Below are 72,089 nucleotides of genomic sequence, written 5' to 3' on the forward strand. Positions count from 1 at the left end.
ATGTCAAAGCACCGCTGAACAGGGCAAAGACCGCCATGGCAAAGCACCGCTGAACAGGGAAAAGACCGCCATGGCAATGCACCGCTGAACAGGGCAAAGACCGCCATGGCAAAGCACCGCTGAACTGTCCTGAATCGCCATGGCAAAGCACTGCTGAACAGGGCAGAGACCGCCATGTCAAAGCACCGCTGAACAGGGCAAAGACCGCCATGGCAAAGCACCGCTGAACAGTCCTCAACCGCCATGTCAAAGCACCGCTGAACAGGGCAAAGACCGCCATGTCAAAGCACCGCTGAACAGGGCAAAGACCGCCATGTCAAAGCACCGCTGAACAGGGCAAAGACCGCCATGGCAAAGCACTGGTGAACTGCCCTGAACTGCCATGGCAAAGCACCGCTAACAGGGCAGAGACCGCCATGTCAAAGCACTGCTGAACAGGGCAAATACCGCCATGTCAAAGCACCGCTGAACAGGGCAAAGACCGCCATGTCAAAGCACCGCTGAACAGGGCAAAGACCGCCATGGCAAAGAACCGCTGAACAGGGCATGCACCGTGTAGGAATGAATGGACCGCCACATCAGGCATCCTTATCCCATGTGCAGCTGGGACAGTGACAGGACAGGTACTTTCACGTGGAGACTCATCCAGTCTGGGCACCAGTCCCCCTCCAGAACCAGTGGAGACTGTTATCCACTTGAGAGACTGTGGCTTTACACTCCCCAGGATGGTACAGTGGGCAAGCCACCCACTGTATAGACTTGAGAGACTGTGGCTTTGCACTCCCCAGGATGGCACAGTGGGCAAACAACCCAGTGTAGAGACTTGAGAGACTGTGGCTTTGCACTCCCCAGGATGGCACAGTGGGGAAACCACCCACTTGTGAGACTTGAGAGACTGTGGCTTTGCACTCCCCAGGATGGCACAGTGGGCAACCCACCCACTGTAGAGACTTGAGAGACTGTGGCTTTGCACTCCCCAGGATGGCACAGTGGGCAACCCACCCACTGTAGAGACTTGTGAGACTGTGGCTTTGCACTCTCCAGGATACATCAATGGGCATGGAGCCCCGTTGTGGATCTGGCTTCGCATTCATCTGCCTGAGGTGACCCCCCTTCCCTTCCCCCTGAGGTGCCTGTTTTCTTTCTATCTGATGCCCCGGCAGTGTTCTCTCCGATTTTGGTCAGGTATCTATTGTGGGCCTCGCCCATGCATTTATGGACTGTTGGTGCACGGACATTGTTGTGTACATATCTGCACTACTTCTCAGATTGTATGTGTAAATAAGAGTGATTTTGAGATATATATATCTGTATATTTTTGTATGACATGTATATTGGCACATTACGTTTGCCCCAATTTCGCATTGTCTTTTCATTCTTCCGGGGGGATTGTGGGTTGTTACTGTTGTTTTTGTGACTGTATTCGTGTGTATGTTGAGATATGCGAGGATGGGGGTGGGGGTGTTTGGTGGATGTCCCCCTAACTTTTGCCTCCCCGTGTCGTAGGTGCAGTACTCACCGGTATCTTCTGCGCCTACGTAGCTGTTGGTCGTAAAGGAGCAGGAAAACAAGTGCAGGGAGTATTTGGAGTTCGGGCTCCATGGTGTCCTCGTTCCTCGTGGGATGTGTTCAGGTGAGCGTTTTCCCGTAGCAAAAGCTGTTTCCGCCGTGTTTTTATCCGCGGTGAATCCGCCCCGGAAAAGGTGGCGGATTGGCGGGTTGTAATAGTGTGGGCGGTACATTGTCTCCTGCCTGTCTGTTGGCGGTAACCGCCGCGCTGTTTGTCTGTACCGCCGTGGCGGTCGGAGTGTTAAAGTGACTGTCTTTGTTGGCGGTTTCCGCCACGGTCATAATTCCCTTTTTTTTTTCCGCCGGCCTGTTTGCGGTCTTACCGCCGCTTTAACACCATCCGCCAGGGTTGTAATGACCCCCTTTGTCTCCATTGACAATGTCAAGTTACACCATGTAGCTGATCCTACACAGCAGACCTAGAGGACTCCTGGGTAGCTCCCAAATCCTTCTCACTACAGACCAGAAAGTTCCTCTGCAGTTTTGAGCAGGGAATAATGACACTTCCCCGAGCTTGGGGAGGGTGGAAAATTATCTTTTATTAGGACCACTATCTTCATCTGCGACAAGAAATTACTAAAATATTGAGCAATACTACTCAAATGCAACTCAAACTGATGGAATCATTTACTACAAACCACTGAGGGAGACTTCTGCTATTTCTCCACTTCCTCACACGGCTCCAGGTTTTTGCACTGACTCCTTCTGCGACATCATTTTCAAAACCATGCAAGCGGATAAATTGGCTCTTAACTATTTTGTTTGTCCATTGGACTATCTGTGGCTCTTAATAAACATACTTGCCTTCCTTCTTTGGATTGGGTTTGTCATTGTCTTTTTCTTACTGATACATGGTCATTACCTTCCGAAATGCTCTGTAGTCAAACTGGTGTATGAGGTCCTGGAACCACATTTTTCCTCACATAAGGTCAGTGGGGACTTCTCCCTGGTGAACATTACAGATATACCAATTCCTGTTGGGGTTGTTTAGGATAAAGTATCTTTTGATATATTTGATCTGTCAGAGGTTCTTCAAATTCCTTACATTTTCAAACTTTCAATGAATGGTGAGATAATGCCTGTGGTTGTTTCGGATGACTGGGGTGGAGAAACAGTTGATTCTATGCTGTTTGAGCTTGAATATTTTACTGTATTTAAAAGTGAAGATATTTACCAAACAAAAGAGAATTATGGAGATATGTTCTGTTATAATTAGTATGGACATAATTTCATTAATAGATCTAACACCCTAAATACTGTTTATTTACACACAATGGGAACAATGTCCTACCCCACCAGTCGGGAGTTCCAAAACATATGTGGAAAAGTGTACATATTTTTCTGGGTATAATGATAAAAATGCAGAGTCTTATTGTTTTAAATTGCCTCCAAAGGAAATGCACAATATTGTGTTAACAGACACAAAAAGTGATTTATTCTGATTCCTTTGTTTCCCAGTTGGCTATAGAATGCTATGAATATTGGATGAAGTTGATTGACTGAAAGAGTGTTTGGGGAACTAAACATTGGCAAAGACAGGGAAGGGAACATTTATTTAGAGCTTGCCTGATACCTTTACAAATGATATTTTTAAATGACACCGTGCAGCAAATGAGTTGCATAGGCTTGTCAAAAATTAAAGAATTGAATGCGCCCAGTATCCCCACTACCGCAAAATTTTACAAATGGCAAAAATACATTAATGCAACTGAAGAACAGCTCGATGGGTGGGTCCAAAATGGTTCATTTAACACAAAACCTTCGAATCCTGGTGGGTGGTTATTGTGTCCAGTGGACCCAATGAGTGTCATACGCATTTTGTAAACTCCACGGGGGGTTCAGAGCGAACAGACCAGACCCTTGCTCTGTGTCATCAGAACATTTGGGTATTGTGACAACATACAGTGTTGAAAATTATCCCAGCAATGGTTAAAAAATTCTTCACTAGATGCTGTAAAGGAACACCTCAATCTCCTGTCAAATAACACTGACTTACAAGATTTCTTGTGAGGCCCCAGAAGACAACATAAAAGGTACTTCTTATGCCCTATTTACAACAAAATTTGGAAACTTTCACAACAAGAAGCCACAGCTCGGTTACAACAAATAGAGAACTTATAGAAAGCATTAGCCATTGTAGATAATGGGACTAACACCGTGTCTGACCATATATACACTCTTAACAACATAATTTCTTCTGCAATTGATATTATGCAAACTGACATGTCAGGACATTTACAACAGTTTTGGATCCTAAGGCACTCTGAACTCAACCAAAACACCCCTGCTAGGATCAGCCGAACCCCCTTGACTCCTAAACACCTGGACCTCCCACACAAAGTACATCACCTTCTCTATCATGAGCAGCATCCACTCTGGAGCCCCGACCGACCCCAGCCCACACTACGGGGGTCATTCTGACCCCGGCGGTCTTAGACCGCCGGGGCCAGGGTCGGCGGGAGCACCGCCGACAGGCCGGCGGTGCCCCGCAGGGCATTCTGACCGCGGCGGTAAAGCCGCGGTCAGACCGGCAACACTGGCGGTCTCCCGCCAGTGTACCGCCGCCCTTCGGAATCCTCCAAGGCGGCGGAGCTAGCTGCACCGCCGAGGGGATTCCGACCCCCCCTACCGCCATCCAGTTCCCGGCGGTCCGCCCGCCGGGAACCGGATGGCGGTAGGGGGGGTCGCGGGGCCCCTGGGGGCCCCTGCAGTGCCCATGCCACTGGCATGGGCACTGCAGGGGCCCCCGTAAGAGGGCCCCTACAAGTATTTCACTGTCTGCTTGGCAGACAGTGAAATACGCGACGGGTGTAACAGCACCCGTCGCACCTTCCCACTCCGCCGGCTCGATTACGAGCCGGCATCCTCGTGGGAAGGGAGTTTTTCCCTGGGCTGGCGGGCGGTCTTTTGGCGACCGCCCGCCAGCCCGGGGAAAAACTCAGAATACCCTCCGCGGTCTACTGACCGCGGTGCGGTATTTCGGAGGGGGGAACTCTGGCGGGAGGCCTCTGCCGCCCGCCAGAGTTAGAATGACCCCCTACATCTTCAACAAGGCCGGCGCCGAATTCACTCCAGAACTCTGCAAGACCATCAACTGCTCTATTGAAGCAGCAAACTACCCTGAAGCACAGCTGACCCTACTACCTCAAGAACTACTGCCCCATCCCACTGCTACCCTTCCCAGCCAAAGTCGCAGAGAAAGCAATCAACACTCAGCTGTGCCAATACATCGAGGACAGCAACATCCTAGATGTCTCCCAATCAGGTTTCAGAACCAACCACAGTACCAAAACCACCCTACTCACAGCCACAGATGACATACGATCCCTCCTTGACCAAGGACAGACAGCAGCCCTCATCCTCCTCAATCTCTCAGCTGCCTTCGATACAGTATCTCACCGTACACTATGTACCAGACTCTACGCAGCAGGCATACAAGGCATAGCACTACAATGGGTTCACTCCTTCCTGACAGGCAGAACATAGAGAGCCAGTCTCCTACCTCACCGATCAGAACCCACCAACATTAGCTGTGGAGTACCCCAAGGATCATCGCCGAGCCCAACACTGTTATGATCCCTCCTGCCCCTATCGTCAGGAACTACAGGACAAATATTGTCTCCTACGCTGATGACACCCAGCTGATCATCTCCCTGACCAAGAGCCCATCAACAGCCAGGAAGAATTTCAGGGATGGTATGAAGCTGTAGCCCCTTGGATGAGGGAAAGCCGCCGCAAACTGAACGCCAAAAAAAGTGAGATCCTCATCATGGGACCCTCATCATCTGCCTGAGACGACTCCTGGTGGCCCTCTAAACTTTGGCAAACCCTCCTCCCCAACAGACCACATACGCAACCTCAGCGTCATCCTCGACTCAACGCTCGCCATGACCAGGCAGGTCAACTCCATTGCCTCCACCTACTTCCACATCCTCTGACTCCTAGGAAAGATCGTCAGATGGATACCAACCAAAATGTTGGAAAACCCTGACACTGGCCCTTGTCACAAGCAGACAATGCTGGAACGTCCAAGAAGAACCTAAACAAGCTGCAACATATCCAGAACGCCACCGACAGACTCGCCCTAAACATCCCCTGCCGAGAACATATCACAGAACACCTGAGACACCTCCACTGGCTCACCATCGAGAAGAGGATCAACTTCAAACACCTCATACACGCCTACAGAGCCCTCCAAGACAACAAACCCAACTACCTCAATAACCGCATCAACTGGCATGCCCCTTCCAAACCTCTTCACTCATCCCAACAGTAACTCGCCAGCGTACCCCACATAAGGAAGTCCTCAGCGAGTGGAAAATCTTTTTCATACCTGGCAGCAAAAGGATGGAACACCTTACCACCGCACCTCAGACAGTTGCCATAGCTGCCTCAGTTCAAGAAGGACCTCAAGACCTGGCTTTTCAACTGATCTCTGAGTTCACCCCTCAGTGCCTTGAGACCCTATGAGTGAGTAGTTCACTTTATAAGCTTGTGATTGATTGATTTATTTGATTCTGTCTGTTGGGTGGGTGAGTGAGTGTGTTTGTGTGTCTTGGGGCTGGGAGGTAGAGGTGCTGGAGGATGGAGTAGTGGATGTGTGGCTGTTGGGGTGGTGACTGCGGGTATGCTGGATGTGGTGGATGTATGTGTGTCTGTAGTTGTGGTGTCTGTGGGTATGGTGTTTGTGGTGCATGTCTGGGGTCTGATGGTGGTGTTTGCAGGTATGATGGGTATGGTGTTTGTTACTGATGGTGGTGTGGTACCTGTGGGTACACTAGGGGCCTGATTCAGACCTTGGCGGACGGCGGAGGCCGTCCGCCAAGGTCCCCCCGACAAATGACCGCACCGCGGTCAAAAGACCGCGGCGGCCATTCAAACATTTCCGCTGGGCCGGCGGGCGCTCTCCAAAAGAGCGCCCGCCGGCCCAGCGGAAATGCCCCTGCAACGTGGACGCCGGCTCAGAATTGAGCCGGCGTAGTTGCAGGGGTGCGACGGGTGCAGTTGCACCCGTCGCGTATTTCAGTGTCTGCAAAGCAGACACTGAAATACTTTGCGGGGCCCTCTTACGGGGGCCCCTGCAGTGCCCATGCCATTGGCATGGGCACTGCAGGGACCCCCAGGGGCCCGCGGAACCCCCTACCGCCATCCTGTTCATGGCGGGTTTCCCGCCATGAACAGGATGGCGGTAGGGGGTGTCTGAATCCCCATGGCGGCGGAGCGCGCTCCGCCGCCATGGAGGATTCAATCTGGCAGCGGTAAACCGGCGGGAGACCGCCGGTTTACCCTTTCTGACCGCGGCTGAACCGCCGCGGTCAGAATGCCCTTGGGAGCACCGCCAGCCTGTTGGCGGTGCTCCCGTGGTCGGTGACCCTGGCGGTCACCGGCCGCCGGGTCAGAATGACCCCCTAGATGTTGTGTGTGTAATGCTGGGGGTGGTGGGGGTGTCAGGGGAAGTAGTGACTGTTGTGTCTGTGGGTGGCTGTTGTGTGCATGTTGGTGTGTTTTATGGTGCTTGTGTTTGTGTGTGCTCCTCTTGTGTGTGGAGTGGTGACGGAAGGTGTGGGGGTGACTGGCTGCCATCAGTGAGGAGGTCAGAGTTTGAAAAGACCTCTGTAGGCCAGACATTGCACAATGAATGCCTTCCAGGAATGCATTTGTCTGCTAGAGTTGGGTTGCCAAGCCCTGGATAGTATTCACAATAGATGTCTGACCCACAGAGATATTTCTCAGGACGTCAATATCCTCCTCACTGGGGGCAGCAGGGATAATAGGGGCTGGGGCAGAGGTGCCTGCGGCAAAGGAGACGCCCACCCTCTTGGGTAAATTTGCACTGGCAAGTAGGAAGTAGGTGGGGATCAACAGGGAGGGTGGTGATAGAACTGGGGGTAGTGGACAAGGATGGTGAAGGGGGATGCCCAGTGGGTCCACCACTACTAGGGAGTGTCCACTGGAGGAAGAATTTGATGATGATGAGGATGTGACAGTCTCCCCTCATGCCACTCCCCTTACCATCCAGGCCATTGGGTCCCTCTGTGTCGGTGATGTCTTGACCTGAGGACCCGTGGCCAGATGCTTCCCCAACCGGCTGTGCCCCATCTCATTTGCTTGCTGGTTCTGGTGCTGATGCTGTAAATAAAAAAGAGAAATAGGGTCATCACATGTCCATGGTCACACTTGAACAACAGCTCTGAATAGCATTCAATACCATGATGTCAAGTAGATCCCAGCAACAAAGTCCACCTAAGTGGCCCATACATGTACCATACCCTATGCATGCTTGCCATCTGAAATGTCAACAGTTGCCCACTGGAAAATCAGGATCTCAGACAACTACAATAGCGTGGATGGAGTTGTGCAATCACAATAACCATTTAACCATTAGGAGACATCATCACCCTCAAACTTTGGCCCCATAAAACAGACCTCAGTAATCTGTTGGCATACAATAGTAGGGCGATGCCAAATGCATTTCCACAGATCCCACACAAGGTCTTTCAAGCATCTATTTGTCACATACATGATGACCCAATGATAAACAATGGTGAAACAAATTCATGCCATGTTGATTACAATAGCACAATATCCTGCCGAAGGTGACATGGAAATACTTATGTCACACTAGGAACATATCAACAATGCACACTTCATCAAGTGGTATTTGTCCCAATAGAGTCATGGAGGTAGTACTAATGTTCCTCAGATAGGCCCCACACGTGACATGGAAATGGACACTGTAGACATCATGTGCAATATGTCAGGGAAGAATTTCCCTAAAATCCGCAACACAAAGAATCAGCAAGCCCCAGGGTAATCATCACTAATGTCTGGGAGCCCTTACAATTACATACTCTTATTGCAGCAGTAGAAGCCATTAGTCCTTTGCATGTTGGAGAGACGCAGTGATTTTCAAGGACTTGTAGAAGGCCCTCAACATATTGCCCAATGGAAAGCTATATCACTGTCCACATTTTGGTCATGCAAACCCAGATGTCTCTCTGTGGATGAATGCCTGTATCCAAACACAAGTGAATTCAACATAACTGCAAGTCAATCTATTATGCATACCAATGGACAGGGCATAAACCTTACCTATTGCACATGTGCAATTCACTTTTCCACATGATGCCACATCAAGGACATAAATGTTTACATTGTGGCTCTATACTCTATGCCTGCCTGTCATGTCCCTCATTGCTACTGCAGTTGTATATGCCAATTGTCATGCTATGACGCGTGAGGGTATGTGTCAGCCAAGAAACAATAGTGACACACTCCTGTATGTGGCACAACATGAAATGTATCCCCGTTGTAAATGTACTATTCCACAAACAAAAATAGTGTGCCATGTGCATATATGTGTGGGAATACAGACATCATCCCATCGACATAGGTGGACCATGCATGACACTGTAGCTCACAAGTGTTTTCTAAAGGGAAAGGGACACATTCTGACGTGTAGGCACAAGGAACGTTGGCAGCATTGATGGTACATGAATCATGTCAATGGACATTCCCCACTTACCAAGGGAAAGTTGTTATCTATAACTGCATCCAAAAAACAATGTAACCCCTGTCACATTTATGTTAGACATCTTCACATTACAGGCTGCAGTGAGGCACCAGCACTCATAATACACTGAAGACAATTAGCTTCTGGGTGGCAGTGTAGTGTGGTTAGTTTTACGTATTCTTTGCGCATTAGCTTCAGGCTTTAGGCCCTTGTGCACTTTGCCCTGGATGTATTTTATTCATTTGCTTGCAGCTTAGAGCCTCTGTGCACTTTGCTCTAAATGCTTTTTATTAGGCTTCGTACTGTTATTTTTCAAATAGCCAGCTCTACGGTCTTGTTTTTTATTCATATCACACTGTTTGGCCTACTTCAGCACTGGAGTTCTCCATAACACATTCCTGTTCACTCTGTGCTTCAGTCAAGGATACAGTCTGGTACATTGCTGATAGACGTGGTAGGAGTTTAGTCTTTGGCATTTCTGCGTAGGGACATTTTGTGATCACGCTGACATGTTAGTTATAAAAACACTTCCTTGTCCCAATACACGCAAGAGGGAGATTCCGACCAGGGGACCACAACTAGACGCTGACTGCCTCGTTGCAGATGCTGAACCAAGATCACAGGCCTTTGCTCAGGTATGAGGGCTGATGTCTCCCCAGTGATTCAGAAAGGCAAGTTAGAAGCTTAACATGCTGTGCTCGAAATAGACCAAGCAGAGGGAGAGTAGAAACTACTAGACACCATGATAGCTTTGTTCTTATGTTTTACTCTCCTGGTGACTATTTCAATCCTACTGTGTTGTATGGTTCTGGTTATTGCGGCTCACGCCTTATTATCTAAAATGCAGTTGTTTTATTAAAACATTATATAAAACTTATACTGCCTTTGTCATTTGTATATGAGATCATACTGTAAATGAGAGAGTTGGTTTGGATCTGTGTGACCACGACTTCCCTGAGAAGTTCCAAAGATGTCATGCGCTCGGCTGCCCAATCATCTCTTCCCCTTGGGAGAAATGAGGCACTGCTAGTTAGCCGGAGCAAAAACCGGATTTAGGGTGACAGAATTCCTTACACGTGGGTCCGACTCAGTCCCCCACACCGTGATCGATCCTGCTGCCTAGAAATCCAGTAGTCTCATTTAGGATAATGAGAGCCCACGCGACATGGCGGCGCCAACGATTGGTCTGGCTCTAATATTTAGGTCCGGCTGACTCTCTCGGTCTCATATATATTTTGACTCCTCGGTTTCGTAAGCGGAGACGTCCGTGGGGCTGAGGGTTTCCGCCACCACGGGATAGGTACATCCTATTACTTAGTGGTTGGTTGTTCAAGCTTGAACTTTAAAAGGAAAACCTCGATATTGGTGTGCCTTCTCTGACCTAGTGCTGTTTTTTTTTACAAATGGCGAATCCTAATGTAGTGAATATAGCAATCAATATGCGACAACCGCTCACAGGACATCTGGTGGCACATGGCCTGACGGTCCAGGGGGGTCCGGTCACTTTTGTGATGGACGCCCATGCAGCCTATAGAACAGAACTTTTTTATTCTTGGGTCGTATTTCCAGCAGTTGATGGGGGTACAAACACTTTTCACGAATACACTGTTGCGAATGTCCCTGGACAGTACAGGGCATATGCATACTTAGAGATACCTTTATCTTATCAAGAACACCATAATTGGCTTGATGGCGCCCTCCCACACACAGTAGCACAGGTAAGGTTAGGTCCACTGAGTAATGATGGTCCGACCTGGCCTTTATTGGCTACTTACACACCATATCCTGCGGTTGCTAACTTGGCAGTGGCTGATGTTCGTCGTTTATATATAGACTTGGCAACTACATACAGAAGACTGGTTCAGTTTGTAATGCAGGCAATAAATACCAAAGCAGCGCGTGCTGCTCCGCCGCACCCACAGGCGGTGGTTCCAAGTATCAATCCGGCCACTGTACACTCAGTTATGGGTAAGGTACCGGCTAAACGTGAAGAAACTCCATTTTGGCTGGCGCAAAAAATTAATACGCTGGAAGCAGTATTTCCCCATACGGGACCTCAGGATAAACATAGAATATTGACGATGTGTTTGCCGTATGGGATGGCTCCTCCGGTGGACCTTTGTAATACCTGGGGTACGGTGTTTGCCGCGCTCTACACTACGGCACACGGTACACCGACATTAGCTAATTTACCGGAAGTACTTAAACAAATTCAAGGTGAATATGGGGCTGCCCCAGCCTTAGATTTGGGCATGCAGTTAACGGGCAATTTTGCCGCAGTTTCTTCTATTATTTTGAGTAATCTCAAGGGAGAGGCAGTAGCGCTAGCATTGCAAATGCGTCTTCGGGACGTTCCGCAGATTAATCAAGAACGGGAACTCCCGAGAATAATTGCAGAAACATATTCCAATATTGGTCGCAATAGCCTAGGGGCTAGACCGCAAAAACCCCAATTACAGGGTAAAAATAATAAAGATAATGCTAAACAACAGCAACCCGAGGGTACTAAAAAGCGCTGGGAAAAGAAACAGCAAGCACCTAAGAAAGATGTGGGACAGTCTCCGCAACCGGAGACCCCGCAGAATAGGTATAATCTCAGGAATAGGGATAATTTGAAGACGCCTGAAAGATATCAATATACTGATACACGCCAATCTCGTTCCTTTCAGGACTCCTCAGAGAAGAGAAGTGAGAGAGGTGGGCGGTCAGAGCGGAGAACGGAGTACGTGAAACCAAGACAGGATTCGCAACGCTCAACGGAGGTTTCTATTAAACAAGAAGAGAAACCGCTGCAACAAAAACAGCAATTTAAAAAGAAGAAAGTGGCAGCAGTCTCAGTTAGACATGCCGCTGAAGAAGAGAGTTCTCTTGACGAACAAGACATGGGCGTTGGCACTGTTAGACAGCGCGGCAGAGGTCACAATAGTTCGCCGGAGTCTTCCAGAGCATCTGGAGGTGAAAGCAACTGATGACTTCATACAAGTTGAAACGGCGGATATGCGAGTCTCTGATCCTGATAGAGTATATCAAGTGACTCTGCGATTAGAAGGGGACATTGACCGCATTGTACACGCCATCTTTTGGGACCATGTGGTAAAATCATATGATGTTCTGCTGGCCGAACAAGATTGGCCGCCTGGCTTTGTTCGCGACTGTCCGGTGGGGGAAGAGGTTATTCCACCTTCCTTCTCACCACTTGTTCCGAGAGAACTAGCGGAGTCCTATAGTAAATTATGGGCTCTTGCACAGGCCCCCGCTCCATATAGAAATAATGTGGGGTGGGATAGACAATCACCTTATCATGTAATTCCGATTAAGGGCGAACCTCAGCTGCAGCCGCAGTATCCTATCAAATTTGAAGCAAGGGCATTGGTTAGGAATATTATTACACAATTGGAGTTCCAGGGTGTAATTGAGCCCTGTGTCTCGCCGATGAATAATCCCTTATTTCCGGTTGCTAAACCGGACCATTCATATAGGATAGTGGTGGATTACAGACATTTAAATGGTCATACACGCACATATGCAATACAGAATTCACATAGCGCAGCGCTTATGAATAATATAGTGCGTAAAAAATACAAAACAACGTTAGATATCTCGAATTGATTTTTCTGCCAAAATATAGCGCCCGAAAGTCGGGACTATACCAGTTTCAGTGCGTTTGGCTCTCAGGAAAAGTTTTGTCGTTTGCCTCAGGGGTATAAGAATAGCCCAGGGCTGTTTTCGGCTCATGTAACTGAAATTCTGCACGAGTTGGACCCTGAAGCGTTATCATATGTTGATGACATATATCTGACAGACGATGAGATTCTGCAACATCTAAGGCGTGTATCGCGCATTGTTGTGGGGTTTGCTGAAATTGGCTATAAATTTAATTTTAAGAAATCGAAAATTGCCTTCCTCAGCGTCATTTTCCTGGGATATGAGTTGTCCAGTGAGGGCAAGAGCTTGGCGCCACATTTTTTTGAGAAATGTGCTCAATTGCAGCCTCCTAATATGGTTCGGAAGCTCCAGTCATTGTTGGGGTTTCTGAATTTTGGCAGAACTTACATTCCTGAATATGCTCTGCGTATAGAACCCTTATACGAGTTGATTTGTCCGAATTTTTCGAGTAGATTTTGGAAGATTGAGCATACACATATCCTACGAGATTTGCAGACTGATCTCTTAGCAGTTAAACACTTACACACACGGGACAATAAGACACATTTAGTCATCAGGGTGATACCTGGGGTTGTTGGGTTTACATATGTCACCTTTAATGAGGGTGAGACTGTCCCGATTGCATACAAGTCCCACTTGTATTCTGCTGCAGAACAACGATTTGCACAGACTGAGAAAATACTCACTGCAGTACAGATGGCTGTGATTAAAGAAAGACCGCTTGCCCAGGGCCAACGCATTATTGTCGTTTCCCCGATTCCGGCCTTAGAGGCTGTTACAAAAGCGAGTGTCTCTAATTCGAAAGCTTTACACCTGCGATGGATACAATGGGCTACGTCTTTGACAGCCACTGATGTAGATTACATATTTGACCCTAAACTGCAGACTCAAGAATTTCTTCAATATGAAATGGAGTACCCAGTTCCTGCTGGCACATTGCCTATTGACCAATATCAGGTGGTCATGTATACCGATGGCTCTGCGCAACCAGCGGTTGGGACTAAACAACAGTATTCTGCTGCATGTGTGGTGGTGAGCGGCACTATGGAGGGGGAAGTGTTCTGTCACCGACATACTTATACTAAAACCTTGGGAGATTGCACGGCACAGCTGGCTGAGCTCAAAGCTCTGTTGTTAGCGTTGGAGCACGCGGATCCGGCGATTTTAACCTTTCTGGTCTGTGACTCCTACTACTGTGTTCAGTCTTTCAATGAATATCTACACTATTGGAAGTTGAATGGGTTCAGAGATTCTAAGGGCAACACCATTAAACACAAATTGTTGTGGGGTAAGGTTGCGGATCTGAAAGAGACGCTTCCTAAGGTCCATGTTGTGCATACACTTGGACACCAGCGTGTTGGGATACACGTTGCTGGTAATACTTTGGCTGATGAAGCCGCGAAGTCGGCAGTGGCTGTTGCCACTGTGGCCGCAGTGACTCGTTCGAGTTCCAAACCAGACACAGAGATTTCGGCTGCCGTAAAAGCTACGGCTGATGGCACGCCATTTCCTCAAGGATTTCCTTCTAAGTATCGTTACTGCTTGAGTAGTGCGTTCAATGCTGTTGTTAATATTCCAGGCATTGGTGTACGTGATTTACCAAATAAAATTGAGAGACCTCGATTAATTTCTGCAGCACATGAGGGGGCAGCATCTGCACATGCTGGTGTGGCTGCCACTATTTCGCTTTTACAGGCTCGTTACTGGTGGCCTGGTCTCTATAAAGAGACAAAGCAATATGTCCTTTGTTGTGATGTTTGTCAACAAATTAAAGCTTCATCGGCTAGACGCCCGCAGCAGACGCCCCTTCTAATTTCAAACAGACCTTTACAGTGTGTGTACTTGGATCATTGTGGTCCGTTGACCCCAGACACTGCATACAAATATATCTTGGTTGCTGTAGATTCATGCTCCAGATTTGTGTGGGTCTGGCCACAACGCTCAGCTGACGCTCGGACTGTTATTAAAGATTTGCTCATCTTTGTCGATACATTTGCAGTTGCGGCCTTTCATTCGGACCGGGGCCCTGCTTTTGCCTCTAAGGCATTCAGGGACACCATGGCTTCGTTGGGGGTCCAACTCCAATTCTCGTCTCCATTTCATCCCGAGGGAAATTCTGTCGTGGAGCGTTTAAATCGTGATTTAAAGCAATCCTTAACGGCCAGGGTTATAGGTACGGGTCGTAGTTGGCTAGCCCACCTGTATGGAGTACAAAGAGCACTTAATAACTTGCCTAGAAGGTCACTGGGGGGTCATACTTCATATGAGTGCCTGTTTGGAACACAAATGTATGTTCCTGATCTAGATGGTCCTGGTGTGGAGGCGGCAGATACGCCCTTTGACATAAATGATCGTGTCACTGTTTTGCAGGATTTACAACAATTCTGTGAAGATAACTCTTCTGCAAGTGCTGCCTCCTCAGGAATTAAGGATGAGCCAGTAACTCCTACTGGTTGGATACCCAGGATTGGGGATCTAGTGCGTGAAAAGGTCGCAGTAAAGAAAGAATTTGGTCCTTCTTATCGAGCACCTGTCCCTGTGTTAGGGGTTAGCGGCACGAGAACTGTGATTTTACCGCCGCTGCAAGGGGCCAAAGGAAATCGCTTTGTTTCCATTGATAATGTCAAGTTACAACATGTGGCCGAGTCTGCACAGTAGACCAAGAGGGACACCCAGTAGTTCCGGAATCCCTCTCACTACTGGGGAAGAAGTCCCGCTGCAGGTGATTTACACCGACGCTGTTTCCTCTCCGAGCTTGGGGAGGGTGGATGATGAACTTGCGATTGTTCCACAGACAACGATTAATTTGGAATCTTTTGATCAAGTTGCTGTACGTCCTACTGATGTTTCTGAACATGTGGTTTATAGTGTGCCAAGGCGAGAGCCTCCATCTGCTTCTTTGTTCACAGTTGCACCTTTTGCAAGAACTGCCTCTGGCTGCTTCAACGACACTGATGATGCAGTGTCCGGCTTCTCGTCCTCGATGTCTTCAGTCCGAGGTCCACGTAAGCTGCTGTGTTGGCTTAAACGCACATATTTTGTTTTTCCTTGGAACTATTTGTGGCTTTTTATGGCTGTTATGACTCTTTTTTTGTGGTTACTTTTTTTCTAGTAATACATGGTCATTTTCTTCCTGAACGATCTGACATTGAGCACGTGGAGACTGTGTTAAAACAACATTTTTCGTCTCATATGGTTCGAAGAGACTTGTCCAATGTAAACATTTCTGCAATACCGATTCCAGATGGGATTGTGTGGGATAAAGTAATGTTTGATATATATGGTCCCACTGAATTGATTCAAATACCGTATGTCCTCAAGTTATCAATGAATGATATTGTTATACCAGGCATTGTTTCTGATGATTGGGATGTGAAGACAGTAGATTCTATGCTGACAGACTTGCAATATTATACTGTCTATAACGATGAAGATGCTTACCTATTTAGAGATAATCATGGTGACATGTTTTGCTATCACTATTATGGACACCACTTTATTCATAAAGCAAGTAGCCCTAAGTCCATATTTGATTATGTGCAATGGGAACATTGCCCAACTCCTCCGCAAGGGAGTTCAAAAACGTATTATGATAAATTTGCATACTTTTCTGGGCATAATCAACAAAATGCTAACTCTTACTATTTCAAAGTTACTCCGTATGCTAATAAGCAAATGTTATTGACCGATACTAAATTACTGTATTCAAATTTGTTTGTGTCTAAACTTTCGGTTGAGTGGTATGAATATTGGTTTAGGACTGTTGATTTGAAAAGTGTCTGGGGAACGAAAAATTGGCAAATGCAGGGCAGGGACACATTATTTAGAGCATGTATTATCCCTGTGCAGATGATTTTCCTCAATGACACAGTACAACAGACTAGCTGTTTGGGCTTGGCAACGATTAGAGAGTTAAATTTGCCTAGTATGCCTGTCCCTTCCAAATTGAACAATTGGCAGCGATATGTTAATGCTACGTTTAGTGAGTTTACACACTCGGTCCAGAATGGTACGCTTAACACTTCATTGGTACATCCGGGCGGGTGGTTATTATGGCCTGTAGACACTAATAAGTGTCATCAACGTTTTGTCACCTCTTCAGGGGGGTTCAGTACTAGTAGGGCAGACCCTCGTTACATTTCACCAGAACATGCTGATATCATAACTACATACAGTGTGGGAAAGCTTTGTCAGCAATGGTTGAAGTCGTCCACGCTGGATGCAGTTAAATCACATCTCACGTTACTGTCTAATGATACTGACTTACAAGATTTTTTGTCAGGACCTAAGGTACCACGGAAGAAACGATTTTTATACAAAGTATATAATGAGATTTGGAAGCTTTCACAGCAGGAGGCAGCGGCCCGGTTGAGGCAAACTGATCAGGAAAACCTGATGCAGGCTTTGTCTGTTGTAGATAATGGCATGCATACCCTTTCTGACGGTGTTTACACAATTGACAGCATCGTTTCCTCTGCTATAGACATTATTAAATCAGATATGTCTTCTTTATATCATGGGCAGAGTCAGACGCGGTCCATCATGCAGCTGGGTTGGACTCTTCAGACCTTGAAGGCAGGTCGCGTTCCATGGCAGGACATTCGTGCCAGAGAGATCTTTGTCTCCTTTAATTTAACTCGTCAACAACAGCTGATGGCTAAAAAGGAAGCGACGTATGTCATGTTGAATATTGAAAAATTGGAAAAACTGCCTTTCACGGTTGCTGAGATTCCGTCAGCTGAGTGGTTGATTCATGGGGTAATTAATCTGCCTATCTCCACTCTGCAATTTACTTCTTGTTTGAAGCACATTCCGGTGGGAAGATATGAACGGTTAGGAGACAGTTACATACACGAGGTGTGGGAGCTTCCCTTTCTATACAGATGTATTAATGGTTTGAGAAAGGTTTTTCTTAGCAGTAGTGAATGCGAAGCTTCTGTCAGCCATTCCATGGTTTGTAAACAGCTGTCCTTGCACGGAGCGTGTAACGCTTCGATTGCTAACTTAGCTTGTTATCTGAAGGGAGTTATAGTCCCGGTTATTAAAAACACTTTCCAGGTGCTTTCTAACGGCAGTTACATTGTTCTTAACAGCGAACGCTGCTGTGGCATGCCTGCTGGTATAGTTTACGTTGTCGTTGTCACCAAGGCCGTTACGTGCTGCGGGAATGTGTTGTTTCCCCCCACTCAAATTAGGGAGGTAGCGGACATCTGGCCTCATATTGCTACTTCCAAGGTTAATTTTGACAAGTTGAGTCGACTGAAGGCTTTATTGTATTAAAAGCATGTGGCCCTTACCTCTGCTAGCGAGACCTACGCACTACAGGTGGCAAGGTCATCAGCGGAAATACAGTCCCTTTTGAATACTAATTTTCCGAGTCACTTTGGTGAACTTGTGGGACGTATATTTAATGCGTCCAGCACTGTTGGAATTGCACATTTTTTCAAAGCCATTGGTGTTGGTTTTGCTCACACCTTCCCTTTCATATTCGGTTTAATACCTTCGGCTATACACTCTATTTTCGGAAGCATTTTTGGGGGTTTCCCGATTACTTTGGCTTTATTGGCTGGAGTCTTGCTATTGCTGCTGTTCTTCCGCAATGGCTGTCCCGCCACGACGGGATCCTATATTGCTGCTCCCGTCAGCGCAACTGTGTCGTGAACGCATGATGCAGCATTTTGGAGCGACACTCCTGGGACATTTGGAGTGTGACTGGTCTCTGTCATTCCGACCAATTTTGGATTGTGTGCAACCCGTGTTTCGGTGCCTTTGGTGCTCGTTTGAACATGCACTGGCTTTCTGTCTCTCACTGCAGCGCCCTCCAGTGGTCGAAATTGATCTGTTGGTGTTCCCGATTAGGGCTCATTCCCAGACTTGTGCACTACGGTTGCGTTTGATTCGTGAGGCAGTTTATGAGATTCCCTTCCTGGAGGAAGATGGTATTGTCTCATTCATAGGCCCTACACGGGGTGCCGCCCTGAATGGTTTTGGGGCTTTGGAACACACCTGCTTCATGGTACTTTGTGGCGTGGATCTTCCGATATTGACATATATCGAAGTGGAGGAGCTCCTGCTTTCTATTGCTTCTGTCTGACAATTGGATTTTTTTTTTTTTCACCTCGAAAATTGACATTATATTGTATTTGGCTTTATCGTCACATGCTTCCAAAATGTATGACTTTGTTGTCTTCTGACCTTGTCGAAATATATATATATATTTTTAGGTATTGTTTATATCTGGGGCATACTTTTATATTATTGGAACCACTTGCTACCGACAAGGGGAGGGTGTAGTGTGGTTAGTTTTACGTATTCTTTGCGCATTAGCTTCAGGCTTTAGGCCCTTGTGCACTTTGCCCTGGATGTATTTTATTCATTTGCTTGCAGCTTAGAGCCTCTGTGCACTTTGCTCTAAATCCTTTTTATTAGGCTTCGTACTGTTATTTTTCAAATAGCCAGTTCTACGGTCTTGTTTTTTATTCATAGCACACTGTTTGGCCTACTTCAGCACTGGAGTTCTCCATAACACATTCCTGTTCACTCTGTGCTTCAGTCATGGATACAGTCTGGTACATTGCCGATAGACGTGGGAGGAGTTTAGTCTTTGGCATTTCTGCGTAGGGACATTTTGTGATCACGTTGACATGTTAGTTATAAAAACACTTCCTTGTCCCAATACACGCAAGAGGGAGATTCCGACCAGGGGACCACAACTAGACGCTGACTGCCTCGTTGCAGATGCTGAACCAAGATCACAGGCCTTTGCTCAGGTATGAGGGCTGATGTCTCCCCAGTGATTCAGAAAGGCAAGTTAGAAGCTTAACATGCTGTGCTCGAAATAGACCAAGCAGAGGGAGAGTAGAAACTATTAGAAACCATGATAGCTTTGTTCTTATGTTTTACTCTCCTGGTGACTATTTCAATCCTACTGTGTTGTATGGTTCTGGTTATTGCGGCTCACGCCTTATTATCTAAAATGCAGTCGTTTTATTAAAACATTATATAAAACTTATACTGCCTTTGTCATTTGTATATGAGATCATACTGTAAATGAGAGAGTTGGTTTGGATCTGAGTGACCACGACTTCCCTGAGAAGTTCCAAAGATGTCATGCGCTCGGCTGCCCAATCATCTCTTCCCCTTGGGAGAAATGAGGCACTGCTAGTTAGCCAGAGCAAAAAACGGATTTAGGGTGACAGAGTTCCTTACACGTGGGTCCGACTCAGTCCCCCACACCGTGATCAATCCTGCTGCCTAGAAATCCAGTAGTCTCATTTAGGATAATGAGAGCCCACGCGACAGCAGATGCCTACATACACATTTACCCAGACACATGGCAGAGGGCACTGATCCATCACCTACTTACCTTTGGCCTGGAACATTTAGGAGTAGTGGTCTGTTGCAAAGTAATTACACAAACTACAACAACAAAGAGTACTTGATTCATCAATGTACACAGCCATATGTCGTCCCTGTAGAGCAAGTGGTTTGTGGATTCCACTCAGTTGTTTCCTAGGTCCTTTGGACAATAGTCAAGGCACATCAGTATGCACCACATGACATGTCTACACAAACAATCACTCATCTACTGTGTGGCACATGGCTCATCGCTAATTGTCAAAACCTAACTCATTCACTTGGCAAAGTGAGAGGCAAGAATATGCCCTGTGCCCACCCCCTTGTGATTGCTGTGCTGCACTCAAACATCCTCAAAGCTCCTGATAGGCCACCGCCAAAATTTGGGCCATTAGGGGGTCATGGTCTGAAAGGCATCCCGCTCACATTGGGAGGACAGCCCCAGCAGGGCCTCCGTGATCTTCCAGGCCCAGTGCCTCAGGTCATCTCATCTTTTTCTGCAGTGGGCACTCTGCCAGCTGTGGACCTCCAGGGACACACCTTGGTGATGGCTCCCCATAAGCTCTTCTTTTAATGGGCGTTGACCTGCATGGATACAAAAGACAATCCAGGAGATCATGTTCACAAGTCTCATCGCAAATATTTGAGTCACGTATATGCCAGTAACATTAAGAAAGAACTTGCCTATTTGTCAATACTCCCTAAGTGTGGCATATACAAGCCAAGACATATAGGGACATGAATAAAGACATACATTTCTCAATCTACAGACTAATCCACTACCCTGTTCAAGCCCTAATATGATTAAGAAAACATTCTGACATCATGTAGCACATGCTCAAGCAACCCGACTAAGATGTGAACCACTATAAGACATATCACACCTCTGTGGCTTCTGAAGGATAAACTCCTGAGGCATGACTGGACCAACACATTCACACTATGGGGGTTATTCTAACTTTGGAGGAGGTGTTAATCCGTCCCAAAAGTGACGGAAAAGTGATGGATTTACCACCAGCCGTATTACGAGTCCATTATATCCTATGGAACTCGTAATACGGCTGGTGGTATATCCGTCACTTTACCGTCACTTTTGGGACGGATTAACACTCCTCCAAAGTTAGAATAACCCCCTATATGAGAATAACTCTCTGCATATAGCCCTTACAGGAAACTGCCCGAGTACAAACTCAAATATTACACCTGGGAAACAATTAAGGGAAGGGCATGGTTGGTACAGGAAGTGTCTACCCTGTCCATGTGTGGACATGTGGACTAACAAATGCAGACTCAGGCCACTTCAGGTGGTTGGTTTCTGTGGTATGTACCTGTACCAAATAACAGTCCTTTGGACATATGTGTTGATCCTACAGAGATGGCATTCAACATACATATGCATGCATTGCACAGTTTCTGCTATGTGACCAAGCTACTGAGTCACATATCGTGGCCTCCCAGGTATCAAAACACTGTCTGCACTGTGGAACTGGCATTTTTACAATAAGCCTGCACAGGACAAATATGACCTGTGAGAAAGCGACAACAGGGCTGTATGAGTAAGGGACCTGTGATGAGTCAAAGACACTCATTGACAATGATGCTAAGTGCACATGTGGACATTAGTGACTTATCTCTGGACCTATTCCTAATCTAATCAAAGTAATGAGGCATTCTGGGCAGGATATCATACCATATTGCCAATATGACATGATCTGATGGTGTACAGGGAGTGGGCATAGTGCCACAGCTGTATAGATACAGTGACTCCCCCCAGCCTAGTCTAGGACCCCTACTGGAAGACACATGTGGCAGGCCCTGGTCTCTGCAGGCTGAGCAGGCAGAGCCTATATTACACTAAATTCCCATCACTTCCATGCATGACAGTACATCCTGTATCTAATGGCAAATTGGTATGTGGTGTGTGTGGCAACCTGAAGTGAAGAGTGACTCATGATGTACCTTCCAAACAACAATTTAGCAAGGGCGGAGGTGTAAAGAAATTTCTTTGGGACCATACACATTGCCCACATTACTCACAACTTACTCTTGCATACTCAGCTCATGCTGTCATTTACACACATGTTGTCTGACATAAACAACAATAATGAGGAAAGACATGTCAGTGGTTGGCAGTAATGTTTCCTCACCTGGGTATGTACATTTAGCACAAGGGGCATCTAGGAACCCAAAGAGGCCATGAAACACAACGCAAATTAACTTTACAAATGGCACTGGCCACCAGTATCTACACACTGTCCCTCCCATTGATGCCACACAGACTGCAACAAAAGGTACGAATAGTCAACCTGGCAGACATGGCCACATTCTAGCCTGTGAGGAGGAAAAGGATGGTGAAGTACATAGAAAACTGTGCACCTGAGGTGCTTATCTGCTCCTCTGGTGCACCATAGAGCTGTTTATACAGGGGTAGGACTTTAGTCACCTGCCCCTCCAGCTTCTCTGGAGAGAAGACAGGGGCCCTATCACCTTCTGGATATGGTATGATTGCTCCCAGAGGCGGTACACAGCAGCTCAGGTAGTGGAGGTGTTGCTGGCAGCAGTGTTAAGCATTAAGTGAGTGATTCTGCAGACTATGGTAATCACTTCCGGTATGTACGCGGCCGTCACTGCCTGCGGACGCAGCCATTGGGCTGCAACTGCCACTGACAACAATGTTAACCTAAGCCTGTGTCCGCCACAGTTGCAACCGCCTATTGCCATGATGACTTTTATCAGCTGTCCTGGGCGGTTCCTAATGGCCAGTGGAGTAGGTCAAGCAACCGCCATTTTAGAGGCCTGAAATGCAGTACTGGGTTTTACAAACTGTGTTACACCTCCGAAAATGTTGTTTTGTACCCACACACATGCTTATCCTGTCTTGTCATCTAGGTCCTACCACTCACACACCATTGTAGTATGTCACAGGGCTCAGGTCACATTTAACAGTGGGCCACAGTCCACCACCGCCGATAGTCAGTTTTGTGCTCTGGATATCCAGTCACATTTTGAGGGGCAATCGTGATGCACATATCAGAGTTTGATCCAGATACATGTCGTGGGCACATATGGAAAACTATGAGGGCGACATGTGACCCTTGTGTTATTAGCAGCGGTGATGTGTACTGGTTGCCATGTCTATCCATTATAAAATGACTTGTCACATGATATCATTGACATGCATCATGTATTTAGCTGGGGAACACAATGACTAATCTTAGAACTAATTTCTTGTCATACATAGGTACCCAGGAGAGGGAGGATAGGACAACTACCTATCTACCGTCCACTGCCAGGTCTACAGACTACGGAAGAACACCACATAATTCTACTTTAACATCTGAATCGGTAAACAATAGTGGACTTACCTCATCAGTTGTAACCAGATAGGATTCCAGCTATTAGTAATCCAACCAGCATAGCACCCATTGTTCAAGTCATGTCAGTATTGCACTTCCTAGCCACAGGGACCTTCCAACATACAGTGGCCCTGTCAGCTGGCATGTCCCACCTTATGTTTCAACCTATGTTCAGTATGGTGTTGAAGGATGTTCAACTACATCCAGTTTCCCCGACATCAGGATTTAGCCCAAGTGAAGGTTGACTTTTATGGTTTTGCATACCTCCCACATGTAGTGGGTGCCATTGATGGCACACATGTTGACTTGGTCCCACCTCATGCCAATGAACAAGTATATTGCACCAGGAAGAATTTACATTTCATCAACATGCAAGTTGTAAGGTTGGCAGATCATAGATCTTGCATGTCTGAGCATGTTACCAAGGTTCAGCCAATGATTTCTTTATAATGCAGAACAGCACTATCCCCCAGCTGATGTCACAACTGTACCCAGAGAGGGCTTTGCTGGTAGGAGAGTCTCATCTGTCTTGTTTGTTTGTGTGCAATGTCTGGTGCTACAATCCTGAAAAAAGGGACTCCTTGTTTTACACATGTCCCATTCCGTAACAGGAGACTCTGCATATCTAAACCGTGCTTGGTTGTTGATGCCAATAATGTGTGTCAGATCACTGTGGCATGCTGCATGCTTCACCACATTGCCCTTAGGAGAAATATCCCATACATCCCAGAGGAGGGGCAGCCTACTGTGCCACCGGGCAACACTCATGAAATGGCAAATGAGGATGAGAGTGGTGAAGAGGAAGGAGCTGACTTGCGGGAAGATCTCATCAACAACGACTTTTCTGTAGTGTATGTAAAATATGATGTAATGACAGTGACTGTACAAAGAGCTGTAGTTGTTAGGATGTGTGGAGTACAGTGTTTTTCCGACAACTGTGGAGCTAATACTCTGTAATGCTCATCCAAAGGGCGCTTGACGGGTTAGACTATGATATATCCTCACCTTGAATTAACTACTTTGTTTGTGTCAGTTTCATTGTAATGTACTTTTCTTTCCAGATGCTTGTAATATGATTTGTGTATTAGGATTTTTTCAAGTCTATCCTTTGTACAGGTACCTTCACCATGATATCCTCATGTGGGCTTTTCAGAGTTATGACATTGGCAGGTACCTGATGCTGTTCTGACATAGGAAGTGGACATGAATTGTTCCCGGTAATGTTGGTCATAGATCTGGGGTGTACAAGACCTGTGCCAAGGCTGCTTGAACAGTGTTTGGGTGGACGTTAAGAAGTGCACATTGTACCTGTTTAGTGTTCTGTGGTTTGCCACTTGCATCATGTGTAATGGTATGGCCATGAAGTATGTTGTCATCAAGTGCAAGCAAGGCATTCACACTGAATGCAGCATCACTTTTCTTAAATTTGGGCCTTTGTTTGTTGACAATTACTTTTAGTTTCTCACAGATTGCTATACAGAAATGAGCATACAGTTTGTCAAAGCATTTTAAATAATGGGCTGTTATAAGTAATCCAGCTCAGACAAGTCCACAGAGCTTGTTTTTTCTGGATTTCAGTATCTCTGGCCCTTAATTTCTTGAGACCACAAGATTGATTGATCGCGCCATCGCCTCCTCTTGATGCACCGTTATCCTTTTTCTTCCTTTTAAAGGGAGATGAACAGAAAATTGAGAAAATAGCCACAAATGAATCAGCCAAGGAATCCTGTCTTTCATACGAATTTTCAATTTGTCTAAGTCAATCATGTTCTTCTTTCTCTGGGGCTTGGGCTGGGGTTATGTCAGTGCCCTTTTGCCCCCCTGTCTTCTGCTCAAACTCCACAAATTAGCATACAACTAAAATACAACACATTGCAAAGCAATACTCATATAAATAATGTACAAAATCAATATTATGTATGACAATATTTTGACAAATAATTTTTTACAATGACATTAAAAACCACCTTTAAAAGATTATTCAAACCCACAGTAAAACTGCCACATTTTTTCCATCCCGATATTCTTGACACAATATTTATATACCACAATATTTTTTAACCAAAATTTGGTCTAAACTCTACAGGTTTGTGGTGTAAATAGATTTTAAGTCCATATCTGGACCCAGAAAGGTATACATTTTTGAAAAATAGAAATATACAAAATTCAGCAAGGGGTCAGTTGTATGGATTGCTTATGGTTATTCCAAAGAAAATAAATATTAAAATATTGAAATGAAAAATAGAAATAGGTGACAGTGTTTTCATCTGTAATTTTTGTCCCAAAGGCTGATTTCAAAACTATTATACTGTCATGTCTATAAGACCCTTGTGATCACAGAGACATTTAGGCCTGATTCACACTTTTAACTGTTTTTTAAGGTAATCTTTGACTTTGGGCCTCCTTATGAGACTGACAGTCTGAAGACCAACAGACTTGCGGTGGTGGTCGGACCGCCACAAGTGCCAAATTATGACCCTTTCAGTTGGACCGCAGTCACCGCCAGAAATGTGGTTCTCGACGGGGTTGAGGTCGTGCTCAGCCACGGCAGCGCTGAGTTCAGCGGGTTGTACTGATCACAAGTCCTCTTTCCGCCAGCATTTTCATGGCGGGGACCCCGCAATGAAAAGGCTAGTGGAAAGGCAGTGATGGGGCCAGATGTAAGACTGTCAATGTGTATTGGTGGACCTAACATCACAGCTACCAAGGCCATTACATGCCATAAGTTGGAATAGTGCCTGTAAATGTTTCCATATCAAAAAATCATCCCAGAACTCATGGTATGTCTCAACATGTAAATGTATGCTCCAACCTAAATGCAACAGATATGTAATATCCATTATTTGTCTAGTGTGTGAAGTAGAGGAAGTGACCTGTCTACAACACCCAGGAGGCACTGTTTCTGGGACTCCAACCACAAGCCCAGTGTTCATGTGTCCAAATACACCCATTTGTAATCTCTCAAATGTTCATCACTCACTTTGGAATCTATCATTTGTATAGCATTGGGAAGTAGAGGGAGTGACCTGACTACAAAGTCCAAATAGGCCACTTTCTGTGACTCCAACCACCAGCCCAGTGTTTGCTTTTCCAAAATACATCTGTTTGGTATCTCTCAAATTACATTTACTCACCTGAGAATGAGCAATATACAGATCATGCTCAAGTCAGAGACCTGTCTGTCTACCTAACTCCATTTTGACCTTGTATCCCAAGAATAAACAATTGAGAACAGGAATGCCACCTTACCAAGTGTGTACACCAGGTATTTCTACGGCCTGAAGCTGCATCAACAGATCTGTAGCAACAGCAAATACAATGACATAGCATCTAACACATGATGACTGCAGATACAGATACAACAAAGTTGTGTGTTTTGCTTGTGTCACACTCAAATGCACATGTTGCCTCCCCACTGCGTTGGCTTCAATGTTGGTAATATGTCATTTTTTTCCCTCATCCAAAGTGCAACTGATCAGCATGTCTAATGAACTGCTTGAGTCTAATAGTTTAGGCAAGCTGCTCACATCATGTCAAATACTCCAATACCGTGGTAACATGGCACAATAGGTTAACCTACCACTTAAGAATGTCCAATGTCTCTGCTTGCTGTAAAAGAAAATGTAATCTCTTTCTCTATCTGAGCAACCTGGTCAGATGGCAACAGTGCGTCTCACTGTGCCCACAACACCTCCCAGCCCTATTGCATCAACATCACAGGCAACAACATGCCTCCCAACCTATATACCTAGCACAGTTTCAACCATCTTGCCCCCCCAGTCCTGGATCCTGAAGTGCAAACCAATCCTCCTGACACTGAGGGTCCAGGACCCAGTTAGAGGGTGCACCCTGTGCCAAGGGCACACTCAGCTGGGGGTAGGATGCATGGGAAAGATGCGGTGGGCAAGCAGAGTGAGGCCACTGGGGATACCATCAGCCATGTCTTGGGGGTCTATCAAGAGTCCAAAGGCGTGATGAGCCAGGTGTTAACTGAACTGTGAGAAATGAAGCAGCTGCAGAGGGACATGATTCAAAAATTAGATGACCACAATTCAAACATGGGCACCCTAAAAGGGATGCTGAGGGACATCCATACAACACTGAGTAGGGCTTTTATACTACCATTCACCCCTTACTGTGGGCCAACAACCTCATGCCCAAGTACATCTGCAGCAGACACAGGAAGGTTGGTCCTGCTAGAGGCACAGCCCCCTCAGACACCCATGTTCCTGCAGCAGATGATCTCCACCCCCCCCAAGCGGGGATGTCCATGCAAGAAACCAGGAGGTGCGGATGGCAGGACACCCACCACTGCCAGTAAGAACCTTCTTCCTTAATGTCCTCCTTTGTGTGTCATACATACTCTCCATGGACTGATCCTGAGCCACATTCCAGTGCTAATGGGAGGAGTACTCTGGACTTCCAATGGTGTGACATCTTCTCCAATGATTATATTTACCATGACTGACCGCTTCACTTTACGTTTTTGTTTCTGTCTGTGCCAAATGTATTTTCTGTATTAACATTGTAATACATTCTCACCTCACAAACTTATTGTCTGATGTCTTAAAACTTGTATTCAGCTTTGTATATATGTAAGCCCATGTGAACCATACGATGAAGATCCAAGATACTTGTGCAAGCAGGAATATGTTGCATCTACACAGCGCCCAGCTCAGGTTTACAACCATTACCAACCAACACATAGATACAAGTGTCTTGTTTCAGAAAAGATTTTATTACATTGTTTAGCACATAGGCTGTCAAGATGTCAGAAACATAGATATTCAGACATGACCATATCAGACTGTGTAGGCCATCAAATATACTGGTACTGACTCCCAGAACATTGTCGGTATGGACATATCACACCATGGGCCTGATTCTAACTTTGGAGGACGGTGTTAAACCGTCCCAAAAGTGGCGGATATACCACCTACCGTATTACGAGTTCCATAGGATATAATGGACTCGTAATACGGTCGGTGGTATATCCGCCACTTTTGGGACGGTTTAACACCGTCCTCCAAAGTTAGAATCAGGCCCCATGTCATGTTAAATACGCAAACATGGATATGTTTGATGTCATAGTCTGGAGCCAAATTCCCCAGCTCTCAAAAAGAAGCCCACCTCATTGAATACAACACCCAGACAGATGGTAGTGCAACAATTCCTGATCACAGGGTCAATACAATCCAGTGAAACTGCATCTGGAGGTATGACACAGACAAATGTCAATGATGTGGGACTTTGGCCTACAATGATGAAACGTATTAACAGCTACAAACAATTCAGACAAAAAGGATGTTTAGCCAATGTGAAGGGGAACTGACATGAATTTAGCCTACAACAACATTTTTACTGACCACATGATTACACACATGAGGTATCATGGCCACCACACAAGAGCGAACAAGTCCAACGGAGTCTACTGCACTTCTATCCTATCACTGTGCAAGCTGTCTAGATATGGGTCTTCTACACCCAAAGTCAGTGAGTGACATTCCCAGGAACAATCCATGCCCACTTTATATGTCCGAAAAGCACAATATGCCTGGCAATGTCACAATTCTTAAATGCCCAAATGAAGATCTCATGGTAAAGGCACCTGAACAAATAACAAAACAAGGAGTATAATTATGAAGCCATACATATGACACAGATCACAAAGCAAGGCCTGGAGAACAAAGTACATTAGAAAAACACAAAGAAAGCAACATCAAAATGTGAATGTGTCAAAAGCTTCCTCATCAAATACCCTTTGGTAAATTTTGCCTGAGCATCAGCCCCCTAACTATTTCCAAAAATATACTCCACATATTATCAGAACTACAGTTCATTGTACAGTCAAAGTCATAATATCTCATTACATATTTACACTCATGAGAAGAAGCTGTCAATGAGATCTTGTCACTAGTCAGCTTTTTCCACCTCACCACTATCATCTTCATTTGGCATTTCAGGATTCTCACCCGTTGGCACCCAGGGCTCCCTCTCCTCTGGGATATAACGGATATTCCTCTGCAGGGTGATGTTATGGAGCATGCCATGGTGATTTTACATATCTTCCTGGGTGAATAGAGGATGGCTCCCCCAGTCTTCTCTAGACAGCGAAATCAAGCCTCTGGAGCCAAAGTGCCCACTCCACTGTCCCTGTGTTCTTCCATGGACCTCATTGAAGCCGACTTACGCTGGTGTAGTTGGATTCCATAGTGGTGTCAACAACCAAGGACAGTTTGGAAATGCTGAGTCTCGTATTTTGGAATGAGACATAAATACTTCAATGAGTCACTCACTTGATGATTGTACCACCTGACATTCCACACACAAAATCAGGACGTATGTGTCTTACCAACGAGTCAGGCCCTCTCTGGTTGGAGTTGTGAAATCAGCTGGGGTATGGTGCAGTTCTGGATCACAAAGGAATCATGGACTGAACCTTGCAACCGTGCACAGATGTTTGAGATGAAGAGATCTGATCAGCTGACAACTTGCCCATTGATAGAATGGAGGTGCTTCCTTTTGCAACATATTTGTTCACTGGCCTGCGATGGCACCAAGACGATTTGTTTGCCATTAATGCCAAATGTGGGAGGTGGGAGGTGACCAAAACCATCATAGTCAATCTTCACATTGGCTAAATCCTCATGTCTGGGGAACATGATAGAGTTGCCAATGTTTTCCATCATTGCTGGTAGCAGGTCTCTTAACATACCACTGAACATAGGTTGTGAAATGTCACCAGATATGGCCATTGTATATTGGAAGGATCCTGTGGCCAGTAAGTGTAATACTGCCATGAATTTCATAATGCGTGGTATGCATGTTGGATTTGTATTTTCAGGCATCAGATCTGGCTCCAACTGATGACATACCAATACCACTGACCTGGTCAGTGAACTGATCTGCCTCCCGTGGCTACACCTGGTAAATAGAGCCCTCATTCCTCGCTCCTCTGAACTCCTGACCCCTGTCAGGAGTTCAAGGCCATCCTCTACCTGCAGGCTTCTGCCTGCGCCTCATCCCTTGTGTCTAGTGGGAGATCTCTGCTTTCCTGTTAGGCTGCCTCTCGCCTCCTTTTTCTCTACTCCTCTCTTCGTGTGCTCTCTCTCTATGTCTGCCCACCTGTGCCCCTGCTGCCGTTCGCTCTCCAGTATGCCCTTTTGACTTGCTTTCACTTTTGACCTTACTTTTCACTTTTTTCTGCACTTTTGCTTTACTTCTGCCTTTCTCTCCACTCTCTCTCTCACTCTCGCCCTCCCGCCTCTCTTTCTCTCCTGCCGCTGCTGCCCCTGAGGACCTCAACACCGTCCGCTCTCCCGCCTGCTTTCAAGCCTCCCTGCAGATCACCCGTGGACCCTTCTCCTGCCGGAACTACACCTTCACCAGCCTCCACGCCAGCAACCCACCCACCAAGGCAGGACGTAACTATCTCAGAGGTATCCTTCTCAATACCCGCTCCGTCCACAAACATGCAGTAGAACTATGGAATCTACTCGACTCAGATTCCCCAGATGTCGCCTTCCTGACTGAGACCTGGATGAACCCCTCCTCAGTGCCTGACATCGCTAAAGCCATCCCAGACGGCTGCAATATCTCCCACAGGGACCGCTTCAACAAACCAGGAGGAGGCATCGTTATCATCCACAAGCACACCCTCAGGATCACGACCAGCACCGAAAGACACCCTCAGCACCGCCGAACACCTGCACTTCCAGATCCACACCGACCCAAAGACCACCCTCCGAGGGACACTTGTCTATAGGCCCCCCCATCACTGACGTCAGCAGCATGCACACTCTCACATCCACTGACTACATACTCCTTGAGGACTTAAACTTCCACCTCAAGAACACCAACGATCACAACACCACCAACCTGCTCGAGAACACCAACGACCACAACACCACCACCCTGCTCGACAATCTCTCCAACCTCAGCCTCAAACAGCTTGTCACAACTCCGACCCACTGCGCAGGACACACATTCAACCCTATTTTCTCTTCCAGCAAACACATCTCCTTCAGCCACACCACCGAACTCCACTGAACAGATCACTGCTGTATCCACTTCTCCTTCGAGAAACCCACAACACACCATCACCTGCAACAGATTCCACACCGCAGATGTAACAAGGTCACCAAAGACCAACTAATCACTACCCTCTCCTGGATACCATCCATTGACACCACCGACACTGACAGAGCTGCCCGCAACTTCAAGCAATGGATCGACACCTGTGCCAGCACGCTTGCCCCGATCAAAAATCCCTCCAACAGACGCACCGACAGAAAGGCCTTCTGGTTTACCACTGACCTCCAAGAATCTAACCAGACATGCTGAAGACTTTAAAAGAAGTGGCGTCATAATCAGACACTGAACAACCACACAGCATTCAAAAACGCCATCTGCACACACCACCAACTCATCCGAACCATGAAGAGAACCACCTTCAAAGAACACATCAACAACAACGCACACAACCACAAGGAGCTCTTCAACCTCGTGAAGGAACTCTCCAACCCCAGCTCCAACGGCATCCCACCGTCACAAGACCTCTGCGACTCCTTAGCCTTCTACTTCTACCACAAGATCGTAAACATACACAACAGCTTCAGCACTCAGACCCCCCCAGCAACCACCAACACCACAGACTCACCACCGATCAGCTTCCTGCTCTCCTGGACACCCGCCAACGACAACAAAACCATCAAAATCATGAACACCATCCACTCCGGCTCACCATCCGACCCCTGCCCTCAACACATCCTCAAGAAAGCAATGTTCGTCATCGCACCCCAACCCTGGAAGATCATCAACAGCTCCTTCGAGTCCACGACCTTCCTGGAGAGCTGGAAACACGCCAAGATCAATGCCCTCCTCAAAAAACCCAAGGAGGACCCAAAGGACCTCAAGTACCTCCAGCCTATCTCCCTGCTCCCCTTCCCGGTAAATGTCATAGAGAAGGCTGTCAACAGACAACTGACCCACTTCCTGGAGGAGAACAGCACTCTGGACCCTTCCCAATCCAGATTCCGCAGCAACCACAACACTGAAACTGCCATAATCGCCGCCACCGACAACATCAGAACCATACTGGACAACGGCGAAACCACTGCCCTCATCCTTCTGGACCTCTCAGTGGCATTCAACACTGTCTGCCACCACACCCTACGCACACGCTTCAGCAATGCAGGAATCTGTGACAGAGCCCTGGACTGGATCATCTCCTTTCTCGCCGGCAGAACTCAGAGAGTCGGCCTCCCTCCATTCCACTCTGAAGCCACCAAAATCCTCTGCGGCGTACCCCAGGGTTCATCCCTCAGCCCAACCCTCTTCAACATCTACATGGCTCCGCTCGCTAACATCACCCGATCTCACAACCTCAATATCATCTCATATGCCGACGACACCCAGCTGATCCTCTCCCTCACCAAGGACTCCGCCAAGACCAACCTTCACGAAGGAATGAAGGCCTTCTCTGAATGGATGAAGAACAGCTGCCTCAAACTCAATTCTGACAAGACTGAGGTCCCTATCTTTGGCTCCACCCCCGCTTCATGGGATGGCTCCTGGTGGCCTGCCACACTCTGATCAACTCCCACTCCCACCGACCACGCCCTCAACCTAGGATTCATCCTGCACGCCTCACTATCCATGACACAGCAAGTCAACGTCATCTCCTCCTCCTGCTTCAACACCCTCTACATGCTCCAAAAGATCTACAAATGGATCCCGACAGAAACCAGAAGAACAGTCACCCAAGCCCTCGTAAGCAGCAAACTGGACTACGGCAATGCCCTCTAAGCAGGAACCAAACTCTAGAAAAGGCTGCAACACATCCAGAACGCCTCCGCACGCCTCATCCTGGAATGCCCCACCACTGCCACATCACATGCCACCTGAGAGACCTGCACTGGCTCCCCATCTACAATAGAATCACCTTCAAACTCCTCACGCTCACAAAGCACTCCACAACACCGGACCAGAACACCTCAACAGGCGGCTCTCCGTCTACACCCAAACCCAACAGCCCCACTCCGCCAACCTTACCCTCGCAACTGTCCCACGCATCCGCAGAACTACAACCAGCAGCAGATCATACTCGCACCTCACCGCCAAGACGTGGAACACTCTTCCCACCCACCTGCGTCAGACCAAGGTCCTCCTTACCTTCAGGGGACTTCTCAAGACTTGGCTGTTCTAGTAGTAGCAGCACCTCCCCCCCAGCGCTTTGAGACCCTCACGGCTGAGTACTGCGCTTTACAAATTCCTTGATTGATTGATTGATTAATCGACAATAGTTTGCCTATTGAGATGGAACTGTTTGATGATGTAACTTTCTTCCAGGGCTTGAAGATCTGGCAATGGATGGTACACTGGAGATTGTCACCTCCTTCTTCTCACAGGGTAACTATTTGTGAAATTAAATGAGTTAAAGCATTAGTCACTGTGTCCACACCAACATACATGATTAATAGGCACAAACAAAATCATGTGACAAAGCATTACTGATTGGAAAAACATTGCACCCATTGCACATCAAAGATGTCTACTATTCAAGGGCCAAATGTGACCCCCATGGGTTTCTGCACATATGCCTACAACATAGATTTGGGCATTACCCAACTATCTGCTCCTTAAGTGCCCCTCAAATTTTAACAGTCTGTTCCAATGGCCAAAATGACCATCACTGTGTCAACATCAGGGCAGTGCGCGCTCTACGGGCGACTGGAATGCAAAAACCCAGCACTTATGAGATAACGTAATTCATGCATTATGCTGATATGCTGTTGTTTAACCTTTTGCATTACAGAGTTTAATCCTAAAGACTTATATTCAAGGTGCTTGTAAATACTGTTCATTTGCAATGTATTGCTGCAGGCTTTCAGAGTGTGTCAGGGTGTGGTCCCTTTCTAGGGCCTTCTAGAAGCTTTCTCTGCAGCATGACTGGGTGTGGTTTGTGGGCTGGGCCAGACTCTATATAAGGGAGCCAGCCCAGCTCCACGTGCTCACTATTCAGAGGTCCCGGTGCAAAGCAGCAGCAATTTCCTGAGCTCCTGTTCCAGAGGCCTACTTTGATCTTCCAGGCCTTGCCCTTCATTGTATTGGTGATCCTTGATCAGGGCGGTAAGACGGAGGTCGGGCTGGGCCCCCGATCCCATTTTCAAAGGCATTTGAGTTCTTGGGCCTAATTTTCATATTGGGGGATTTTTCCTTGTGCGTGTGAATGTGCTCTTGGTTTCTGGCATTTACATGCTGATATTCGAATCGGCAAGACGTGCAATTCATTTTTGGCACTTGACTTTTAAGATTCGGGTCGGCAACAGTGTGCACGACCATTTCTAGACATTTGCATATTGGCTTTAGAATCGGCAAGATGCGCGATTCATTCCTCGTGTTTAAATCTTGATACTCATTGTGCGCTACCATTTCTTGGCAGTTACATGGTGGCATTCGAATTGGCAAGACGCGCAATTCATTCCTTGTGTTTAACTCTTGATACTCATTGTGCGCTACCATTTCTTGGCAGTTACATGGTGGCATTCGAATCGGCAAGACGCGCGATTAATTACTTGCGTTTAACTCTTGTTACTCATTTTGCGCTACCATTTCTTGGCATTTACATGGTGGCATTCAAATCGGGAAGACGCGTGATTCATTTCCTTGCATTTAACTCTTGATACTCATTGTGCGCAACCATTTCTTGGCATTTGTATCGACAAGACGCGCAATTCATTTCCTTGCATTTAACTCTTGATACGCATTGAGCGCAAGCATTTCTTGGCATTTCCATGGTGACACTCGAATCGGCAAGATGCACGATTAATTCCGTACATTTAATTCTTGATAATTATTGTGCGCAACCATTTCTGGGCATTTACATGGTGGCATTCGAATTGTCAAGACACGCGATTCATTCCTTGCAATTAAAACTTTTATAATCATTGTGCGCGACCATTTCTTGGTATTTACATGGTGGCATTCGAATCGGCAAGACACGCAATTCATTCCTGCATTTAAAACTTGATGTTTCAGATCGCTTGCAGTGTGCGCGATCATTCCATGGCATTTGCATATTCTTGTTGAAAACAGCAGTGTGCGCGATTCATTTTGCTGCATTTAAAACTAAGGGGGTCATTACAACATTGGCGGTAAAAGGTGCTTACCGCCGTGCAGAAGACCGCCAACACACCGCCGTGACTGCGGAATCCCGCCACAGCTATTATGACCCACATCTCGGAATCCGCTGAAATTCAGAGACCCACACAAGTCCGCCACAACAAAGGTCAGTGTTAAACTGGCGAAAACAAAACCTCCACCTCCACGCCAACAGAAACATGCCTATGCTATTACGAGCCACGAATCCACACGGCGGTCTTTCAGCCGCGGTATTCCATTGGCGGTACACACCGCCGCGCTCAAAATACACATACATCTCCAAAACACCGCCACATTGGACAATTCAAAATACACACACCTGACACACATACAAACACCACTCCCACAAACCCCAACACAATATAAAACACACACCTACATCACCCACAAACCCCTACGACCAAAAAATAGAGACAAAGGCGACAGAGAGAGAGCACAGAATAGACAACCCCACCACACAGAGGCACACAACACCATCACCCACACAACATCCATGCACAAAACACCACACACCACTACACATCACCACACTCATCAACACATACACCACCCCACACATCACCTACACCACCCCATGTCACGCCAAAGACACCCCCGGTTTTCCGAGGAGGAGCTCAGGGTCATGGTGGAGGAAATCCTACGGGTAGAGCCACAGCTATTTGGCTCACAGGTGCAGCACACATCCATAGCCAGGAAGATGGAGCTATGGCGGAGAATCGTCGACAGGGTCAATGCTGTGGGACAGCATCCAAGAAATCGGTAGGACATCAGGAAGAGGTGGAACGACCTACGGGGGAAGGTGCGTTCAGCGGTCTCCAGGCACAACACTGCGGTTCAGCGGACTGGCGGCGGACCCCCACCTCCTCCCCCACAACTAACAACATGGGAGGAGCAAGTCTTGACCATCATGCATCCAGAGGGCCTCGGAGGAGTCGGTGGAGGAATGGACACTGGTAAGTCAAATCTTAACTATCATATCCCCCACCCTACCTGCATGCTATCACACACCCCCACCCTCACCCCCTCCCCTATCACTACAACTCCTCACTAATGTACTAATAACACAAACCAGCCATCCCTACGCCAAGCCCTCCATGACATAACAAAGCATGGACACCCATCACCAAAGCATGCTCACTGCACATACCCAGTACACCCCCCCCAAACATCATCACACAAGCCCCACCCACAGGAATGCTTGCACTGGTGTACACGGTGAGCCGCCCATTGCACACCATGACACACACACATGCAATAATCATGCACTTATGCCCCTGCAGGATCACGAAGGACCGTCACCACACCGCAGGGTCCAGACAACTCCACTCCACCCACAGAAGAGGCCCACAGTGACGATAGCAGCTCTGCCCTACTGGATCCTGATGACCAGCCCGGACCATCGTGGGCCTCGGGACAGTCGGTTCCCCTTGCACAGGCACAGCCCAACACTGACCTTCCACCCTCTGGTAACACCAGCACAGCACCCACCCAGCGGGCCCACACCTCCCTACCCAGGACACGTCAATCAGCTGTGTGTCCACCACTACAGGGAACCCAGGATAACCCACCACCACAACAACAACAGGGACCTGGGGGCAGTGGTAGTGGGTACACGGTCCAGGGGACGGAGGCACAGGAACACAGGGGAACTGGGAGGGCTGCTGTGCGACAGGGGGCGGACAGGCCAAGGGAACCCACTCTCCACGAGGCCCTCTCCTCCATCATGGGAGCATACCACCACTCCCAGGAGACGATGGTGACGGTCCTAGCCAAGTTTCAGGACACCCAGTGCCTGCAGGACGAACAGTATTTGGGGTTCAGGGAGGAGCTCAGGACCATCAGCTCCGCCCTGGGCACCATCGTAGGGGTGCTGAAGGACATACAGCAGACCTTGAGGGACACTGTGGCACTCCAAGGGGCCCCTGACACTAGCATGGACAATGAACTGCCCACCACCTCCGCCAGCGCTAGTGGACAGGACGCCCCGCCACAGTACCACCACACCAGCACCCCCACCCCCTGCAGACGGACAACCACCACGCAAGCGGTCCCTGAGATGGAGGAACAGGACAGAGCAAGATGGCAAGACCCCTGCCAGAAAATGAGACCACGCTGATTGTCCTCCCACTGTCCCACTTTGTTACCCTGTCCATACTTTAACTGCCCCAGCTCCACTTCCTTTGCCCATATGGCCAGTGCACCTGTGTGACCAATGGACTGGACTCTGCCATGGACATTCCTCCACCGTCCCCCATCACCATAGTACAACACCCCTCCATTTTTGAACACTTCAATAAACACCCTTGAACCACAAAAACATCTGGAGTCTGTGATTTGGTCAAATGTATTATCAATGACAGTGTTAAAATGCGTTTCTAGTTGTAAAGCCAACATACCTATGTCACACATCACAAGTCCTTGAAGGATGCAAGCAGATAACACATGTTGGTAACCAAACCGTAATGGAAAGGTACAACTCAATTACCAAATAATGCTATGAAATTACACACAGGATAGAGGAAGACGTGTGACAGTGAATGTAATGGTAAAAAGGAAAATGTTCTCACCTGTGTGTCACTGGAAATATTGCTGTATGACTGACTCCCTGTTGTCGTTGTCTTCTTCCTCAGCTTCCTCCTCATCACTGTCCACAGGCTCCACAGGCTCCACAGGCTCCACAGCTGCCACAACACCGTCATCTGAACCATCCTCCTGCAGAAAAGGCACCTGGCGTCGCAAAGCAAGATTGTGAAGCATCGAGCAGGCGATGATGATCTGGCACACCTTCTTCGGTGAGTAGAATAGGGAACCACCTGTCATATGGAGGCACCGGAACCTGGCCTTCAGGAGGCAGAAGGTGCGTTCGATCACCCTCCTAGTCCGCCCATGGGCCTAATTGTAGCGTTCCTCTGCCCTGGTCCTGGGATTCCTCACTGGGGTCAGTAGCCAGGACAGGTTGGGGTAACCAGAGTCCCCTAATAGCCACACACGGTGCTTCTGGAGTTGACCCATCATATAAGGGATGCTGCTATTGCGCAGGATGTAGGCGTCATCCACTGAGCCAGGGAACATAGCATTTACCTGGGAGATGTACTGGTCTGCCAAACATACCATCTGTACATTCATCGAATGATAACTCTTCTGGTTCCTGTACACCTGTTCAATCCTGTGGGGGGGGACCAGAGCCACATGGGTCCCATCAATGGCACCTATGATGTTGGGGATATGTCCAAGGGCATAGAAGTTACCTTTCACTGTAGCCAAATCCTCCACCTCAGGGAAAATGATGTATCTCCTTATGTGTTTCAGCAGGGCAGCCAACACTCTGGACAACACGTTGGAAAACATAGGCTGGGACATCCCTGATGCCATGGCCACTGTTGTCTGAAAAGACCCACCTGCAAGGAAATGGAGCACTGACAGCACCTGAACGTCAGGGGGGATACCAGTGGGATGGCGGATTGGTGACATCAGGTCAGGCTCCAACTGGGTACATAGTTCCTGGATAGTGGCACGGTCAAACCTGTAGGTGATGATTAAATGTCGCTCCTCCATTGTCAACAGGTCCACCAGTGGTCGGTACACCGGAGGATCCCGCCATCTTCTCAATTGTCCCAGCTGACGGTGCCTAGGAAGGACAACTGCGACCACAGAGTCAACAAATTTCCAGGTATGTACCCACAGATACACAGAACACAACACCAAACACAAAACCATTTCTGTATGTGTGTTGAGTGTAGGCCTAGCTATGTGTGACGCAGAAGTAAATGAAGCCATGTGGGCCCCTGAAATGGCGGCTGTCTGACCTCTAAACTGGGACAATGGTATTGTGAGGTAACTGCGCTGGCGTTGCACACTGTCGCGGTAGGCGGTGGTAGATCGCGGCGCAATGCAGCATTGGTTAACATTGGACCCTATGGGTCCCAGGAGCCAATGAACTAGTGCGCTGGCGTTGATGATACGCACCGCCACGGATGTCACCGCCGCGGACGTCACCGCCACGGACGTCACCGCCATTTTCTAACTATTCAATCACTCGTTACCTGACCTTCGACAGGAGAGGACCTACACTGCAAGTGCTGCTGTGACCTCGGTCTGGAAGCGACGATGGCTGCTGCGTCTGGGGAAAGGGCCCCTGCCTTCACTGCTCAGGAGTTGGAGAAACTAGTAGACGGGGTCCTCCCCCAGTACACGCTACTCTACGGTCCTCCAGACCAACAGGTAAGTACACAGGGAGCAGGTTGTATGGGCTAGGCCTGGGTGGAGAGGGCTGGTTGTAAGAGGGAAGGGGGCACAATTCAGGGAACATGAATGCATGTGCCACATGGCAAGGGTAGGGAGGGGGGACACTTACATCGACTGTGCAGTTGGTGATGACTTCTCTTCTTCCCTTGTGCATGTCATGTAGGTCAGCGCCCACCAGAAGAAGGACATTTGGCGTGCCATCGCCAAGGAAATCCGGACCCTGGGGGCCACCAGAGACGGGGCACCCACTGCCGGAAAAGATGGGAGGACATTCGCCGCTGTAGCAAGAAGACGGCGGAGGCTCAGCTGGGGATGGCCTCCCAACGTGGGAGGGGTGCCCATCGCACCATGACCCCACTGATGTTCCGGATCCTGGCGGTGGCCTACCCTGAGTTGGATGGGCGCTTGAGGGCATCACAGCAGACACAAGGGGGTGAGTACACTATCATTCTGGGGACTTTGCGCGCAGTTGAGGGGTCTAGGTGTGGGAGAAGGGCTGTGGGTTTCCCTAGGCCAGGGCGACTTCCATAGGCTAGGCCCCTCCGTAATGCAGGCCATGTGGCACTCCACCCCACCGCAGTAGAGTGCCAAGTATAGGTATAGATGCCCCTGTGGCATCCATGTGTGCAGATGTCCACCATAGCCATGTAGTCCAGATCCCAGGAATTGCATCTGTAGAGGCCAGGAGCACGGCGTAGTGCAGGGGGCTGCTGTGTCTGTATTGTCCGCCAACGGTAGCGGTATGCCATGCACTCAACCTGTCTTTTTTCAGTCGCCCCCCCCCCCCTTTTTGTGCTCTCCCTGTTCTTTTGTGCATCAGCATCATCAGGCGGAGGTACAGTGGCACCAGAGCACAAGGGAGCTGCATCCCACATGGCCATGGAGGGCCACACCACAGACTCAGAATGCACCAGTGGGACGGAGGGGGAGGGGAGCTTCACGTCGGCCACCGGATCACCAACCAGCGACACGGACTCGTCCGCCGATGGGAGCTCCCTTGTGGTGGCGGCACCATCTGTGCCCCACACTTCTACAGGTACAGCCGCCACCTCCCCTACCAGCACTGCCCTCCCAGCAGCCCCTCAGCCTTCGCCCCGTGCCCGCTCACCCAGGAGGGTGGGCATCACCTTCGCCCCAGGCACCTCAGGCCCTGCCCCAGTCACCCCTGCTGCCCTCAGTGAGGAGGCCATTGACCTCCTCAGGTCACTCACTGTTGGGCAGTCTACCATTGTGAATGCCATCCAGGGTGTAGAAAGGCAGTTGCAACACGGTAGTGCATTCCTGGAGGGCATTCATTCTGGTCAGGCTGCCCATCAGCGAACCCTGCAATCTCTGGTCTCAGCACTGATGGGAGCCATTGTCCCTGTGTCTAGCCTCCCCCCTCCAACTTCCTCCACCCAGACCCAATCCCCTGTACCCCAGCCCATCCCAAGCACACCATCAGACCAGCATGCACACACCTCAACACACAAAAGTGGCTCTAGCAAACATAGGCACCACACATCTCACAGGCACTCACACAAGCATCACCCACATACAGACACAGCAACATCCACTGCCTCCACTGTGTCCCCCTCCTCATCGTCCCCCTCCTCCCTCCCAGTGTCGTCTACACTCTCACCTGCATGCACTACATCTACAGGCACTAGGACTCGCACCAGAACACCCAGCACCAGACCACGCTCACCTGCACTCACCACCCCCACTCCCATTTACACGTCCCCCGTATCCTCTCCCAGTGTGTCTGTGACGCCCCCTCCCAAAGTACACAAACGCGGGCACACACACACCCAACATCCATCCACCTCACGACAGCCTCCAGTACCTGCACCTGTACCCAAAACACCTAAAGTGACACCTCCTACAACAACCCCCTCTTCCTCCACTCCCAGACCCATCCCAGTTTTCATCAGAAACTGTCCCTCTGCAAAGTTGACCTTTTTGGCCCCACCCCCCTCCTCCAATTCATCAGTCCCGTCGTAGCACCTCAGCCAAAAAGCTTCCAGTACCAGTGGTGCGTGTTCAAGGTGTGTGGAGTGCACCGGCCACCAGGGCAGGCAGTGTGACACGGAGCCAAGGCACTGCCAGTCCACCCCCTGTAAAGGCTCTGAAGTTGGAAAGTGGCCGACGGGACCGGCTGAAGACTCCTGGAGGTAAAACAACTCACAGGGGTCCCAGAGGGATTTCAGAGTCAGCTGTGACTCCTCCAAAGGTGGGGAAGGTCCAGAAGAAGTGTGCACAGCCTGGTGTGAGCATCACGGCGGAGAAGGGCAGCATCCTTCCCGGCGGACGGGACGCCACCGCCAGCACCATCACTGGTCATGAGACCACCGCCAGAGTCATTGCCCAGGAGGGCCCAAGTATCGTCACTGGTCAGGAGACCACCGCCAGAGTCATTGCCCAGGAGGGCACAAGTATTGTTACCGGTCAGGAGACCACCACCAGAGTCATTGCCCAGGAGGGCCCCGGCAGCCACAGCCCCGCTGAGCAATGAGGGACCGTCATGCCACACACCAATGGCCAGTCCAGAGTCCGTCATGGCAAAGCACCGCTGAACAGTCCAGAACCCGCCATGGCAAAGCACCGCTGAACAGTCCAGAGACCGCCATGGCAAAGCACCGCTGAACAGTCCAGAGCCCGCCATGGCAAAGCACCGCTGAACAGTCCAGAGCCCGCCATGGCAAAGCACCGCTAAACAGTCCAGAGACCGCCATGGCAAAGCACTGCTGAACAGTCCAGAGCCCGCCATAGCAAAGCACCGCTGAACAGTCCAGAGCCCGCCATGGCAAAGCACCACTGAACGGGGCATGCACCGCTGAACAGGGCAAGCACCGCAAAAGAAGGAAAAAGACCGCCACATCAGACATCGTTATCCCATGTGCAGCTGGGACTGTGACGGGACAGGAACTGTCACAGGGAGACTAATCAAGTCGGGGCACCATTCCCCCTCCAGAACCAGTGGAGAGATCCATCCATTGCCTCTGTCCTTCACAGGATGAAACACTCTGGGCACCAGTCCCCCTCCAGAACCAGTGGAGGCTGTTATGTACTTGTGAGACTGTGGCTTTGCACTCCCCGGGATGGAACAGTGTGGAAACCACCCACTGTAGAGACTTGTGAGACTGTGGCTTTGCACTCCCCAGGATGGAACAGTGGGCAAACCACCCACTGTAGAGGCTTGTGAGACTGTGGCTTTGCACTCCCCAGGATGGAACAGAGGGCAAACCACCCACTGTAGAGTCTTGTGAGACTGTGGCTTTGCACTCCCCAGGATACATCAATGGGCATGGAGCCCCATCGTGGATGTGGCGTGGTGCTGCAATCCGGCTGAGGTGCCCCCATTCCTTTCCCCCTGAGGTGCCTGTTGTTTTTCTCTCTGATGCCCTGGCAGCGTTCTCTCCGTTTGTGGACAGGTATCTTGTGTGGGCCTCGCCCATGCATTTTTGGCCTAGTGATGCACGGACATTGAGATGTGCATATCTGCACTACTTCTCGTACTGTATATACCTTTGTATGAGTTTATATATATCTGTAAATAATTGACACATGTATTTTGATACATTATAATGTTTGAACTGATTTCGTTTTGTGTTTGCATTCTTCCGGGGGGGTTGTGGGTTGTTACTGTCATGTTTGTAAATGCATTGGTGTGTGTGTTGTAATATGCGAGGGTGGGGGTATTGCGTGTGTGTCCCCCTGGCTTTTGCCTCCCCTATGTCGTAGGTGCAGTACTCACTGTTGTCTTCGCCGCCGCCGGCGCTGGTCTTCGTAGATGAGTAGGAAGAGAAGGGCAGGTAGGATTTGTAATTCCGGCTAATGGTGTCCTCCTTCCTCATGGGATGTGTTAAGGTGAGCATTTTCCCATTGCAGAAACTGTTTCTGCTGTGTTTTTATCAACGGTGAATCCGCCCCGGAAAAGGTGGCGGATTGGCGGGTTGTGATACTATGGGCGGTACTTTGTCTTCCGCCTGTCTGTTGGCAGTGCCCGACGCGCTGCTTGTCTGTACCGCTGTGACGGTCGGAGTGTTAAAGTGGCTGTCTATGATGGTGGGTTTCCGCCACGGTCATAATTCCCTTTTTTTGGCCGCCGGCCTGTTTGCGGTATTACCGCACCTTTAACACCGTCCGCCAGGGCTGTAATGACCCCCTAAGTGTTAAAATTCTAGATGTTACATTATATTGCATAATAAATCCTTAATACAACTCCTATTGAGTTCCAGGAAACGTTCAGATTATTTTTTTGTCCTAAGGCAAAAAGACCATATTTGATTTTGCAAACATAATTCTAGAAGGTTCTTATATTCCTAGTCAATATGTAACATTTCATGAAAAGGTTCATTGAGAAGTTGTATTAATCCTTCTTGATTTCTTCCCAGGTAACCAGACGTCTTGATGGCCTAGTTATTAGTCCTTTCTTATGTTATCCATGGTTACAGTATGACAATGCTTGGAATCATAGTCTAGTAAATGTCAATGTGATATAATCTTGATATTGGGTGTTTTAACCTTTTGTTTCCTACAGGTCTCCTTCCCAGCTGTTCCCATCCTAATCCCCTTTTTCCTGCTTGGACTCTCTCAGTCTCTGTGATTTATCTATCAGAGTCTTGGACCTGTCCAGTGGTGGACATGTTGGGAACGTGTGCAGACCCCGAGGATCTGGTCTCACTGACACACCGGTGGTGGACAGTGCACTGCCGTAATATGACATCTGTGACCAGCAACACTCTACACTGGTGATTGTGTACGAGAACCTACACAACAAGGCTGATTTACATTGTTCGTGATGATCAGACATATATATTGATGCAGTGATGCATTTAACAGGGCCCAATACTATAGTTACAGCCGCCAAAACGGCAGATGCCTGATCTACTTCACTGGACAATAGGAAATGCCCACGGCGGCAGGTGGAAGTTGACCATGCAATGGGCGGTTACAACTGCTGCAGACACAGCCATATGCTAACGTTGGTGACTGTGACGGTTGTGGCCAATGGCTGCGGTGATGACCCTGTACTTGATGGCCATTTATGCCGTGTTTTGCTAAATCACTCACATGACTCCTGACAGTGCTGCTATCAACACCTCCACCACTTCAGCTGCTGTGTGCCGACTTTAGGAGCAATCATACTAGGCCAAGCAGGTGAAGGGGCCCCTGCCTTCTCTCCTGAGGAGTTGGAGAGGATCATTGAGGAAGTCAGCTCTGTGGCTCACCAGAGGAGCAAGTAAGAACCATATTGGCATATTTGACTCTGTTTGACACCATAATTTTCTTCCTTATAGGCTACAATGTCACTTAAGCCTTAGGGTATAGTCTATATTATGGTAGTTTCCTGTAGGGACTGTGTGCATTGAGTCAATGTGGTTAGATGTAAATGTGTTGGTCCAGTCAGACTCAAGGAGTTCACCCTTCAGAAGGTCACAATGGTGTGCTGTGTGTCATTGTGGCTCACATCAAAGTACATGTTGCTTGAGCCTGGGCTACCACATGTCAGTGGACTTGCTTAGTCAGTGCAGGCCATGAGCAGGGTAGTGGGTTAGTCAAAAAGCATGTATTTATGTCCCTGTACTTATCAACATAAGTGCTTTACACTTGTGGTATGTTGACAATTACACAATGTTTGTGTTTGGTGTTTCTGAAATGTGTCTGACACAACCAGTTGGCCACAAAAATGGAATTGTAACTTCTTCATTTGTCTATTACATCCATACAGGTCAAAACCCATAAGAAAAAAGGGATTTGAAAAACCATTGCCCAAAAGGTGTGGACCCTGGATGTCCATAGCCAGCAGATGCACCCACTGTCAAAAGAGGTGGGAGGACCTGAGTTGTTGGGCCCAGAAGATCGTGGAGGTCCATCTGGGGAAGTACTCACAATCAGGGTGGGGCCCACACCGGAGCCTGAACCCCATGATGGCCCGAATTCTGGCTTACCCTGAGCTTGATGGGCATTTGAGGGGAGCCTAGCAGCTACAAGGGGGTGAGTCCTGAGCATATTCCTGCCTGTTACATTGCCAAGTTGATGTGTTAGAGTCTGCCATATGCCACTGAAAATTGGAGATGGGCCATGTGTGACACACAAGATGAGTTATTATTTGTATAGGTATGGAAGTTGGAGCATGCTAATGTACTTTGCCTATTGGCCCACTACCAATTTGCTCTCCAGGGCCACCACATGGCTGAATACCGTGATCAATTGGGTCATGTTGTTTTTTGTTGTGGGTGTCATTTGTACCCAACATTCCACTTGTCTTCAGTGTGTCAGCACCAACAGCAAACAATATCAGGTTATAGACAACTGTACTCACCCATGTGTCTGCTCAAGTGAGTATATTGGCATCTGTCCCCACTGGCCTCCTGTCTTCAGTGCATCACTAGTGCTGGTGGCTCACTGCTGTCTCTCATGTGAAAGTGGCCATCACACATATGACAGAGCATACATTACCATTTGGGTACAGTCACAGAGCAATACTTTCGCTTGGTAAGTAGTAAATCACTGTTGCCATAATTTCTTGTGCCTACGTTGTAGCATGTGTACCTTTCACTTTTGCCATATCATTTTCACTATTGTTTAATGCGTAGTCTACCTCTCTTCATAGGATGATGTCTGATTCCCTCACATATGTGTGCATGCCAACATGTGTTTGGAATTGGACATTTGTGATATGGCCACAGTTCATGCGGTGCCACAGACAGGAGTGCGTCACCATTGATTGGTGGCTCAAACATTCCCTAACTCATCAGTTCATGTAATTTGGCATGTACAATTACAGAAGCAATGAAGGACATTACCGGTAGGACTACAGTTTTTACTCACAATGTGCGTTTGCATGCCATTGATGTAGAATCATTTGGTGACGTGCTTAACATATGTTAAGTGGTGAAGGTACATTACCTAACAGTTGAAATGCACCAGGGAGTGACTTGCAGGAATGTGGGAACCATATGTGGTTGGTACACTCATTCATCCAAGGGAATCTGTGTTTTCATGATAAAATACAACAGTGATGTACCTTTCTATTGAGCAACATGTTAAGGGCCTTCTACAGATATAACATACAATTGGCAGTGGCTGTGCTCAAAGGTTCGCACTTCCATGATATACCATCTTAGTTAATATAGTTCTAATAAATTATCACGTGGGTGCCAAGCAATACCACACGCAGCCACTTCAGGTGCATAAATCCTGGTTGAAAAACAACCTAATTTCATAACATGATGTATCGCGGCACACCACCAAAAAGTCCATAGGTTAGTCCTTTATATAGTTGTAAAGAATCGTATAGCACCACAGTATAGTTCATCAAGAAGATTTTAATTCATTGGTTTTTAATACATCTCCGATATAAACCACAGGTATTCCATGTGCGCAAAACATCCTTCAAATGAAAGTACAGCCGACACGTGTTTCGTCAAAAAGACTTTTTCAAGGCTGTAGCACAAATACATATAAAGAAAAAATACATATCATTGTACCATCACTGGTATATAACATGGGGACAAGATGAAACTAAGTTGACTAACGTCCTAAAGAACCATGCAGATATAGAATTGGAATGTTATTTGGCATGTACAATTACAGAAGCAATGAAGGACATGACCGGTAGGACTACCGTTTTTACTCACAATATGCATTTGCATGCCATTGATGTAGAATCATTTGGTGACGTGCTTAACACATGTTAAGTGGTGAAGGTGCATTACCTAACTGTTGAAATGCACCAGGGAGTGACTTGCAGGAATGTGGGAACCATATGTGGTTGTGTACACTCATTCATCCAAGGGAATCTGTGTTTTCATGATAAATTACAACAGTGATGTACCTTTCCTTAGAGCAACATGTTAAGGTCCTTCTACAGGTACTGGAGATTCCCTTGACCTCTACAACATTCAATGGACTATTGACTTTTACTTATGTAAACTGAGTAGGGTATTCACAGAAGTACCAATCAAGACAGGTGATTTCCCTGGGGTTAGCTGCTTCATTGTGGTGTGGATACTTGTAGACAAATCTCACAGACATTTTGTCCAAATCATCTTCAGTGTATGTTTCTGGGCAAGATGTGTTTTCTATCAGAGCAACATTAGTACAACTTCAAAGAGTCTATTTAGACAATGGACATATTGTGAAATTACCATTGGGGATTTTTTTTACAGTGTGACGTTGGTGTGTCCATGTTACCTTCTTCCGGCTACTATACTTCTTGCAAATTGGCTGGATTATTTGGCCATCATTTCATCATGCTGTAGTACTGGGTATATGAAGATTAGTTGGATGTATCACCTTGCGAGGGATCTGTGAGATTGAACTTAGAATTGCCATACTATTTTGTGACAACAAGTTACTTAGGAATGCTACATAAGCCAAACCATTCGAGGTGATAATGTCTCCTACTTGCTCCATGGGTATTGTGACTGCCCAACTTCACCCATGCAATTGGAGTCATCTGTGATTCTGATATTTCCTGTAGGCAACTGTTCACAGTTCACAGAGCATGCATGCATACGGTGTAGCAAATGTTGGAGCCACTTTGCTGAAGCTTGTGGCTGGGGGCTACTGTACATTATGGTAAATATTTGGTAATCAAAGCTGTTGTTCAAGTGTCATCAGGCACATGTAGTGGACCTATGTGTCTTTGTAGTTTCAGCATCAGCTCAGGCAAGCAGAAGAGACAGGGCCGAAACCATTGGGGAAGCAACTGGACATGGTACCTCCAGTCACAAGACATCAGACACAGAGGGACCCAGTCACCAGGAAGGTGTGGGGAGTGCCAAGGAGGATACAGGATCAACATCATCATCTTCAGAGTCTTCCTTCAGTGGCCACTCCCAAGTGGTGGTGGACCAATCAGGACCTGTACCTGTTCCATCCTTGTCTGCCACCCCAAGTTCCATCTCCACCTTCCCTATTGCTCCCCACCCAGTTGGCTGTGCCTGCTTACCCAAGAGGGTGGGCATTTCCTTTGCACCAAGCACCTCATACCCTACCCCTATTACCTGTGCTGCCCTGGCTGAGGAGACTATTGACCTGCTAAGGAATATCTCTGTGGGTCAGACTGCCATTCTGAATGCCATCCAGGTGCAGGGCAGCCAGATTCAGCAGGTGAGTGTGTACCTCGAAGGCATTCATAGTGCCATGTCTGGCCTACAGAGATCTCATCACGCTCTGGCCTCCTCACTCATGGCAGCCTTCTACCCCCCACAATCCTACACCCCACCACCTACCTCTTCCCCATTCAATTTCCATCTTCCCATACCTGTCCCAAGCACACACACATCCGCACGCACTCACCTCAACACACACAAGGAACACACATAATCACAAGGACTACAAGACACACTGGCATGCAAGCACTGAACAGTCACTCACAAATACCACCACACCCACTATTCCCCGTGACACCACCCCAACACCCACAAGCCCACACACCACACACAGAATACCCCTAGACACCACCCCAACACCCACAGACCCACACAGCACACATACATCATATCCCCAGACACCACAACAACAGCCACAGACCCACACACCACACACATCATGACCCCAGACACCACCCCAACAACCCCAACACCCACAGACCTACGCACCACGCACACCATACTCCCAGACACCACCCCAACACTCATAGACACAGCCAATACTCCCACCTCAGCCATTACCTGTACCTCACAGCCCCTAAGAGATACAAACGCCCACACTCATGCACACAACAGATACCACCCAAACCCAAACATACCTCAGACACACACACACCAGCATGAACACCCAGAGCCTACACAAGCACTTCCTCAACCTCCCAAACCCTAGTACCCTCTGTAGACCCTACCAATTGTCCCAAAGAAAGTTCCCTGTCTGACCTTGCCCTTTCCCCTGTGAAACTCCTGAAAACCAAAAGGACCCCACCCACATCCCTACCCATCCCTTCCATGTCCAAGTCCTTCCATGTCACACCTGCCCCCCCTGAAACCAGCCATACCCCTCCCCATCCCTAAGTTAAGCACACCCCTCCCAAAACCAAATCCACTCATCCTAAATCTGACCCCACTCCACTCAAGGGTTGACATTGAGGTGCCTGGCATGCCCATTTGATGTCCCTCCTGTGGAGGTTCCTATGGCAGTGATCAGAGAGTCATGTTGTGGTGCACAGCAGTGTGCATGAACTATTATTTGTGGACTGGCCATTGGCCTTTACTCATATTTCTAGTTTTTTAATAAACTCAAGCTGTTTTTTGGGTACACATTTGTCCTGACATTACCTCTCTACCTTTTTGTTGTTCCTGAGTAACTTCCAGTTGTGTTTGATTCACCCTGATTGATGATCCATTTGCTGTGGTTGGCAAAATCTGATTTTGGGAGCAGTGCTGGTGTCAATCAGGACAAGGGAAGATGTTCAGTGGATGGATATTTGGGTGGTAATCCAATTGGGGTACATTTGCCTTGTGTGTTTTATATAGTAAGTATTTCATCTTGCCTTGGCCTCTGTCAACGTCTATTGTCCCCCTGATGTTGATTGGACATTGGTATCATGTGGGCAAACTAGAGGTTTGTTTGTCCACACATTGAGGGTGTACATTTAACTGAACACATGTCCATTTCCATGTGTGTACTTTCCAGCAACTTCATCTGCAGGTGTGACCTATGCTGTTTCTGAAGTATTTGCTTTCTTGACTTGCACTTACACATTTGGCACATAGGCATGGCACTTGGTCATACTATCGGTTGTCCCTGGGATACGTGAAGGCCCAATTCCTGTGCAAATATTGTTTTAGGGGCAAGTGCAAAGTGAAATATGTCCCAGGACAGTATCCTTCCTAGGATCTCCCTGATGCCACCATCCCTATTCTGCAGGTATTGTTTACATTGTGAGTTTTGTATATTTTTCTTACAAAATAGTGTGCATCCCATTTACCTTACATTCAATGTGGGTGATATGTTTGGGTCCATTACATGGATGTTGCATGGAAGGGGTGTTTGGGTTAAATGACACATCCATACATATGTGACTTCAATATCACAACAGGCCATGGCATGAGAGCAATGTGAGAGTGTCAGTTCAATTGGTAGGTGTAATATTGATGTGGTGTTGTTGTATTGTGACACAATGTAATGTACAATTTGCTGCCCCTGAAACTAGGATGTGCAGACGTGTCTGGTTTTGGGGAGTGTGGTGGTGCAGTGTCAGTGACCTGCCCAAAGAGGGTGTCATGGTGCAGTGATTGGGTTACACGTTGTGTACCACTCTGACAGGGGTCACTCAAAGTTATACTTGGTTGAGGGAGCACAGCCCCCAATACCAGGTCAATGGTGGCACGTTGATTTGCTGTTGTGTTTGGGGACACCGGTGGGTGTGTGGCCTTACCATCAGTTGCATCCACGGCACCATTGATTTTGGACTCCAGCTATCAGCAACAGCGGCAGGACTGTATGATCGGCTCCATGGCAACACAGGACGTGTGAAGCTACCTACTGGTGAGTTCCTATCTTATATGCCTCTGTTTCCACCAGCTGAGACGTGCTGGTTGTACTGCCACAGTCACGTCAGCGGAAATCAACATCATAATATGTCTGACTTAAACACTAGCTATCTGTCTTCCGACAGCCACATTGGCCTATCTTGCCATGGCTGGGGTCTGTGCTGTCTGGAGGTGCCGGCAGGACCAAGACGATCTTTCGTCTACCGAACTGTATGCATCTTAATACAGTGGTCCGACAACCAACCTGACAGCGGTCGGACCAGCATTACCAACATAGCGCTCCCCGGACAGCCAAACTCGTAATGAAGCCCTTTATCTTGAAAATGCCCTGGCACATGGCATTTTGGACCTGTTTGTAGTAAGGTAAATGTGAACTATTGAAAAAGTGTGGGAGGCCAAGAACATTTGCCCCATTAGCTAGAGAGTGCCAAGGATTTGCCTAAGCTCCGTAGGTGGTGCTAGGCATAAATGTGGGTATAATTGTAGCATGGGAGAATTTCCAGAAAATTGCAAAACATGCTAGAATCTATATGTAAAAACCTAAAAACTAACTCTGAACAGGAGGTATTTACTACATGTGATAAATACCTCACCCTTAGGTGACAGTGTTTATTAAATATTGTAAAGACCATGCTATATCCTACCTAACTTGTAATGAGGGCTTTAGATGTGAGGGAACATTATCAGAAAGTCCAGGTAGCCTTCAAGAAAGAATATGTGAATACTAACATTTTAGTGGGTCATGTATACTCTTAAGTTGATTTAGAAACCTCCTCATTCTGAACATGGTTTAAAGAAAAATGATACAAAGAATTATTAAGAAATATTGTTAATGGTAACCATAATATGTTTCTCTTAAGGGATGAACAAATAGGCAATGCTTGGACTCTTTCTAGCCTGTGACTATTACAGACCCCATAATAAGCTGGAAAAGAAAGATTTTTTGCATTTTTCCAATGTAGTATAATTTTCTGAAGGCAACAACAATCAATAAATCAATTAAACAGATCTAATTAATGAAGAGCGACCACTCATCAGATAAACTACCCACAAAAAGATGATGGGCCTGATTTTGAGTTTGGCAGATGGAAAACTCTGCCAAACTCCTGACAGGGTAGCCACCGCCTATGCGGCGCCCTCCCCGCCAGAGTTATTAAGAGTTTCCCACTAGGTCATCGGGCAGAAACCTGAGTTTCCGCCCGCTGACCTAGCGGGAAACAGGCTACACCATTGTCTCTGGCCCGTAATTGAGCCGGCAGCAATTCTCTAGCCTGCAGGGTGCACCAGCACCCTCGCTATGAACAGACAGCGAACATTGTTATGGTGCTAACCGAGGGGGCCCATGCCAAGTGCATGGGCCGTGCTGGGGCCTCCTATGGCCCCTTTCCCCCGTTCTATGTCATCCTTTCCATGGCCGTGCTATCGTAATGAAAATGCTAGGGAGCATTGCTTGCAGCACTACTCTGGTGGATTAGGACCACCACCTACCTCCAGACTGCTGGGATCTCCTATCCTGGCAGAGCTGGCAGTTCCCTGGTGCCCCGACCGCCAGGGTTGTAATGTGGTGCTTGGACTGAGGCATTGGCAGCAGTCCGACAGCCATCCGCGAGTCTGGCGGTCTAGTGACCACCAGACTTGTAATGAGGCCCTATGTATTAAAAAGGAAATATTCAAATTAAAATTTAAATGCATTTCTTTCCAAATCCATACCACAAAAAATATAAATTGGAGGACATGTGAAAAATACATGTAGTAAATTACCCCTGAATGAGTTACACAACCAATAACCCTGCCAAGGTAATCTCTTAATTTACGTAAATAACTGTGGGGGTCATTCTAACCCTGGCGGTAAAAACCGCCAGGGCAAATGACCGTGGTAGCACCGCCAACAGGCTGGCGGTGCACCGCTGGGCATTCTGACCGCGGCGGTTCAGCCGCGGCCAGAAACGGAAAGTCGGCGGTGTACCGCCGACTTTCCGCTGCCCTTGAGAATCCTCCATGGCGGCGGAGCGCGCTCCGCCGCCATGGGGATTCTGACACCCCCTACCGCCATCCTGTTCCTGGCGGGTCTCCCGCCAGGAATAGGATGGCGGTAGGGGTGCCGCGGGGCCCCTGGGGGCCCCTGCAGTGCCCATGCCAATGGCATGGGCACTGCAGGGGCCCCCGTAAGAGGGCCCCAAAAAGAATTTCAGTGTCTGCCTAGCAGACACTGAAATTCACGACGGGTGCTACTGCACTCGTCGCACTCCAGCAACTCCGCCGGCTCCATTCGGAGCCGGCTTCATCGTTGCTGGGTCTTTCCCGTTGTGCTGGCGGGCGGCCTTTTGGCGGTCGCCTGCCAGCACAGCGGGAAAGCCAGAATGGCCGCCGTGGTCTTGTGACCGCGGTGCGGTCATTTGGCGGTAACCGCATGGCGGGCGGCGACCGCCGCCCGCCGCGGTTAGAATCAGCGCCTGTGTGTGATCAATAACCTATTATGCATAAAGAATAAAGAGCCAGATGTATGAAAGCATTTTGCATTCACAAACGGTATGAATGCCCGTTTGCGAATGCAAAATGCCATTTCAGAATGTAAGAAATACATTCTGAGCGCAATTTTAAGGAATCGCTAAAATAGCGATTCCTTAAAATTGCGACCCTGTTAAAATTTGCGACTCTCTAAATTAGAAATCGCAAATAAGGATTCCTCATTTGAGATTTCTTAGCACATGTATGAAGCTATTCCTAAATGCGATTTTGGCATTTAGGAATCGCTAATTACCACCAAGTTGAATTTGGTGGTAACCATGTGCAAATTTTAAAAATGCATTTAAAATGCATTTTTAAATTGTACATGTAAAGCACACATGCCCTTTGGCATGTGTGCACCTTACATGTCTCCCAAAAACATTTTGGAGTGCAGCAGAGGGGGCCTTAGCCCCCCAGCACCCTGGGGTTTTGCATTTCGAAAATTGAGATTTCTGGTTCAGAAATCGCAATTTTGGAAATGCAAAAAATTCGCAGCTATGGGCCAACAGGCCCATAGCTGCGAATGGGGCCGGTATCGCAATTTGCGATTCGGTAATAGCATTTGCGATTTTTACGAAATCGCTATTACCGATTCACAAATGTGATACATGGCACTTTGCGAGTCGGAAATAGCGATTTCTCAAAAAACGCTATTTCCAAATCGCAAAGGGCCGTGATGATACATCTGGCCCAAAGTGTGCACATTGTTTGCAGCACATGAAGTCTTATACGGTTTTAAACCAAATCTCGTGGCAGACTTTAATAGGTCATGAAACATCAAGATCTTTTCTTCATAGTAACTCAGAATCAGTATTTCAGTCTTTCACCTGTAATAGTTTTAATACACATATAAAAACATATAAAAAAAAAAGGTCCACATGTACAAAGATCAGGTTTAGCGACTTGCAAAGACTTAGCAACTCGCAATTTGCGAGTTGCAAAACCTGATGTACAACAGTGTCAATGACACTGTTTGCGATTCACAATGGGGTCGTAAATTACCTATCTCATGAATATTCATGAGGTAGGTCACAATTTGCGACCCCATCGGTAATGGCGGCACTCACAGGGATGGTTGCCTGCTTGGGTCAGCAGACCACCATGTCTGTGACTCCTTTTAAATAAAGGAGTTTTTTGTTGTTGTTGTTGTGTAAATGCAGCCCATTTTCCTTAAAGGAAAACGGAATGTATTAAAAAAAAAAAATGAAAAGTTTTCATTTCATTATTTCAGAGCAGGTGGTAGTCCGTGGGACCACTACCTGCTCTGAAAAAATATTTTCGCATGCATTCACAAAGGGGAAGGGGTCCCAGAGGGACCCCTTCCCTTTTGCGCATGGATTAGCACCAATTTGAGACTGGTGCTAACTGCGATTGTTTTGTGACCACATTGGTGGTCACAAAACAATCATATATCGGACAGCAACTCGCAATTAGGAAGGGAACGCCCCTTCCAATTGTGACTCACAAACTCTTTTTGTGATTCGGTAAATAGATTACCGAATCGCAAAAGTGGGTCTATACATAACAAAATGCTTTATTCTCGTCGCAAACGGCCCTTGTGACGAGAAAAAAGGTACGTACATGTGGCCCAAAATGTTTTTGGAAATCTAGTTATTACTTAAAATTCATCAGAAGAAGAGTCAGTTCCATGAATGTTATCACACAATTCCTTAATAGTCTGAAAGTATTCCAGAAAGGTTGGTGTAGTTAGAGTTAAATGAATTTCAAAGACCAAATGTACTGTATTCAATGTAGTGAATAATGGAAAATGGAGCTATATCCTCCCAATATAATTTAATGTATATTTGAGGCCACTGGCTAAGCATATTAGATCTTATGGCCTAAAATGTGTGAATTAATGCTGACAACCCTCAATTAATCCTCCCTTTGGATTATACCTCACATTTTTCAATGGCAGCTTTCCATGAAGGCATGTAAGATTCCTTGCAGTGGCTTAAACCTAAAACCCTTACAATTAATGGAGACAAGACCGAGGTAATGATTTTGTCATTCTGGGTCTCTTTTGACTCTTTATGTGTGAAAATTTCAGCCACTGGCGGACAGCTCAGATCTGATTACATTGTTGGACGTTCTAAACCTTGGAGTTTTTTTGAATAATAATCTATTTCTCTCCACTCACGTTAATAAACTATCCTCCACTTGTTTTAGGCTAATGAGGGTACTCCGTAAAATTCTGCCTCTGCTGCTAGTGCATTTCCAACAACTTGTAGTGCAAAGTATGCTCTTAAGCAGACTTGGCTATGGCAATGCCTTATTATTTGGTGGACCTAGATGTCTTGTACAACGTCTTCATCGCATACAAGCAGTGGCAACAAAACTGGCTTTATCCTGGCCAAGCTTTTCCTCTTTGTCAGGGGCTCTGGATTCTCTTCACTAGTTCCGCTTAGTCAAGCATCTAAAGTTTAAAGCACAGTGCATAAAACATAGAGCTTCTTATCACACTTGAACCCTTCAGCTTCAACATAATCTGCAAAACATCTTACAACTATATAATTTCACTTAGCAAATGCCAATTTAAAGCCAGCCTAATCACCAACTATATTAGGTAAAAATAGTTTAGTCACAAGGTCAGCATTTTTGGAAAACATCTTACTATCAACTTTGATAAGAAAAAGTAGCTACAATTTTTTCACCATTTATGATCTTGTCCCTCTTTTAGTAAATTACAAATCATTACTTCTAAAAAGAAAATATTCTATTTGTCCATGTGTATTATTTTCAAAATAAAAATAAATATGCAAGTGAAACAATTTGTGGTCTACAATTTTAGAAACTCTAAATAGAATTCAATAGAACAGCCTTACATTTTTCAAGTCATATATCATTATCTAAAAGAGTTATACATCAAAATAAGTAGGGAATTTTTCTTTTTTACTGGGGGACTCTTGGTTTGCATCAGCTATTATAAACTGTTTAAACTTCATTGGTAATACCTGAACTCTTAAATAACTTTGTTCCACTCTTCATCTTTGACAGATTCTACTTTGAAAGTCTCTTGTTTAACTTTTAAATATTTTGGCAATAATTTCTTCTGTGTTCTGCCAGCCATAATATCTGATGTTACACCTTAGATGAAAACATGAAGCATTTTGTTGAAATCTTATTGAAAAGAAGCTTGATTGTCAATATGTCCTCCAATGCTTATATAGAGTTAGCAGCACAGAAAATACGTTCCCACTTCTTAAAGTTGTCACTTGTTATTTCAGATAACCAGGTCAATTACCTCTGTCTTGAAATAAACTTAATGATAAGATTTCCAGCTGTTGCTTTAAAAGAGTGTTAAGTAGTATGCAAATAAACAACTGTGACTTTATTAAATGTAAAAAGTTAATCACCAGAACTCTAGTGGGCTGCAGAGAACTTAGGACCATTTAACACAGTATTATCATTTAACCCTACCTGGGAAGAATACTTTTAAAATCAGTCAGCATTGGGAAATAATCTGTATTAGAACATTGGAATGTTTGGATCTCCATTGCAGACAATGGAGTGCTCCAGGCTTTCGTCAACATTCCAATGTTCTCTTTGTTCACAGCAACAACTGTGAACAAAGCATCAAGGAGCCCGAGGGGATTTTAATCCCCTCGGGTTTCGTGAGGAATTTGTTTTATTTATAAGAACATTCTGCCCTCTGGTGGCAGAATGTTCTAATAGCCTTAGAACCCGTCGTAGCTAGCTCTATCGGACATTAAAGGCCCTCTCCCTTACGGCGGGTTCTAAGGCTATAATCAAGGTAGCATATGTTTTAGCATTTATTCAATGTTATAACATATGTTTCCTAAGAAAAATATAATCTGTTCTACATTGGATAGCATGAGTAGGAGAATAAAATTCATATTCACAAGCATCCAGATTAAAAAGTCATTTGAGATGTCATCAGTTATGTCATAAACATATCATAGAACATGTCATGAATGATTTAATATGTGGGGTCAGCAGTGCATGACGTTAGCGCAAGTGATAGTAAGCTCTGCCAATTATAACTGGTGAATATTATTTTCCTTTAGTTTAAGATGTTAATGTTGTCACTGACATGTTCACCTAACTACAACGTTACTTTAACCTTTCTTTTTACATAGAAACAGATCTTTTTGTCACACCTAACTATAATGTTATTTTTAACATAAAATTATATTTTATTACCATAGGTAAAACCATCCTAAATGTCTTTGGCCAGGTCCTGTGGCTATCCCTCTCAGAGCCAGGATACCTCACCACCATCAGGCAGCCAACCCCACACTGTGCAAGGCCTCTCATCGCACACAGCATGGTTTCACTGCAGGCAGCCACCCAGAGGCAGCCAGCCCCATGCTGCGCATGGCCTTTGGTTATGCTTGGCATGGGATTAGCTGCAAGGTCTGTTTTGCAGCCGTTCTCAGCTCACAACTCCCCACAGGCAGCCAACTCCATGCTGTGAACAACATTTGGCCATGCGCACCAGGTAGTTGGCCAGAGGGCTTGGCCTACCACCAAGCCTGTTGGCAAACCTCTAGCAGGCTGTAATACCCACACCTCACACAGCCTTTGGCGTGTGCAGCATAGGGTTGGACTTAGAGCACGAAGACCCATACCGTGGGGCCAGAGCACATATATTAAGGGGAAGGGGGTGTAACCCCCTCCCTGACCCATAATTGGCCCTGAGTTCCCCATCCACCTGCTTTTACCCTCGCAAATTAAATCAGCTATAACATACTCATTGACTACATTTATAACATCCTTATTCACATCTGAAATGCCATCATTGGTGCATGGCTGGGGACAAGAGTTATAGATACTCTAGGGCACAAGGTATAGTTACTTGAGATAACTAGAACTGGTGAATTTCAGTGGTTTTGTTAATTTCAAATGATATCTTGATGTACCATTTTCACCTAACTTTAACATACCTTTAGCCTTTTTTGTCAGTGAGATTATTTAATTTAAAATTTTGTATTTTTACAAATCCTAGCTAAATCGCCACTTTGATCTTAGTTTTTTTTTCAGGGAAATTTTAGGGGTTTTTAATGTAAAGTAAGAAGTCCTTTGGAATGCATGGTGGGGGGAGTTGGACGCAGGGCCTGGCCTAGCATTATCCATTGTACTGTCCCTGCCAAAGCTTGCTGTCCCTGCCTCCCTCCTCCTTGCCCTCCATTGTCCATTTCCTTGCCCCTGCTCTCTCATTCCAGGCCTGTTTGGCTGTTATTCTGCCACTTCCCTTGTCACTTGCCCTGCACTGTTAGCTTACTGTCCGTATCCACCTCCTCCTTACCCTCTTTTGTCCGAGTCCATGCACCTGCCCCTTCCTTCTTCCTCACATGGTCTGATGTGCTTCTACCACCCTACAATTAGCTTGCTGTCCCTGACCACTCCTACTGCCTTCCATGGCCTGAGTATATTCCGCTGTTACTACCCTCCTGCTTAGATGGGTGTCCCTACTCTGCTTCTCCTTGCCCTTCGATGTCTGTATGCATGCTCCTGCTGCCTCCGTTTTGCCCACCATATTCCATGGAGCTGCAACTGCCCCTCCTGCCTGCCCAGCATAGTCAGATGGCTGCCGCCTGTCCCTGCCCTCTCCACCCTGCCTTCCATTGTCTAGGTTCCATGCCCCTAGACCCACCCTCCTTTCCGCCATGGTCCATTTTGCTGCCACTCCTTGCTGCAATCCATGCTCTGTTCTATTGCAACTTCTCCTCCTGCCGACTCTCCATGGTCTATTATGGTCTATATTTGCTGCCCGTTTGCATGGCTTCTAGTCGCCGTGTACCTTCCGTGATATTTTTGTGATGCTGGTGAGCACATGCGGCTGCTTCATCTTCCACTTCAACTGACTGTTTGGGTTTTTTTGTGTGCAAAAAGCATTTTTTTATTTGACTTTTTTTCCAACAGAAAGAAAGTGCCCTAGAGACTCCAACTTCCTGTTTCTGTCCAGCAGGCTTCTCCCACTGCTTTGCCCATCTCCTGGTCACTTTTCAATTGGATTTCAAGATCGAAGGATCACTCTCTGTAATTCCTGCTGCATATATACAAATGGATTTTAAGGATTTTGGGCCAGGTGTACAGATATTTTTTTCAGGTCACAAATGGCCTGAATCACAGATCTGGGCCATTTGAACTGGAAAAATGACTTTTTCTATGTAACCTAGTACCGAATCGCAAACTAGGTTTGCAATTCGGTATTAGTGGTGTGCTAAGGGAGTATTTTCCTAATAGCGACTCACTGAGGTGAGTAAGAATGTTTTTGACTGGAATGCAGTCGCAAAACATTCTCAGTTTACCATCAACTTCAAGTTGGTGATAACCCATTCACAAATGCAAAGGGATCCCCAATGGACCCTTCCCATTTGTGAATGTGGGTGAAACATTGTTTAGGAGCAGCAGTGGACCCACAGTCCACTGACTACTCTTAAAAAATGAAAAAACAGCTTTTCAGTTTTTTTTTAAATGCTTCCCATTTCCCTTTAAGGAAAATGGGCTTCATTTAAAAAAAATACTTTAAAACGCAGTCACAGACATGGCGGTTTACTGGCCCCAGCAGGCCACCACCCATGTGATTTTGGCCATTCCCAATGGGTTGCAAATTGCGACCTGCCTCATGAATATTGATGAGGCAGGTTCATTTGCAACTCACTGAGAATCGCAAACAGTGTCAAACACACTGCAGGACATCGCTGTTTGTGATTTCCTAATAGCGAACCACTAAAATTCGCTATTAGGAAATCGGACACCTGTGTTTTTGTAGAGCTGATCCTTTGTTTTTTTGTGATTGGCACAATCAGTGCTGCAGGCCCACTAGTAGCATTTGATTTACAGTCTCTGGGCACCTCTAGTGCACTGTACTAGGGACTTACCAGTAAATCAAATATGCCAATCATGGATGAACCATTTTGTATACACATACACATTTTGTATCAGAGCACTTGCACTTTAGCACTGGATAGCAGTGGTAAAGTGCCCAGAGTAACAAAAACAGCAGAAACATAGTCCAGCACACATCAACAACCTGGGAAACAGAGGCAAAATGTTAAGCGAGACCACGGCAAGGATTAAAAGTCTAGCACCCACCTACCCCAGACTCCTCAGGATCAAGAGCAAAGGCACAATGCCCACTCCAGAACCAGTGGGTAAGACACCAACTCGAGAGACTGTGGCCTTGCACTCCCTAGGACCAAGCACAGGGCATGTTGCCCCCTCCAGAACCAGTGGTGTTTTTCCATCTCCCGGCTGAGGTGCCCCCCATCCCCCTGAGGTGCCTGCCTATTAACCAACAGATGCCCCTGCAGTGTTCTCTCTGTGTTGAGGCAGTTGGCATGTTTGACGTTGGACTTTGGCATGCGGCCATGTGGACTACGTACATTGTGGACTGGGCTGTGTTCCTTTTTGTGTACATATGTATATATCTCTTGTCTTGCCTTACTTATTTATCTTGATGTGTTTCTCTCATTACATTGACTTTCTAAAAGTTGTTTTGTCCTTGCATTATTCATCCGAGGTACGGGGTACAAATGTTTTGGTAATGCAGCTGTTGTGTGTATGGTGTTGGGGGAAGTGTGAGAGTTGCGTGTGTGTGTCACTCTCTTTTTCCTCCCTCCCTCCCTCCCTTGTGTGCAAGGCGGCTGTACTCATCGTCATCGTCATCGTCTTCGCCGGCGTTGATGTTCGTGGTGGAGCAGCACGTAAAAAATCATGGGAAGACATGCAGCTCGGGCTCCATGGTGGCGTGATTCTTCCCTGTGTCTCCAATGGTGAGTCCTTTCACTTCTGTGCAGTGTTTCCGCCAGACTTTTGATGTCATTCGTACTACCCCAGAAAAGGTGGCGGATTGCAGGGTCTTAATGTGGTGGGCGGAACATTGTTCAATGTTCCGCCTGGCTGTAGGCGACTACTGCCGTGGTGGCTGTCGTTTCCGCCCTGGAGGTCGGTATGGTACATTGGCTGTCTAGCGGAGATAACACTGCCATGGTCGTAATTTGGTGGTAATTACTGCCGGCCTGTTGGTGGTATTACTGCCACTTTAACACCAACCACCAGGGTTGTAATGAGGGCCTCTGTGTTTGTGGAACTGTGCCTTTTGTGAGTGGACCCTACAATCAAAATTAGAGCTGCTTTTAAAAAGCAAAGATGAGATATTGGTAGAAATGATGGATTACTGCACATTAATAATCGAGGCCCTGACAGTGAAGCAGCTCTAAGCTGAACAACATACAAGGGCCATCAGTTAACTGAATGCCCTAATTGCAGCTGCACTGGTTTCTTTATAGATCGGTAGTCTTGTTATCACTAATGCTAGCGGCCTGTACGCAACTGCACTTGACAGTCACGTGTACTTTCTACTGAAATACGTGCACGGTGTCATGTATTATAGATTCAACATTTTCTTTATAATGTTTATAAAGCTTTTCCAGTAAACATATAGAGGAAGTGATTCCTATGAATAATAAATCTACATCTCTTTTGGCAGCGCATATTGGCATCTGAAATATTTATTTTAAACATACATCCGTTTCGTGATAGGACACTGGGTCATTCTGTGTCTTAGTTGCCTTCCACTTTAGGAGAATTTGGCTCATGCTCTACATATGCCCTGTTCTAACATTGTGACCCACACAGTCCTATGAGAGGTGGGAATTATAAGTGTGTGCAATAGCGTCCAAGGAGAACACTGTCATCGAGCAAAAACAGTCCTTCCTGAGGTGGTTTTCACATACAACTTCAAGATTGCCCAATAGAAATGATTGGGAACAGGCATTTCTAACGGTTTTACCTCGTGGTACTACCTTATCAGGACTGTTTTGCCTGCACATAGTCATCCAGGTATTACTCACTGCCAGCGTTTTAAGTGGCTGAAAAAAATGGAGGGGAGTGGGGGCGGGATGGGTGACAAAAAAGGGATGTCATCAGACAAGCCTATCTAGGAATACTTTCAAAGAGGTGTGGTCTGTGTAATGAAAGGTGTGGCTTAAAACATGTAAACTAAAATCCTGTACTTCTATTAGCAGCCACCTGAAAACAACCCATACTGCCCCAAAAAGATTCTTTTGAGAACCACCACAAAATTCACTACAAGTGATTGCCTTTATAAGCACCTTGGGCCCTCAAGGGGTCCCACAGTGGGTTGCCTGCAGGCTTTGACTCTAGGAAAAACACTGCAGCAAACCCTAGCAGTGCATGGCCGAAGGCAGTGCACAGTGGAGTAGGGTATACTTTCATAGGTGTTGAATGTGGTATATGAATAAAAAAAAGCCATGCAACTCCAACTCGTGCTTTAAATGCAATGCTTATTGCCGCACCCTTGATCTTACTGATGCAATAAGATACATCAGCAACGGTTTTGCAGGTAAGGTTACATATCACATTAGCATTAACAATATTAATAAGATGACTATCAATATAGTATTAAATGTGGGTTTGGCTATGTGTTCTTATTTAATGACATGCCTGTACGTGTTAATATTTGGTAGAAATTCTGTGCATTCATAAGCATTGCAGTTGGAGTGTGACACATAATTTGCAGGCTGCTGTGTGACATGCATTGTGTGGCTAACCCTAACTTGTGCCAAATGCAAGTCTTCTGGGTGGCACATGAAGGCCCAGATTTATACTTTTTTAGCGTCGCATTTGCGTCATTTTTTGACGCAAAAGCAGCGCAATCTTACAAAATACAATTGTATTTTGTACGTTTGTGCTGCTTTTGTGTCAAAAAGCGGCGCAAATGCGGCACTAAAAAAGTATAAATATGGTTCGAAGTGTCTTCTATGTACGTTAAAAATGGCTCTTATCCTCGGGAGCAATGCCAGCTTTAACAGGTCTAGTAGAAAATAATTCAGCAAGAAGGGAAAAAATGCTGACCAGAAAAAAACTTCCTTAGAGACAGACAAAGCAGCAGATGAAGAGCAAGAAATAAGTACTGGAATTGATTGCAAAAGGACCACGAGTTCCAGTGAACAAGCAATGGAGCAGAAGCGATGCACCTGCACCAACGATGGCCATTCCTGTTAGAGTAAGAAGCAGGATGTGACATCATAATAGCATGGTTCTGCCACCAAAGTTTGGGAAGAAAAAGTAAAGATAAATCATGATTCATCAAGGAACTCAAATAAACTGTATTCAGATATGCCAATAAAATGAATGTGCTTGAGTTGTAGGTCACCTTCAAAATGCACAGACTGGTTTCTTGTTATGATTAACACAACCTGTGTGTCCGTATCCAAGGTGGCGCCCATCAAGAATGTTATTGCGTCCTTCCTTTTGGACAGGGATGGCTGGCATCGAGGATTGGGAGTGTTGCAGCAAAAAGGTCTGCACGGGTCTAGAATTTCAGCGATATTTCAGTTTTCATTTGTAAACATTACTGCATTTGAACTTAAATTTTTCTGCTTTGTTACTGGACCCCAGGGGATACACATTTAAGGTGTTTAATGAGACAAATAGAAGTTGCAATCAAAATATGCATACATTTAAATTGTATAACAACATTGGGAGTCAATAGTGAGGGATTTGCAGAAGATAAAATATTTGTATTTTCAATTTTCTTAGTTTCTCATCATATATCAAAGTTAACAGAGCAATGTATAAAGCACGTTCCATACAATTTAATATCCTAGTCTAATCCAGAGGATAGTTTGATAAAACAATTATCTGTAGGAATCCATAAAAAGTTCATAAATCAAAGATGTAAAAGCATTTAGAAAATTCGGTAGAGTTTTAGAGCAAAACAAGTTTCATCTAAAAAGTCTTGGACTGACTTTAAGGTTTTTTTTATTTATACCTTTATTATCACAAAACAATACAGCAATGTTGAGTGTCAGAAAATACCCATACATGAGAGCATTAGTAGTTCAGATAGCCATAAAAACTGTTCAACAGTCCCAATAGAGTATCTTTCCCCCAAAACCCCCCAATGCATATTCATTGAAAATTAACAATGCCAGCTTTCACCGCACCATGGTATCCCCATTGGACGCTGTCACCACCACCATTTCTACCCCCTCGTCTTCCTCAGTGTCTGCACCCTCACTATCCAAAGAGGTCATTACCATCTCCAGGTCTAGAAGGATGCCTCGTCAAGTGTGATTCCTCAGCTACAGACCATTCTAGCACATCAGCTTGCCAGCAAGCAAACTACAGAGCTCTTTGACCCACCCACGTTATAGCTACCCTTCGCCTGGCCAAAACCTGAGTAAGGAGCAAAAACTTGTATGCCATTTTCCTGTATTTTGGGCAGGACTGAGGCATCATTGGGGCATCTGTGCAAAAGTTATCCCTACAGCCGACTGTATTTCAGCACCCACTTGCATCCAGTAATTCTGAACCTCCCTAAATTGCCAACTAAGGGCCAGATGTATCAAAGCTTTTTGCATTCGCAAACGGTGCGAACAGCCGTTTGCGAATGCAAAAAAGGCATTCGCTCTGCAATTTTAAGGAATCGCTAAAGTAGCGATTCCTTAAAATTGCGACCCCGTTTAGAGAATTGCAGATTGCGATTCTATAAATAAGAAATCGCAAGTAAGGAATCCTTATTTGCGATTGCTTAAGCACATGTATCAAGCTTTTCCTTAATGCGAATTGGGCATTAAAATACAATTTGGTGGTAACCATGTGTAAATTTTAAAAATGCATTAAAAATGCATTTTTAAAATTGACATGTAACGCACACATGCCCCTTTGGCGTGTGCGCCTTACATGTCCTAAAATAACTTTTTGGTGGTGCAGCAGAGGGGGCCTTAGGCCTCCAGCACCCTGGGGTTTGCATTTCCGAAATTGTGAATTCCAGTTAGGAATTCGCAATTTAGGAAATGCAAAAAATTCACAAATATGGGCTTACAGGCCCATAGGTGTGAATGTGGTCAGAATCGCTATTTGCGATTCGGAATAGCATTTGCGATTTTTAAGAAATCACTATTACCGAATCGCAAATATGATACATACCATTTTGCGACTCTGAAATAGCGATTTCTTAAAAATTGCCATTTGAGAATCACAAAATGGATTCTTGATACATCTGACCCCAAATGTACAAAGTCTGCCGCACCTCAGTCACATCTGGGGCAAGCATCTGAGTGGAGAGAGGCTATCCGATGAAAGCCTTTTGGTGTGAAATATGTTCAGTGAAGGAAATTATAATGCACCAATTTAAATCAGGCTTTACAGGAGACAGTGTGTGTGAGGTTACTGACTGAAGCCCAGTCCCCTTCAGTGAGAGCGGTGTCAAATTCTAGGTCCCAAGCGAAGCAAGCCTGTGGTGGGGACCTTCAATATCAGAGCGCATAGCCTAGTATAATAATAGTAGATGACTACCTGCGCTGCAGGTCAAGAGTAGCCTGAAAGTATGAGTTGTTTTAGGGACTGCTGGGTAAGCTGGACAGGTTTTCCCTTGCTATTTCTGTCGGCCCGTGTGATACAGGGATTGGCCTGGTCCAAGGAAGAAAGAGTCCTGAGCATCCTCAAATGTAAGGAAGGTTTAACTTGGGTATAAGTCTCTGAGGAGTTCACACCCTCTTCTCGCCACTGTTGAAAGGATGTATTATTCATGATGCGTCTGATTGGATTCAAGGTCTAGAATGGGAGATCACAATGAAGCAGGGCTTGCCTAAGAGCAGTCCAAACAAACCTGTTCTAAAGAGTCGCAGTCTGCCTAACTATATATGGGTTGTCCTTTGTGAGGCATGCACCCTCCATAAGGAGCTCGAGCCTCATTCAGCCTCCACTGTGCCTATCAGGAGGCGTTTTTCCAGTTGTCAGCGGAGTCCAGCCACTGTGCCAAGTGTTGCAGGTGTGGGGCAAAATAATACAGGTCCAGCCATGGAGCTTCCAATCCTCCCTCCTCATACTGTCTCGTCAAATTCGACAGGGCGACTCTGCTCTGTTTTGCTGCCCACAAAAGAGAGATAAGGATAGAGACCAACTGCCAAAATAGCCTGCGAGGGATAATGGTCAAGGAATTCTGTAGCCTGTACAGGCACTTTGGAAGCAGGACCATTTTGGCAATGGCTAAACGGCCCATCAAGGTGAGTGGTAATGTGTCTCGGAAAAGAACCAATTTCCTCAAACCCTCAATTACCTTCCCCAGATTAAGCTTGAGCTGTGAGTTCTGACTATTCACAACTCTGATCCCTAAATATTGGAAATAGGACATCTCCCATTGCAGGCCCATGTTAGGTAATTGCTCAGGCAAGATTGACACCAGCGTGGAGAGGGGAAACACCAACGATTTGGTCCGATTGAGCCAGAGCCCGCATTTGTTCTCAAACTCCTACAATAACTGAAATAGTACTGGCACAGCTTGGTGATAAGAAGACAAGTAGAACAATACGTAATCTTGGTATAACTAGATGACATGCAGTTGGGCCATATCGCCAAGGGTTATATCACTAATGCGAATAGAAGGGAGAGAAAGGACAACCTTGATGAGTACCTCGACCCAATGTCCATGGCTCTGAATGGTATTGCCCCACATGCACTCCGGCAAGAGGTTCGGTGCAAAGCAAGTGCACTTACCTTCAGAACTGAGATCCAAATCCCATCATACACAGAACCTCCAGGAGATATACGCAGTACACGGTGTTGAAAGCTTTTCCAAATCAATGGCTACTAAAGCCATTTCCTCCTTTCGATGTTGGATTTCATGTAATATGTGAGTCAATCGACACAGGTTCAAGTCGGTACTGCATCCCGGTATGAAACTGCATTGGTCTTCATGCATCAAGGATGACATATATACTGATAAACACGTAGCAAGCGCTTTACGTTGGATTTTCATGTCTGAGTTTATCATTGTGAGGAGCCTGTAAGCAGATGGGTCAGACTCCCCGCTCTGTTCAGGAAGCATACAAATTTCCCTTTCTTTCAGGGACTGTTGCAACATACCCAATTCACGGGCCTCTGAGAGGTCCTCCAACAGCCTCTGCATCAAAGTCACAGCAAATGTTTAATAGGACTCGGGTGGCAAGCCCTCACTACAAGGGGCCTTAGAGAGCAGGAGTGCTCGCAGTGCCACCCTAAGCTTCTCCAGCATCTGTTAAGCATTCAAGTACTCACGACCACTGAGTTTAATCTAGGGAGACCGATGTCAGCCAGAAAGGGTGCATGCTGTTGTGCAATGATACTATGTTCTTCTGCATAAACTCACTGTAGGTGTTGCTGAAACATGTGGACAATGCCCACCATAGATGTGATCCTACCTCCCTCAATAGTGGTTAAGTGGGTGACATGTGGTGGGGCTTGCTTCCTACTCTGTTTCCACGCTAATAGTCTGCCAGATTTGTCCCCTTCCCCTGTGTGTAGTTATCAAGTCAGTCCCAGAAATAACCCAGTCCTCTATGGCTCCAAACCCCCAGTCTTTGTAGATCTTGTGTGACCGGGAAAGCACTTCATATATTAGCCTGAAGCTGTTGATGTACACCACATGTAAGGCCTAGACAGGCACCGCTTACAACCACCTTGAATGCGTTGACATATGTGGGGTTGATCCTCAATTTGTGTCTAGATACTCAGAGAGAGCTTTTTTAAAGACCTTGTGTCCCACTGTATCTTCAAGAATGTCTGTTGGCAACCGTCATGTTCTTCCCACACGGGACAAGTCCCCCCAGACCATCCTACAAGACACTGGGGAATGATTGAATAAAAACTGAGCTAAATAAGTTACCTCAATGTCCTCTAGTCAACAGAACCCACACACCAGTAAACTGTCCAGTCTGCTGTGTGTGTGTTAAGGAGTGGTATTTGAATGTCCATTGTGTGGGGTGGGACAATCTCCATGCATCAAATAGTCCTAAATTCTGCATCATTTAGGATAGGGCTTTACTCATTATAGCTTCTGTCCCCTTCTTAGGTGGTGGTCTGTTGAGGTGGGGGTCTAGGACACAGTTGAAGTCACCCAACCAGATCAGGTGTGAATCTAGGGCGGGGGAAATCAGGTCCTTCAAAGCAAAAAGAACCAAGGGTCATCGTTATTGGGTGTGTATGTATTTAGTATAGACACCTCCATGCCATTCAGGGTAACCTGCAGAAGGACATATAAGCCATATATGTCCGCTTCCATGTATTTGAAACAAAACAGAACCCAAGTGGACACCCAGATTAAGGTGCCTCAGGCACACGTCAAATAGGAGAAATGCAACATTTGTCCCCTACATTGTTTAGCTAGCCTTAGTGTCCCCGCCTTATCCAGGTGTGTTTCTTGGAGGTAAGAAATGTTTATTTTATGCCGTTTGAGAAATGAAAGAACTCTATATCTCAACATAGTTACCCAAACCCCAAACATTCCAGGTGAGTAATCCATAGTTAACCTCTATCATCTATAATGTCTGTGCTGACACGAGGCTCTCCCCACCCAGTTATCCCTGTGCCTGAGATCTGCTGTATTAACAATAAGAACATTATCAAGACACAAACCAAAGAAATGGAAACATCTCACCCTACCAACCCACCCAGATCAACATTGAATATTTTGATACCCACCCAAAGCATGTGCCAGAATGTGCACAGCCACCCCCACGCACCCAACAGGGCTGGTAAACTCTAGCTAGGAGGAGCCCCGCCAGCCAGGATAGTATGTAATCGTCTCCTCTAAGAGCTTTGAATTGAAAGGGAGAATGCCTCCCCTGCTACACAAATAAATCGTTCTACCAAGTGCCAGCATCCTCACGTCTAACCGTCCAACACATCAGTCTTTTACATGCAGTTGCGTCTCCCCCCACATCCCGAGGATGGCAGGCACTGCTCCATAATACCATTTCTCAGTGCCAGACCCATACATCGCCTCCCTGGTATCGCTCCACAGAGTTTCTACCTAATCGAACCTAATTAGTAAGGCAATATAGTGTAACAGTTTTGCTCATTCTAATCATTGGCCTCTGCCAAAGTGTCCAGTACCATGTCTGTTGTGTGGCTCGGAATCTCAGATGGTGTGTTCTCCAGTGTCTTATGAGAAGGGGGAACACTCTCCCATGCCAGTTGGGTTGTAGCCACCCTCTCCGGTTTGCACCCTATGAGAACCCCAGGGAGATAAGTTTGGGTTGTTGCTTCCAAAATGGGGTGGCCCCCTGTTGGGTTGCTTACACCATGCTTGTTGCCTGGCAGCACCAGGCCCACTGGGCGAGGATTTGTCTCTGAGATCCATCCACTTCGATACTTTCTCTGGCCTATCAAAGAAGTGAGCTTTGTTGTTAAAGATGACTTTTAGGTGAGCTGGGTACCAGAGCTGGGTACATATCACAAATTCAGTGTCCTCAGCCTTTGTTTAAGGGTGAGAAAGCTTTATATTGAGAATATAAGAGTTAAAAATAAAGCAGCTCAAAGGGAGTCTGCTCATAATCTCAGAGAGTGTCTTTGAGAGAACAGATTATCAGAATGGAGCCTCTAAGGCTTCTCCTGAACAACCTTCTGAAAAGAAAAAGCTTCTAAAAAGGCTTCTCATACTAGTCTAGGAACATGAATTTATAATCACAATTTTGTAACCTGTATCTTCCCATCACTCGCTTAGCCAATGAAAAATGATATCTTCATGTGGACAAGACAGATTCACTCAAGTAATCTTTTCATTGTATTTTTCATGCAATTTGTTCTAACTTTCCAACTAAACTATCTACTGGATGTCAGTTCCCAAGTGTTCAAGAAATAGGAGAGAAAAAGTTCATGGTTAGTGGAATGCATTATTCAAAACATAATTTTCTCTCCCACACACTATTTTCTATCCATTTTATCCATAAAGAAAATAGTTTTGTGGTATTGTTAACAATTCTCTTCATTAGATGAATTTATGAGTGTGTTAATTTCAAAAGAATTATACGTTTCAAAGCGTGGTTCATTGTTAGTGTTGCTACATAAATTCTTAGTTATCCATAACACATTTTTGATCTTGGTTAATAATGACAAATCATGTAAAATATGTGCTCGATGGAGCATTCTTTTAGTAAAAGACTACAATTATTGCTACTTTGTGTTTTCAGATTCTGGACTGTGCAGAAATGAAGTAATAAGTGTGTTTCATTCTCATTTTAAAAAAACACAGGGGTTTCAGTTCTTTGCTGACATAATGGTTTTTTATAAGAGAGGTGCATGCACAAATATAACTGTATTCTGAACCATGGGAACAATTGTGCGTCAGGGTGAAAGCCTGAGCTTGTTTCATAAAAAGTGTGGAAAATGTTTAGTCATTCTTGCTAATGTGACATTCTTTTCAGCCTTCGTTCCCATGAAATGCTAACTTGGAAATATATATCATGTCATATTTTACCCATAGTGAGCTACAGAAAGTAACCTTGAACCCAGTACGTTGAGGAAATGTGGAAAAGGACTATTTACAATTGTTGGAAACCGTACAGATGAGCTAAGATGGGTGCCTTTCTCATGGTGCACTTGGGAATATGTTCCTATGTTGCTGTTTCAAGTCGCGTGATGGACTTTGATTGGGCAGTGAACTCTTCCGATTTATGTCACATTGCTGATAGATAAATCATCAGTCACTTTGGACCTCAATATACAGTTCCTCAGTTTAATCAGCTGCCTTCTTCTCTTTTGGAAAACCTTGAACTCTTGAGAGGTACAGACCTCTCTACCCTTATTCTTCTTTTTGAATGCTTTGCTGAGGCTTAGAATTTTTCCCCTGACTCATGAAGAAGACTCTCGGCCGAGCTTCTGAAATGCTAGCGCCTTCCCTTTTAACCTACTTTTTGCCAAACTTGGTTAGTCACATTTTGCTCCAGATGTCGTTTTTCAAAATTGTTTTTGTCCTTTTCCTTTCTACTTTTTGTGCTCATGTGTTTTAGCCCAGCAGATCCTAACCTGAAACTCACCAATTTGGAGGGTTTTCCCTTTTCCCTCGGAAGCTCAAATTAGATGACTCATAAATTGACTTAATGCCTAACCCTATCGGTGCGTATATTTGCTAATGGCCGACACATGCACACCCTCCCTGGTGCAGTCCACGACCACTGGCCGATACCAGGAAGGGGTTTTAAAAGTCCGCCGGTGCAAAGCAACGTAGGTTTTATTTTTTTAATCCCCTCGGGATATGCAGACGAGCCCCCGCGCCTCCCACTACACCCTCTTCCACCTGTCTGTGACATCAGCGCACCACGAGGCGCACTGACGTCACAATTGTCCCACTAAAGGATCAGAGGACCAGGAAAGCGTCCTCTCCCCCCTCCGGTGGGTCAAAAAAGGCCAAAATGGCCTCCCCAGATGCCAGGGCGGCATAGCTGGAAAGGGGAGAGCCACCCCTTTCCATCGATGCCG

This window comes from Pleurodeles waltl, chromosome 2_1 (assembly GCF_031143425.1).
Source record: "Pleurodeles waltl isolate 20211129_DDA chromosome 2_1, aPleWal1.hap1.20221129, whole genome shotgun sequence".
Taxonomy (NCBI): Eukaryota; Metazoa; Chordata; class Amphibia; order Caudata; family Salamandridae; genus Pleurodeles; species Pleurodeles waltl.